The sequence below is a fragment of the Brassica napus genome, chromosome C8 (genome assembly GCF_020379485.1).
Source record: "Brassica napus cultivar Da-Ae chromosome C8, Da-Ae, whole genome shotgun sequence".
NCBI lineage: Eukaryota > Viridiplantae > Streptophyta > Magnoliopsida > Brassicales > Brassicaceae > Brassica > Brassica napus.
This window is the reverse complement of record NC_063451.1, coordinates 32712857-32784945: the sequence shown is the minus strand read 5'-3', so window position 1 is coordinate 32784945 and position 72089 is coordinate 32712857. Positions and strand designations below refer to the sequence as shown.

The 72089-nt window shown below is 32.3% G+C and overlaps 3 protein-coding genes, 2 long non-coding RNA genes and 1 pseudogene across 8 annotated transcripts in view; 3 read left to right on the top strand and 3 right to left on the bottom strand.

Moving 5' to 3' along the window:
* Nucleotides 1–566, bottom strand: part of LOC111203291 (protein SUPPRESSOR OF npr1-1, CONSTITUTIVE 1-like) — a 3326-nt gene extending 2760 nt beyond the window's left edge. The window contains exon 1 of the mRNA XM_022696880.2: nt 1–566. This exon is cut by the window's left edge and continues 1 nt beyond it. Coding sequence (XP_022552601.1) covers nt 1–463 — 463 coding nt within the window. The 5' untranslated portion in view covers nt 464–566.
* Nucleotides 567–16795: 16229 nt separating this feature from the next.
* On the top strand, nt 16796–19316 carry LOC106430806 (bidirectional sugar transporter SWEET11). The gene is made up of 6 exons (XM_013871605.3): nt 16796–17034; nt 17159–17195; nt 17337–17547; nt 17630–17791; nt 17890–18009; nt 18758–19316. Exons 1-6 carry the CDS (start codon nt 16983–16985, stop codon nt 19043–19045), a joined length of 870 nt encoding a protein of 289 aa, XP_013727059.2. The 5' UTR covers nt 16796–16982; the 3' UTR covers nt 19046–19316.
* Nucleotides 19317–20891: 1575 nt separating this feature from the next.
* On the bottom strand, nt 20892–23261 carry LOC106430805 (fatty alcohol:caffeoyl-CoA acyltransferase). Its single transcript, XM_013871604.3, has 2 exons — nt 22637–23261; nt 20892–21955 (listed from the first exon to the last, which is right to left on the bottom strand). Exons 1-2 carry the CDS (start codon nt 23066–23068, stop codon nt 21089–21091), a joined length of 1299 nt encoding a protein of 432 aa, XP_013727058.2. The 5' UTR covers nt 23069–23261; the 3' UTR covers nt 20892–21088.
* Nucleotides 23262–34459: 11198 nt separating this feature from the next.
* Nucleotides 34460–44906, top strand: LOC125591600. 3 transcript variants are annotated; one of them, XR_007327685.1, is made up of 4 exons: nt 34460–36619; nt 37187–37453; nt 42933–43057; nt 44490–44906. It is a non-coding gene; the product is annotated as an uncharacterized LOC125591600 (long non-coding RNA). The 3 variants fall into 3 exon arrangements; XR_007327684.1 differs by having other exon boundaries at nt 34460–37453; XR_007327686.1 differs by lacking the exon at nt 42933–43057 and having other exon boundaries at nt 34460–37453.
* Nucleotides 44907–45245: 339 nt separating this feature from the next.
* On the bottom strand, nt 45246–47777 carry LOC111203286 (annotated as a pseudogene).
* A 59-nt stretch (nt 47778–47836) lies between these two features.
* On the top strand, nt 47837–49961 carry LOC111203287. Of its 2 annotated transcripts, XR_002656052.2 has the most exons (5): nt 47837–48082; nt 48194–48300; nt 48700–48764; nt 49429–49857; nt 49946–49961. It is a non-coding gene; the product is annotated as an uncharacterized LOC111203287 (long non-coding RNA). The 2 variants fall into 2 exon arrangements; XR_002656051.2 differs by lacking the exon at nt 49946–49961 and having other exon boundaries at nt 47839–48082; nt 49429–49900.
* Nucleotides 49962–72089: the final 22128 nt, after the last annotated feature.

Genomic DNA, 72089 nt, shown 5'->3' with positions numbered 1-72089 from the left:
TGGTTTTGGAATCCCAGCCAGATATGTTTGCAACTATAGCCACAGCCTTTCTCCACTTTGTCACCGTCTCAGCATCAAACCTCTGCTCATGATCCTCAAAAGCTTTGGTAAAACAACCGGTTCGGCTCTTCAAGGCTGAAGGATCGATTTCATAGAATATAGGGATCAAGTCGAAGCGTTTCTTCTCAGCTAACTCGACCATAAACGCAAGCTCTCTCAAGCACCATTGAGATGTAGCGTAGTCCTCGGAAACCACGACGATTGCGAATCTCGACTGATTCATCGCTTCCTCGAGTCCTTTCAAGATTGGATTGCCTCTCTCAAGGTCTCTGTCGTCGTGGAAGGTTATGATTCCTTCCTCGGTGAGAGCATCGTTGAGATGGCTGATGAATTTTTTGCGAACATCTGTCCCTCTGAAACTCAGGAAGGCATCGTACTTCCACACAGATAAAGAATTTGCCATCGCACAATAAAGGGGAGTTATCGCGACCGATCTTACACTTCGAAGCTTTAGCGCATTGTCAACGTTGTTCCATCGCAATCGTACGTAAAAACACTTCTGGATTATGTCGAGTGTGTGATATTTAAAGCCTCGGCCCAGCTCGAACCCCAACTTTTTATATGGGCCGGATATATTCTGTTTTTAATCAATTTTAAGTATTCGCTCCCTAACAAAAGAAAATCTAAAGGCCGCTGGACCAAAGTAGAGTGCTTTAACCACGACACCGTAGAACCGAGTTATTGTTACTTGTTATAGTAACCTTTGCTTCTTTTTTTTATTTCTCTTGTCAACTGCCCATTTAATTTAAGATTAAGTGGTGGTCACTCGAACCAATTTTCTGAAAAGCACCTCATGTCTATCCGGGTCTGATCTATATTAGAGAAAATATAGCTTTTAGTTCTTGCTTCTCTCGCTAGCGAGTCCGTCCGACCATTCCTACTCCGAGGAATATGAATCAGATTCACATCTTCGAAATTCTCCTGTAATCTCTGGAACATCTCAATCTATGTCGCGAATGTTACCCAGTCCATCGGGTTTGTAGTCATGTCCACTAGGTCCGAGCAGTCTGTCGTACATGAAGCTGTCCAAAGTAAGTTTTCCATCTCAGCATGTAAAGCTAAGAGGCTCCTATCGCCGCAGGCTAGTAATAAAAAAAAAAAGCAAAGCCCATTTTATCTTTAAGACTATATGAGGTTATCCAAACTTTGCTTATATTAGCTAGAGTCTACAGTAGCATAACACACTCGACTTATTTTTTTTCCAAGTTCCAACATTATTTTTACTAATTTCACGGTTGTGCGAGATACCATATAAAAAAAGTTAACAGACGATATATATATATATATATATAATATGTATTCTCACCTATTAGAGAAAGTAAAATAGCAAATACTGAAAATGTAGACGTAACTTTAACATTTAAGAACCATTCATAACTAATTCTCATATTTTTGCAGTTTGTATGACTCTTTTCAAAATCCATATAGATATTTTGATGTTCCACCTGAATTTTCATCATCTTTTATCATATGTTTTATTTTCTTTCAATTTATGAGAAACCAAAAATTATTATAAACGAAAAGACAAATCTGTCGAAAAAACTTTAAAATGTTTTTATGACAAAAAAAACACGATGAATAAAATGACCATATAAGTTTCGAGATAAATTATTATTGTATGCTTATTATATGTATATATAAATAAATATTAAAAATATTTTTTTTATTTCATAAATATTCCAGACTTTTTTCTGAAAATATTTATTTTATATTTTATACTCTAAATATGAAATTCTAAACCGTAACCCGTAAACCCTAAACCTACCCCCCTTTCAAAATCTAAACTTTAAATTTAGTTAATTATCTCTGGGTTCAAATATCGTTTATCTCTTTGATAAAATTTGTTTTGGTCAATTTAAGTTTTACAAATTATTTTTGTTATAATTTGTTTTTAGTTTTATCAGAGGGCATTTTTCTAAATTGATGACAATACTAAGATTTTAGCCAAAAACCAGCAGATATGCAGTCTCCAGAACTAGAAGCCCCCCACAACAAACATAGCCGATTAAACACCTCTGGAGTCAACTATCAATACCAAATACAAAGAACTGATCCTAAAACATGAAAACGAAGCGCACATTCATCATTTCTTTTATAAATAGTTTTTGTGAAAATTAACTTTACTTAAATGATAAAGTGAAACACAAGAACAAAGAAAAGATCGATATTTCATCTCTAGTTGCCAAGTAAGCCCCCCTAGGAATTGGGATATATATGTTATTTTCACACCGAAAAGAGACCCTCCTTTAGAAAAAGTGAATTTAATCTTTCAAATAAATACAATGTGAAGTCGTTTTTAGTATGATAAATGAGCAACAACCAACAACCAGCAAAAAGGAAATCATATAGTAAATTGCATTTTAACGGATACTTTATCAGACTCTGAAGTATTAACTCATGTAAATACGTATATAAAATAATACATTAGTAATTGTGGACCGAGTTCGAATACCTCCTGTGGCCACAGAATCCTTTACGCCCTCCCCAAATTTAAAGTTAACGCGGCGTTGGTGCTGGGTTCTTGGGTAATGGGTATTAGTGCCGGCTGGTTTCGGGTCAGGGGGATTAGATGGTTGGCAATCGGAAACCACGTGCGGATTACGGGTCTTCGGGCAAACGGAAACCACATGCGGATTACGGATCGCCATTGAACCTCCTGTTTATAAAAAAAAAAAAAAAAACATTAGTAATTGTGGACTATAAGCGACATATACGAAATTTCTCTAAGTTTTAATGGATTAATTACTATCATACATTTTAATTTCGAGTCCAAACAAAGCGATAAGGATCTAAAAACATAGATAAGTTAATCATGTAACCAACTTAAACGTTCGAAACCCGAACTTCTGCAACGTTTTTGTCCTTGGATATTAAATAAAGATTAGTGTACGAGTAGATAACTTTTTTGTTTGTTTGTCCATACACCTACAAAGGTATCGTAGATTCATAAGGCTATCAGGAAGTACACTCTTGATTTTATAATACTTAGGAGATAAACATAATAAACAGTATGATTTTATAAAATTTAGGAGATAAACATAATAAAATGCTAATAATAACAATTATATGGGGAAAGAGGGACAAAAACTGGTGCACCAAAGCTGCCGGCCAACTGTACACAAGACAATAAATCTTTTAAACGTTTTCCCTTGATGGATGACGAGTGTGTTTTTATTTTATTTAATACATATGATCAATAAAATTTCCTAACCATTAATTAAACGAAATATGATTTTTTCTCTAGAAAGAGTTTTCAAATTTAAGACAATATGATATCTGGATAATGCATAAAAATCAAAATAAACTGTGTGAAATATATATATATATATATATGTTGTCCATCATTTTTATTATGAGGATTAAAAGTTTAAAACTATAAAAGTTATATATTCTCCTACTCAATTATATTGTAAGAAATATATTTATCATCACTCAAGGTTAGTATTCAAAAAATAAAAGGTCTGAAAATAGGAAAGAATAGAAATGTATATATTCAAACGACCTAAGTTGCCAAGTGTTATGTCAAAACTTTTTTTTTTTTTTTTTGCTAAAATATTAAAAAAAGAATTACCAGTTATGTCAAAACTTGGGAAAGACTAAATAAAAATCATATGCATTCTTCTTCTAATGCACAACAAGAAAAAGGAGAAAATAAACTAAAAAGAGATTAGAAATATTTAAAAAAATGAATGGAAAGAAGAAAACAAAGTTGCGATATTATCTTGTTTTCTTTCAAGAACAGTGGAATGTTCACTCATATAAAGGCTAATAAAGCATTCAATAATTAGTATATCATGCAAATAATATAAGAAAAATATCAAGTTGGTACGCTATATGCGAAGTCTTATCCCTATAATGATAATTCATGAGAATCTCCAAACAAATTTATTTTAGTTTGGCTAGTATACTTTTTTCTAAAATTATACTTCAGAGTCTCGGACAAATTTATACTATTAAAATAGAAATCATGTCTTTTTTATGTGTGATTTTTTATTTGGACCATCCATAGAAAATTTATTAAATATTACATAACTTAGTTATAAGATATTTTAATATTTTTATTTTTATTTAAAATACTAATAAATATCTTAAAGAAATGTCTAACAAAATCTTTCAAATATCTTTTACAATCTTTTAAAAATATATATTCAAAATTAGTTAATTAAAATTATAATTATCACAAAGTATAGTTAGAAAATAAATTTTAGTTTAGTTTTTATTGTAAAAAAATTTAATAATTATATGAAATACTTTTAATAATATTTTAATGATAATAAAAAATTTAAATTGATTTAATTTTCAAAATTAAATTTAAGAAATATCTTTAAAAATTGTTTTAAAAAAATATTCATTTCTATTTCTAATTTAAAAATAAAAATATCTTATCTATTTAGCACATAAATTATGACTTATTTCATATGTGATTTTCTTTTTAATCTATACCATTTAGAAGTCATACATTTATATGCTTTTACCATGTAATACAATTAGTTTACACGTTCCTTCGTAGATGAAACATTTGATTTATATTCATATCGTACAGACTTTAGTCTACTGTTATTAACGTCTGTGTATTCTCCTGAGTTAAAAACCAATTTGGTTTATTATTTCAACAACTATATTAAATTGGCTTAATTAATCACTATATACCAAGTTCTCTATTATGTATGTTCAACTAAATTTAATTTCTACATATATTTCAAATTTAGAAATAAAACAAAACTATGTAAATCAATATTGTTACATAGTAATGTTTTAAAATCACATTTTGTTACAAAAAAACAAAAATTATAAATTTTATAGTACTAATATTATACGCCACACGAATATTATTATAAAATTAGATAACATATAACACCAAATTATATTAATTTATTATTATATTTTATTACATAACCTAAAATATTTATGTATTAGAAAAACCCCGCACGATCGTGCGAGTCAAGATCTGGTAATACTTACAGTACTAAACAGTAGCGAGTAGCAAATAAGTCATGAGTTTTGTTTTTTGTCCGTCGGTTTTATATCACATATGATTGTAATCGATTTGGATTCTGCAAATTGAATCAACCAATTTTTGTGAGGTAGAAAGAAAAGATTACTTATTGTCTATTGATAAAGAGTATGTAAAAACGCATAAGAAAATCAAAATGTATTTTCAAATAAAATATATAACTATTTAAAATAATTTCCAATAATAATAATTTTACTTAAAAATAATAGAAAGTTCCGAAACATAAGAAACCATAATCGTAAAAAAAATCAAAAACTTAAATAAGTGCGAATTCGTTCAACGCCATGTTCAGTTCTGTTGGAGTTTAATAATAGTTTCCTTATGTACGGACAACAGTCAACAGTCATGCCACTGGTCTACGCCGTTATAAAAAAGTGATTTAGTAAAAGTTAGGGAAGTTAATGGTTATTTTTTTTCGGGGGGTAAAAGTTAACGGTTAATTAATTGGAAAAATTGTTTTTAAGCAAAAAATAATAATAACTATGTTCTATTAGGCTAATTTTTTATTGTACCATTTTTTCTCTGATAACTTTTAGTATTTTCTAAAATATATCAAATAAATAGTTTTATAAACAAAAAAATAATTCAAAAAATAGTAAGTACTAATCCAATACATATATCAACTTATTGGTATTTTTTTCCAGTTCTATAATTGTTTAAATCATAATTTCATATTTTGTTCTACAAAAAGTAGAATTGATATTCTACAAGTAGAAAATGTAATTCACTTTTTTCATTGAATCTAATATGTTTAGAATATGTGATTTACGTAAATAAAAATAATCTAAAAATATTTAGAAAACACATTCTGCGCTTAAGCTATCGTTCTAAAATTTGTAGAATCCGGAATCTACACATTACTATAAATCTAAAACCTGTAGAATTTGGAATCTACACATTACTATAAATTTAAAACTAGTAGAAATCGAATTCAAACATGTTTAATGTGTTCTACGTATAGTAGAATACATATTTTACAGATAAGGATAATCAGTTCCAAAAATATGGAAAGAGAATATTTGGAAATTTTCAGTTTCTTTATATTTATTAAATCGATTTAAAAAAAAGTCGTGATTTACAAACATGATTTTTAAATTTAAAAAATAAAACATCGATCTGGAAACTTCTTCTCACGCCATCTTCTTCTCCCCTTTGTTCTTCAAGGAGAAGAGAAAAATGGGTTTGATTGATTAGAAATCAAGTTTTAAGAGTTCAGTTCGTGTTTGTTCGGTTCAAATCAAGTGGGAATCAAACCAGATTTAACCGAAGAAAACCAGAAAATCAATTTGGAAGACTTATCTGAGCACGTGATCGATTGATCCCGAAGATACGACTGATCGAACGAAGTGGGATCAAGCTTCTGCGATCGACTGGCCTCATATGCTCCGCATATTTTCGTTGTTCTGGATATCTGGATCGACCGGTTCTGATCGAACGGTTGCTTACGGGATCGATCGATCCCTTTGGGAAAAAAAACTTTGAACTTTAGGTTTTTTTTTTGGGATTCTAAATATTTCTTTAAATTATTTTAGTTAAAAATTATATTTTAACATTTAAAAATTGTTTTATTAATCGTAATTTTGAATTTTAAATTGAAATTAAGGGCAATATTGCCATTTTGAAAATATTAGACTAATAGGACATAAAATATATGAGATTAGCTTAATAGGACATAGTTATCATTTTTTGGCCTAAAAAATAATTTTCCCTAATTAATTTATATGTGGTAAAGGAGGAAAAAAGTTCATTAACATTTTGTCAAGTTCAATTAATTTGAGTTTATCATATAGTTAAATTTAAAACCATTCAACAATGAATAATTTAATTCTAACTTTCTACATAATACTTTATTTATTTTTCAATTACGATGTAAATCTTTCATTTCATATATTAATATCACTTCACACTTAGCATAAATAATTGACAATTCTCTCAAATAACTATTTTAAAGTTTTTGTCACCAAAATAGTCTTCAAAAAAAGAAAGTGACCAGTCTTTTTATTTTAAAATTTTTAATTTTTATTTTTTAAAATTCGAAACTCTACCCTCAAAATCCAAAAACTTAACTCTAAAGCATAAGTCTAGATTAGTTAACCGTAGGGTATAAGTGTATATTTAACTTTTAATAAAAAAAATTTAGTCATTTTCTTAAAGCTATTTTTATGAAAATAAACAAAAAACGCTATCCTATCAAAATTTTCATAAATAATTATGGAAATAACATCTACAAGATGATGATCTAACACCAAATAACTGTTGTATTAAGTTAAATTCGAGTTTGTGATGAGGTTTTAACCCAAAACCGATAGCAATAGTTTATTATTTTATTTTATTTTCAATTTACAATATGAGAATTTTAACTCATTAAGATTTTCCTCACGGTCAAAGATCTACATCTAAAGTGTTGGCAATAAATAACATCCACGAGGTAACCTAATATCAAGTGATTCTAATACAGTAATATCATGTTCAGTTTAGTTTACCATAAGATTTTAACTCAAATCAATTGACAATAGATAGATGTATTTTGAACCATTAGTTTATTAGCTATTTATATGTAGAACTTTCATTCATTCAGCTTCCAATTTAAAGTAACATAGTAAAATAATTGGATATTAAACAAACAAAATGTCTGTCATTTTGACTGGGTAGTCATATTTCGAAATCCTAGATATGAAATCAATTAAATATTTTTATACGACCTTATATATAAGGTTAGAGGCGGCATGAAAAGAAGAAAGTCGAGATAAATAAATTTTTTAAAAAATAAAAAATAAATGTACGATTTACTAAGTGGCAAATAAATCCGGCCAATCATATCATATCGTCGTCTCCAATATCTTTTAATCTTTTTCTTTTTATAAGATCCCAAGATAAAGCCGACGTGATCGATATCTTCATGTGTATTTATTGACCTTTTCATTTTCGTTATCTTGGACACAAATTTGCACGAAATGAACGTACACGAACCTCACGAAAAGTTTGGAGTAAACAATCAATCATGGCATGGTCATAATAAGTTTAATGGAATTTCACTGCTTCTTGCGAGTCGCGAGTCTTTCCATTATATGATGTTGTGATAAGAATTGCATGATTTACGTTGGGTCAATGTCTACTTTTCTATTCCATTTACACGAGGCCAAGTGTTCGACTCCTTCTGTATATGTAGTAACTCGAAAGTAATATATCAAAACAATATACTGCAGGATTTGTTAAAAGAAACTGATATCCCATCCGAAAAAATTAAACTAAAATCAAGAATCGGTTTTAGAAACCGAAAATATCGATTCAGATTTGAAACGCCAAATACTTTTACCTATTAATTTTATAAACACAGACAACATCGGGACAAGTTATGCTTATATTTGACTCCAAACAAACTTAATAGAGACTCCAAAAAAAAAAGTTATGCTTATCCGAAAAAATTAAACTAAAATCGAGAATCGGATGCGGATGGTTGCGGCTTTAAACATTATTAAGAGTGCGCTTACGAGATACTTATGAATGTTTAACTACTAAACGCAGTAGTGATTAAATAATAAATTAACAATATTTACATTTTATATAATTATAAAAATATTTAAACTCATATTATTATATTAAATATAAAAATTATATTTATAAAATTATACTATTAAATTTTTAAAAGATTATAGAAAATTTTATTGTTTAAAGTTGTTTAATATAAATTAAATATAATATATATAAATGTATATATTAGTATTTCTATTATTTTAAAATCAAAATTTTAACTGAATATTTTAATTTTATATTTTTATAGTTTAAAAAATAATTATTTTACCTTCCGCAACCGTCTTTTAAACAATTTAGAGGTGCAGAGCGGTTTGTAACGATTTAAATCGTTTTCTATGATTGTTGCAAAACACCGACAACCGGTAACAACCACAAAAGCTATGTTTTCGAGTGATATCGGAGAAACCAGTCATATCTATCTTCATGCGATGCAAGTTGGTTGATAAAACAAAAAAAAAAGTATTATTAGAAGATATCTACCAAAGAGGAAAACAATATGGAGACAGTGATTTTGGATGGAGAGGCTAAGAGCAACTACGTATAATAGAAGAGCCAAACTTTATTTTTACAAAATAAAGAGCCACACTTTATTGTTGTGCCTCCGATCTCTTCTTCTTTTCCTTTTATCTTAATTTATACTTCCTCTATGTTCCTAAAAGTAAGATTTTTTAGATTTTTTACTTGTTTCATAAAGATAGATTTTCTATATTATTAAGGTACTTTTTTATACTTTTGAGAAACATTAATTGAGAATATTTGAATTGATTAAATTTCATTGGTGGAAAGTTATTACAAAGTGTATACGTATAATAAAGTAAAAAATAAATTAAATTATAAACATTTGTTAATAAGTTCTTAATAAGCATGCATACTTTAGAAAATCTTACTTTCGTGAACGGAGAGAGTATTGTTTTCTTTGGTTGATACTCCTCTGTTTCATAATAAGTGTCATTCTAACATTTTTTTTCTTGTTACATAAAAAAATTGTCACTTTACAATTTTAATGCAAATTATACTTACTTTCAGCTGAAAATTAATTGCAAACTGCATTGATTTTATAAATAATTTTATTTATCTTAAATACTATTGGTCAGAGAGGTGTAATTAATAATAACTTACATATATTTCAACAACTTTCTTAATCGGTGTGAAAAATGTCATTGTGACACTTATTTAGAAACGGAGATAGTATATTTTCCATTAGATTTTTTTTTTTTTTTATGAGAAAGGGCTTTTGCCATTCGAATTCTTCTGTATCTGTTAGAGGAAAAGTGATAAAAGGACATGATATCGTAGAAAACCTTTAAAAAATCAACTATTATAACGAGCTGGAAATATCTTGTGTGAAAAATTCCTTTTGTATCTTTTATATCAATTTTCTTCTGTTAGAATTTACGAAATGTCTAATTTAAGTTAAAATTGAATGTAATAACAATTGAAAATATTTTAGATTTTAAAAAATATATTAGCTTTCAATAAATATTATAATTTAATATAATAAATCTACAAAACTATTATAGCTTTTTAATTTTATGGTACTTCTAAAATGCTCAAATATTTTAAATTATTAATTTTAGAATCATCCATACTATTTTATGTAATTTATTTTATTTCAAGAAATTTGTTAAAGATATATTTGTAAACTAGTCTTTACAAATATATCTTCAATAAATTTCTTGAAATCAAATTTGTAAAGTAGTACTTATAAGTTTTTTTTTAAATACAATTATATATTAAATCTTTCAAAAATTGAAACGTAAGAAAACAGTACAAACGCCGGTAAAAATTAAGAGAAACAACCTGGCTAGGTTACAATACGAAAGCATCTTAAGATCTAACAACATCAACTTATTCTGACTAGTAGATTAGAGCAAAGAGGTTTAAAGGTGATGGGAAGAAGACAGGGAAGCTACGTTTCCGCCTCCGATTGAACTCTAAATCCCACGACCGGAGTAACTTGAGGCCAAGGAGTCCAATACCAGCACAAGAGTCACCACCAGTCGCCGTCAGAGATGTCACCCACAGAGGTGTTCTGCAACAGCCGGTCCTAGAAAATATGTGGCTAGAAGCAAAAATTAAAAATGTGGCCTATTTTCTTGGAGGGAATCGAACACTCGAGGCTTTACCCTTGTAACCAACACCCAAACCACTAGTGCTAATAAGAACTTTCTGTCCAAATAAGGCCGATATTTTTTATAATCTGTGGCCGCCGGAAGCAGTAGCTTCATCAGCTTCCTTATAGGGCCGGCTCTGGCTACCACGCGTCAACTTCTAATCAAAAGTGTCAATTCCTTAACCCTAGCCGCCACAATCTGTAGCAGATCCACTGCCTCGCAAGTCCGAGACATGGCGTACTTCTCCACCCTTATGGCGGGGAAGAAGAAGATCCCAGACCGGAGAGAAAATGAAGGTCAGGAACCGCCATCCCAATAGAAGATCCTCCGACACCGAGATCATCTCTTCCATTGGAGAAGAAACTCCAGCCCTGATAACTGACAGCGCGGTTTTCAGCGATTCCTCGTCGTCCTCTAATAAGGAGCGGATGCCATACTCTCCAAGAGTTACCAGAGCGGCGGAGTTCACGAAGGGTTGCACACCAACCCAACCAGTTTGGACAGGGGAGAGAAATATACCTCCAGGGGACACCGGATTGAGATTATTCCGTCTTGATGTGCATTGTCCGAGAGGATGAAGACTCGACGAGCAACGACGGGGATGCCAGAGACCGTTTTGTCTCCATCCTTGGGCATCTCCAACCCCACTCTATTTTCCCCTATAAAAAAGAGTTTAAAGTAAAAGTGCTCAAATGGTACTTTATTTTCTACTCTATAATAATGTAAATCTATTTTTACTATATGTATAGAGTAATTTTTTAATTTTTTGTTCATCACCCTATTTTTCACTCTAAAATAGAGTACCATTGGAGCAACATCCAACTCTATTATAGAGTTACTTTATTTTAGAAGAAAAAATATAGTATACCATTGGAGATCGTCTAAATGGCGATTAAGATTTTGGAAAAAAAATTGGGTGAGCGTGTGGGGTGTAAGCTCGAAGGCTTTTTTTCTGTAATGTACTTATAAGTTTTTACCAAAAAAACTAGTCATTAATTAGTTAGTGCTAAGAGTAAACAACAAAAAATTAATGCTACGTATGATATTGAAATGTTAAGCTAAGAGCAAACTACACTATTAGAAAATTTCAATATAGCCATGGTATGTATAGTCACGGAAAAATCGTTCCTACGTGTGATACTTTTGAAATGTTAAACTAAGAAAAAATATTGCTACGTATTTCGTGGCTATATCGAGGTTATGTATGAAACACACGAAAATGCATCATTTTGAAAAAAAAAGAAAAGAAATACATAATTGGAAAATTTTGAAATAAAATTTATATTTTTATTTTATGAACTTGCTCAAAAACAAATAACACTATCTTATAACATATTTCCTTTTTATTCATATTCTTCCCAAAACTGGGCATCTTTTGACTATTTTCTATTTTTTTTCTTCTGAAACTAACTATTTTCTATTTGTTGTAATGGAGTTTTCTTTTTACCATCGGTATTTTCGTGTAATTTTTGTTGTAATATAGACGTGGCTGGGAAAATCTGAAAGATATTATTAGATGAGGACTAGTCCACTTCTACATCTAACCAATGTAGTATCTATCATCACAAATATTAAAATTCTAAATATCGCCCTGAATTAATTTTTTTTTTAAAAATATATCGCCCTGAATTATCTTTGATTATAAAAGGAGCTTAAAGGAAATGTGGTGTATGACCTTTGTTTAAAGCAAAGGCTCAAGTTGTATGAACTTTCCAAGTGGTGCTTAGATGGTGGAGGAGGTTGGAATTTGGAAACGTAACCAATTATGGGACTACTATTTTTTTTACATCATTTTTACATATAAAAATTCATATATCCATATATATATATATATATATGAATATATATATGTGATATACTCAAATTCAATTTTAAGTTACTATTTCAAATAAAATGTTCACTATATCATTTAAAACCGAATCCAAAAAAAACTTTATATTTCAAGACTTTAAAATGTACTTGAATTTCAGATTAATAAGGTCGAAAAAAAAACATTAAATAACAAGAAACTAAGATGAGGTTGTAAACGATTGGAAAAAACGATCAATCTAGGGAAATCAAAGAAATGATTCAAGACTGCAATCAATAGGTGCCAAAGGTTTTTAATACTTGATTATAGAAGTTGAATTTCAATAGTAAGTTACCCAGCTCCCTCTGCAAAAAACTATCTGGTGCCTAATTTTATTAGAAACCAACTCTTGTTGCAAATTCAATGATTCAGACAAACATTAGATAAGATTCGAATATGTTCAACTAATGTCCTAGACCAACTCTTATTGCAAATAAGTATCTAGTCTAACAAAATTAAGTTTAGATAACTGATTATACTCTTGTGTCATAATTACCCTATGCTTCTAAATTCTAGTTAATTACTCTAGAAACTAGTACTAATACACAATCATGGTATAGAATTCTATGACTAGCCCGCACAATCTATCAACATCAATTTGACATTACGCCCTAGAAATCTCTAAATTTAACAAGTGATTTACTCAGATATAATCAAACAAGAATAAGATATATTCTGAATAGATTTCATAAAGAGAATTTCCAAAAAAAATTCTAAAGGAGTGTGCTTTTCTTTTTTTACAAAACTAAAACAAAGCTTAATTAGTAGTCAAGAATGGCTTAGCATCATTACAAATATGGTAAAATACGTCTAGGGACTTGTACAAATATAAGAAATTTTGGGATAAAGTTACAATTCTAGAAACTTGAATTAAGTCTTCAGTTTGCTTCTTTGGAAGGGGTGTCGTTTGACACCCATGTGGTATCGCTCGACACTACACAAGAAGATCACTATTCAGTAAAACGCACATAATTTTTGATCAAGCTCATGAATCGAATTCAAATCGGAAGCATTGGAGAACTAACTCAATTATATATTTGTATCAAAATATGAGCTTTATCCATATTTGGAAAATCTATTATCCATTTTTAAAATTCTAACATATGTAGAGTTCGGCATTTCAAATTGCTTGAAAATCTCTAAAGTTGCTAAAAACGTACGTAAATCTGCGAAGATACTAAGAAACATATAGTCCATCCGTTTCAATTTAGTTGTCGTTGTAGAGTAAAATTTTCGTTTCAAAAAAATGTCATTTTTAATTTTAATGCAAAATTTATTGATTTTATATTATAATATATTTTTTATTGGTTAAAATGTAATTCGGTGTATTGGTAATGCTATTTTTATTTAGTAAATACATAAAATTAAATGTTTTCTTAATTTCTATGTCCAAGTATAAATGACATCTAAAATGAAACGGAAATAGTGATAAACTCTAAATAAGATTTATACAATGGTCAAAACCCATAAAAACATTCTTGTAGTACACGCGATACTAGTATTACAAATCAAATGTGGATACGTCTACTGGGCAAAAAAACGAAAACGTTAGTACGTATAATTGCCACTGAGTCTGTGACTAAAGCTCGCCACTTGTAACGCTAACAGAGCTTCCAATGCGCGTGTGACGTCCATACGCCTCGAGAGGCCTGAAAACGATTTTACTTTCATTTTTGTTTTTTTTTTGAGAAAACTTTTATTTTTGTTTCCCGACAAAATATTTGATTAGCCGTATGAGAATAGGAAAATAAATAATTAAAAGGGGATTTTTAAATGCTATAATTATTTGTTCTAATTACAAAAAGATTGTGATTCAAGTTCCAAATACTCAAAAGATACATAAAGCTATTCATGTTACTACGGTAAATTTGTACGCACGATACAAGACTTTGAAATGGTGCCGAGCGCTAAACTGCTACTTGTGAAGTATATATCTTCTTCATGTCGAATTAGAAACTCTAATTTTGGCAATACAGAGTCCACAAATATTCAATCATTTACCAAATTTTAAGTCAATTGCTCGGAGTTGATTTTTTTTGTTTTTTTTAATAATCCAGGTAATCCGGACATCCCGGAGGGAACCCAATTAGCGCCTTAGTACACCTCCGCCGAAGGCATCCTGGAGGACCGCCTTTTTCACCCCATTTTAATTGACGGTGGCCAGCGGGATTCGAACCCGGATCCGTATTGGGGCCAAAGCTCCCTCAAGACCACTGGGCCGTCCTCGCTTGGTTTCTCGGAGTTGATTTTATTATACAGTCTTCTACACAATGTTTTAAAAACCAAACTGAACTAGTCTCTGGTGAGCAAACCATGTTAAGCCATACACTATGAATATATCTGGGTTGAGATAGATAGATATATGGGTCGAATAAAATTGAATTTATTTATAATCCATAAATTAAGTTTTATTAATTATTTTTCTTCTTAAATGATTTTGAACTATTATAATAAGTTTCTAAAAAATAATAAACTGCTATATAGCATCTTTAATATTTTTATTTTATTTATTTTTAATATTTATATTTCACAACTGTAGACATTTCATGTTTAGGCATGAATTTTATATTTGTTTTATTTGATATTATTTAAATTTTATTTCATAATCATTTCTATGGAAAATTTTAATAATTAAACTCAACTAAATTTGATAAAATTGACTAGATAATAAATAATAAATTGTATTTATTCTATGTTTAAATTCAATAAAATTAGGTAGAACCCAGTCGTACTATATTAAACTATAAGTAAAAAAATTGAATTTGGTTTTCGACCCGATTTTTAAAAGCATTATTTCTACAAAATGAGCTGGCTTCAGATTTTCAAGGTTTCTTGTTTATTGGAGATAGGTTTTTTTAGTTTTTCCCCTATTTCTCAACTTTTAAATTATATATGTTTCATACTCTCTCTGTTTCATATTAAATGTCACTTTAGGTTTGTGCACACAGATTACGAAACAATTAATTTTGCATATTTTTTATATAAAAACATCATTATCTATACATCTAACCATATTTCAACTAATAGAAAAATAAAGTGGAAAATAAAGTTAATAAATTATGTATTGAAATGCTAAAACGACACTTATTTTGCAACAAATTTTTTTTTTCAAAGATACTTGTTATGAAACGGAGGGAGTATAATTCAGTGAGTAATGCTAGATTTAGAAATTGCTTTGTTTCATTTATGTAAATTTTTTCCCTCTGATTTGGGCTTTCAATTCGGATGTTTAATTTAAATTTTACTTGAAAAAATAGTAAACACTGAATGATTTTTCCTTTCTTAATTAAAGGAAAAATGTTATTTATTTCATTGGTACGGACAAACGAATAATAGTATAATACTGTTATTGAAACGGCTACTTATTATTTGTTATATAAAGAAACATGAATATCAGGATTGAAAAGAGCTAAAAGTGAAAACGGCATGATATTTTGACATACAATGTCACGGAAATTTTGTTTGGTAACGTAGGTTTAATTTTTATAAATTTCAGTGTACCCTTTAAGAAGATAGCTAAAGCAATTTTCATATTTTCGTAATAATTTAATGATCGAGATTACACTAGTGGTGGAGTGGAGACTTTATAACTTTGTAAATATATTATATATTTATATATATTGCCTGAATTGTTATTGTTTTTTAAGGTTATTGTTTTTGTAAAGTATCTAATCGTTAATTTTGATTGTTTGTAATTACTATTTGGTGGTTTTAATTAGTAACACTACGAAATCACGTAAGCGTAAGAGTAAGCAAAACGTATATAGAATAACACTAAATGAATCATTAACCAAAAAATAAAACCGCATAATCACCATATGGTATAAAAATATTATTAAAGAAACAAGAGAATTGGTCAAAACCTCATAATCGTAATTATCATTCTAGGGTTTTCCAATCAGAATTATGTTGTGTATATATGGATGCATAGGAAGAATCTAGACATAATCCTTTCAAAGAACGTGCCTAAACTGAGATTGACAAGCATTAGTATTGTAACTAATTAGTACTATTTATTTCTTAAGCCAAAATCCAAAGCATTTAGTTTGGTAAGTGATTTGTTTTTGTACGTCAACATGTATACAATTTGGTAATGGATTAGCGTGTGAATTATTGTTATATGTCTATAGTATTCTTTTTTTCGTAGTGCAACTACAATGACACTAATGCTTCTAAAGATACTTTCTTCAAAATATTATTGTTCACACAAACATTTCACTTTTCTATCTCTCCCACACAAATCCCATTCCTCTCTTTCGCCCTAACCCTCTATATATACGTGAAGTCCTGGAAATGCTATGTTCGTGCCATCAGCTTTTACATTACGAGAAACACTTACAAATCTAAGTGAGAGCTCTCTCCTTCTTCCTCCTAAAAACCCTAACCAGTTTATTTAAACCTAAAGAAAACCATGTCTCTCTTCGACACTCACAACACATGGGCCTTTGTCTTTGGTTTGATGGGTATGATACTAACACTTCTGTTCATTTCGTGTATATATTGTTCATCAACATGTTCTTTTTTTTTAAATCTAACTATAAAGATTATCGATTTTTAATACCATTTATGTTCTTTTATATTATCCAGGGAATGTCATCTCCTTCTCCGTGTTCCTCTCTCCTGTGTAAGCTCTTTTCACATCTTACCTCAACGTATATTGATAAGCAAGACATAATACTAATTTTCACGTGTTACTACTACATATGTCTACGTATAACGATATTCTCCACTTTAATAATATTGAGATTAAATGAAATGGATGCAGGCCAACGTTCTATAGGGTTTGGAAGAAGAAGACAACAGAAGGGTTTCAGTCTCTTCCTTACGTTGTGGCGCTCTTCAGTGCAACACTTTGGCTTTACTACGCAACACAGAAGAAAGATGTCTTCCTCCTCGTCACCATCAACTCCTTTGGATGCTTCATAGAAACCATCTACATCTCTATCTTCCTTGCCTACGCCCCCAAGAAAGCCAGGGTACCTCAGTTCATATAAGAATATGCGTATACAAGATCAAACGAATTAGCTAACTAAAACACTTGTTAATTAATGGATGCAGATGCTGACAGTGAAGCTGCTACTTCTTATGAACTTTGGAGGATTCTGCCTGATTCTCCTTCTATGCCAATTCTTGGCAAAAGGAACCACACGTGCCAAGATCATCGGAGGAATTTGTGTTGGATTCTCTGTTTGTGTTTTCGCTGCTCCCCTAAGCATAATAGTAAGCAATTCGAAAGAGCTAATCAAGTGTATATGAAAAGAAGCGACTAATTAATATTTAGTTTCAAAAATTAACATATTTTATTACTTGAAACACAGAGGACGGTAATAAAGACAAGGAGTGTGGAGTACATGCCCTTTAGCTTATCCTTAACCCTTACAATCAGTGCTGTCGTGTGGCTCCTTTATGGTCTTGCTCTCAAGGACATCTATGTTGCTGTAAGCCAATTCTTCTCTATTTATGCATTTATATATTAATTTGTACATATTAAATGTATACATGTTTGCATAGATATCTATGTATGTACCATCTAGACACACGTAGAAACACACATACTCAGTTTAGATAATTACTGACCACCGTATTCCCCATAGCAGATCACATATGCTGAAATGAAAACAGTCAATAAAACCTTTTTTTGGCTATGAGAAAATGAATATATATGTTTTAACAATATTATATCATGACTTCACGTATCATAATCATAGTGTATATTACATGAAAGTGGATGCTTTTGTTTCTAATGAACCTGAGACTTTGAGGTTCTAATCATAGATTCATAGATAAAAAGAGATACGGTTCGCCAAAGATAAACAATTATAGAAAGCAAAACCCTTTGTTTGACATTGTCCTTTACGATTAAAAACTACAAAACATATTATAGACTCGCTTTATATTCGAAAGAAACATTAAAGAATTTCGCTTTTGCAAAAGAAATTTTAAATAAATTAGAATTCTTTTATCTTCATTTTTTTTGTAAAACGATTCTTTTATCTTCATTCTTCATTGCTACATAGAAATTATATTTTGTACGTAACTTCTATCGGTGCCGCACAAGTTAGCCATAAACTTTACTTTTGTCATAACTTTGTTTTTAGGTACTTTATTCATAAGTTATAAAGTGGAAAAGTGAGTGTATTAAATAATTATAATGTTATTGCCACTAAACAAATTTTTTTTTTGCAGTTCCCTAATGTGATTGGTTTTGCCCTCGGTGCACTTCAAATGATACTCTACGTGGTTTACAAATACTGTAAAACGCCGCCGCATTTGGGAGAGAAAGAAGTGGAAGCTGCTAAGTTACCGGAGGTGACCCTCGATATGCTGAAGCTAGGCACAGTGTCATCCCCTGAGACAATCACAGCCGTTCGTCAAGCGAACAAGTGTACCTGCGGAAATGATCGGAGGGCTGAAATTGAAGATGGACAAAATGCTAAAAACGGCAAGCAGTCCTCTTCCGCAACAGCTACATGAACAATCTCGTTGACGACTATGCAATGTTGACTTTACCCCCAACTTGATATACCAACCACCACGTGTTCCCGTTATGCTGTCGTATTTTTCTGAGTTAATCAAGTGTGCGAAGTAGAGGATTAATTTCCCGGGATAAATATATGCATTTTCGAATGTTATATATATTTTTCTGGAATTAAATTATCCACTTCTTTTTAAAACTTTTATGTAATTACCTATTGGGGATATGTATATTTCCTATTTTCAGGTTTAACTAAAACTATCAAAATTATCTGCTGGCTGATTGTTTCAAGTAATATTGTCATATATCGTTATCTTGTGGTATTATTTTTTCTAGCCTCAATACTAACAAATGATATAAGTGCTAGATGATTGCTCCCACAAGTACATTTACTCAACATTGTACAATATCAAAGGAAGAAAACGAGATCCAAGCGTCTCAGCTTTCAAATCCTAATATGTTGTTACTCACAAAAGAATAATTTAGTCCGGATGCAAGGCTTCGTGGACTTAGCGTTTGTACCTAAAAAAACTTTTGAGATCCTCGCAGTTATTAAAAAAAAGAGTAATTTAGCTCAAACTAACAAATTTGATAATATTTTCCATTCAATGGTCTTTGTTATATATACCAATGATCATCTACACCTCTACACTCAGTAGTCAGCTAATTCAGCAAAGTCCTCATTTCTTATAGCTTCACTATGGCCTTCCTTTGCTCTCAACTTCTTCTATCTCCAGATCATATTCTCTTCAAAGAAAAAATATATCAAACTTTGGAGAATCATTTTTTCGAGTAACAAACACTGTCCTTGGATATTTTTTTACACTATACAATGTACTCAAACAGAGATCCACTAGGTAAGCCAATATCATTCAAAGCATTCTCCCTCACAATCCGTTGATCCACACTTCTCTATGTAGTGCGAGTTTCGGAGATTTATATAGTTTGTAAGAGCTTCTCCATTATGCTTCCATTACGCTCTAATCCCCATTTCACAGAAACTATATAGTGCAGTAGGCTCATAAAAAAGAACAAACAAATAGCGAAGGAAAACGAAGCATATATCCTCATATTCACACAAAGATAACCAAATCCATATGTCCTGAAAACCATTAAAAACACGAAAGTGGGGGCATAAAGAACATATTTAAAGAGAAAAGCAGTGAGTTTTAATGAGATCCATCTCCATGGGCCATCCACGCATCATTTAGCTTGTTTGCTATATTCCTTTAGTCCTTTCTAGCTGATACATTACCATCTTACTCTATGGACTTGCAGATTACAAGCAATCCATACAGAAACAAAAACAAGAGTGTATATATCACTGACCGAACCTATGTCATGATAGTCATGGTTTGGTTTATTAAAACCAAAAAACTAATTTTGGTTTAGTCTCTGTAAACCAGAAACCTCTGCCTATACTAGAGGCTCCTGTGTAAACATTCTCTGATGATGTATAGCAAAATTCTTTTGGGTTGGATCTAATCCGGAAACTGAAACCTCAAGTCGAATTTTTTATCTCTCTAACTTTGTATTGAATATAATTTTCCCAACTCAAAATAAATCGAGGAAAATTTGGGATTAATCAAACCAATCCGATCCAGACTAAACAAAAATAATCAATTTGAAAGAGAAACCATACATTAATATGGTCTAAACATATTTATGGTCTTTAACCAAACCTAGCTGAGCCGAAATATAAAAAAATACTTAAATAAATAAAAGCATATTTTATTTTATGGAAATAAAGTTTAAACCAAACCATCCATATATTTTTGATTTTAACGTTAGAATGAATATTTATAAATCTAAAAATTTAAAAACTTATCCAAAATGATCTGAAAGTTGGATTGAAAAAACAATACCATCTATATTAGTCATTACAATTGATTTCTTATATTGACCAATCATTTTCTGAAATTACATAAAATTTAAATTGATATAAAGAACATGTATAAATAATAAATAGGCATCATGATTGTAGATAATTAATTCATATGATAAATCATAAGTTGGCTGTGAAAGTTATCATATAAATCTTTTCAAATCTTCATAAGCTCTTCAAACACTTTCATAGCAGAGGCAGGAAGTCCAAGGAACACATTGATACTCTTCATATCTTCGAGACCAGGTAAAAACAGGATCACTTCTCTCCCTGGTAAACCAACCGGTCCAGAGAAAACGGGTTCTCCCCATCCAAAATCCAGTTTATGTAGTGACAATCTTGACCACGACGTAATCAGAAGTGTTCCTGTCATACTCGGCCTGTTCCGGTTAACCTCCAAGTAATCAATAGCCGATCTCATGAAACTGTCGGTAACCAAATCAACCACACTCTTAACTAGACCAACCGAACGAGAAAGAGGGTTCCCAACCAATTCTCCTGATGACGTCACCAAACCTGTTAACACTATCCCGTTCCCGCAATATCCTTTTGGGAGAGGAGGGATGAATCTAGACCGTCCATCAGCCGCGAAAAGAAGTTTAACTCGTTGGTCCTGTTTAAATCGTAGCGCTTCGCACCGTGATTTCCAAAGAAATCCGGTTAAAGCTTGAAATGTTGTAACCTTATTGTTACTATTACTATCTTCCTCATTTGTCATAGTCTTGAGCTTCTCTAGTTTTTGCGGTTCGAAGAGAAATGATTTGTAGACGAGTTTCTCTTCGTCGTAGAGTCTTCCAGTGCAAGAAATGTCTTCGATTTCGTCAAACTCGTTGTGTGGGAACTCGATTTTTGGTGGCTTTCTTGGTTGGAGAATGGTACGGTCCAAGAAAGGTTGCAGAGATAAAGGGAGGCCCTTTGCCGTCTCGCACCACGAGTTCAAGAATTCTGCAGCCGCCACTCCATCGAACATGTTGTGGCTCATGCCTAGTCCTAGGATGAAACCACCACATTTGAAGTTTGTCACCTGAGTAATGAAACGGAACAGAAAAAATATGTTAACATGTTTTTATTTCATCAAACATTTTAGAATCAATAATAAACAAAACAAATTAGGGTGGGAACGAAACAAAACAACCTACTTATTTATTCTCATCTTTGCTTAGTTAATTATTACCCCTGATTCGCACTTTCTGGTCCTAGCTTAATTATTAATGGGTAGTAATTAACGTTCAAACAGCTGATCATTTGTTACTATTTAAGATATTTTAACAAAAGAAACATAGCTAGATGCATGTATATATGTTGTCACTTGTCAAAAAGGGTGTAATTTAACAATTTTGATAGCTGGTTTTCATACTGTTACACTATGTTATCTAATAAATTGAATTCTCGAAAGCGACATATATATTCAAATCGCATTATTATACACTTTGGACAAAACCATTAAATACCATATGGCAAACTTATTCCTAACAATAAATATGAACATTGATTGATACTATAAAATGGCTAAAAAAAAAAATGATCGTCAATATTAAATACGATGATAGCTAGCTACTCTGAGTCTGATGGGTGCTTATAGTTAAACATGTCCTTGTCAGTGTAAATACGATGGTGGATGCCTCGAACCAACAACATCGTCTAACAAAACTCACAACGTATGGAGCAATAATTAATCAAGAGATCAGATCGATCGAAACCTTACCTGAACTACCACCGGTGGAATCTCAAGAATATTCCGGGCACCAGGAATGTCATAAACAAGTTCCTCGAGCATCTCCATTCTATTCTCAGAGATCGCCTCTTTGATCATCTCTATCCCACAATTAGTCTCAGCTTCCACCAACACTGCTCCTTCTCCGGTGCAATTCACGGCGATCTTCCCTTCAGGGCTGATGGTCAGCCGTCCGGCCACAGGGTAATAATGAACAATAACCTCAGAGAGAGATTTCTTGATCACATTGTAGGAATCTTGGTTAGTTTTTGACTTTGATTTGAAGTAATAAAACGTTTTGACCGTGACGGCGATGTTTTGATCGAGATTCGAGAGGTAGTAAAGACCTTTTGGAGTTTCAGACTTTGGAGTAACGAGTACAGGGTTTTTTCTTGTCACAACGAACTCGAATGAGCCGGCCATTTCAAGGGGTTTCGATTAATAAACGTTTAGTTAGAAGTTTTTGAATCCAATGCAGTGAGGAATGGAGAAAGATCAAGATATATGTATATATAGGGTACTTATTAAGGGGGTTTAAGTAGAGTTTAGGGTTCAGGTATCTCGTTTCGCAAGTGAAGATTGTAGATAACGAGTAAAACAGAAAGGCTTGACAAGGACCATGAAAGCTTTGGCGACTTAAATACATTTTGTAGACTTTGGACGATTGATTGGATTTATTTGAGTCTAATCGGTTAGTTGATCGATAGGAGTGATTTATAACAATAGGGTCATACTTGACGTAACGGGTCTATTATTATATAAAAAGTCAACGTTGGATCTTTCCTTAATAATAATGAGGAGTTTTTATTAGGTTCAGAATAACTTGTTAGTAAATGATACAATCCTCTGATTACAAAATCGGAGACTCGAAGTATCAAAGTATAATTTTTTTTTTCTTTTTCTTTTTTTTGTATCAAAGTATAATTGAAGTATATGCAGCTTAGTGTGTGAAATTATCACTCAAGATTTGTAAATCGCATCAAAGTATATGCAGCTTAGTGTGTGAAATTATCACTCAAGATTTGTAAATCGCATCACGTAATTCACTGGTATAATAATAGCCAGATGTAGGCTATGGATGTTAAAAGCGGGACAAGTGTAACGCATGGCGGGAAGAAAGATAGGTCACCATTTACTGCCATTTTTTTAATAAATAAAATAATCATAAATTGTAAAAGAAGAAGGTGCGGGACAAATTTTATTGTAAACCACAGTTGAATCTGAAAAGAAAAAAAAATAAAAATACTTTCAAAATTATATTTAAAAACTATATTAAATCACATATGTAATCACTGCTATTCATTTTGTCCATACAATATACCTAAATTGAAGTTAAAATGTATACTATTTAATTAACAAAATTAAAATATTAACTATATTTTTCAAAAATAAAATAAAATTAACTATACTAGTACTTAATTAGTAATTTAGTATAAATTTAAATACCTAAATGGCTAAACCTAACTGTAGCGGTTCTCATTTAAACTATCTTATTTAACGATCTTGTTGTTTTGCATCTCTGTATTGATTGAAAAATATTCTAGTAATTTAGTAATTCAATTTTTTAGGTATTTTGACTTATAAATAATATTTTTAAATTATTTGATAATTTTTTTGAAAAAATTAATTAATATTTATAAATATAGAAACTATATTATGTAAATTCAGGTACCTATTCGGTTCTCGGTTTAGTTCCGGTTTGATTTTCGGATTAATTCCGGTTCGGATTTCAGATTTATAAAATATTTTTAAAAACATTTATATTTTAAAAATTATATTACTACTACTGACTCTTTTTTTTTTGACATCCTACTACTGACTTTTTAGTTTGTAAAGTATAAATATATTATATGTATCCCGTAGTTACACTATTCATTATATATGTCACTATTCAGATTTTGTTTTGAACCGCTTATTTTATATGGAATTTCAGTTGTTCTGCAATATGTATTTCTACTATATAAACCACAGATAGACCGTACGGTAATATCTAATCCGCTTGTCCTGCACTGCTCAATCATTGGTTACCATTCGGAGTAGAAACACTTCATTTTAAATCGGAACCGAAAGATGCAAAAATTAGTATCAGATTTCTTTATTTTAAATCAGAACCGGAGGATGCAAATATTATAGAAAGTTTGCCTTTGAGTCTGAACTATATAACAGACAGAGATGGTTGTCACTTCACCAAAATGGAAAATATACAGTTAAATTTGGTTATCATGTGGGGAGAGTGTACCCATATATAGAGAATACACTACAAGAAAACACCGGGATTCCGACGACAAATATCGTCGGTATGTCCTCAGAATAACGGTATTCCGAGGACATACCGACGAGAATGGTCGTCGGAAATTTCTCGTCGGAAAGTAAAATTTCCTCGGAATTTTGGGAATACCGAGAATTAAAGATTCTGAGGACATTCCGAACAAACATTTCCTAGGACTGTTCCTCGGCATCTCCTCGGATATTTCCGATGGAACAGTCCTCGGAAACATTCCGAGAGAAAAGAGGTATCAGAATATTCCGATGAACCTCGGCCGTCGGAATATTCCGAGAAACCATTGCCGTCGGAATATTCCGAGGAAGTGTATCCGTCGGGATATTCGAAGAGATATGTCCCTCGGAAAATTCCGAGGAAGTTGTCGTCGGAATATCCCGAGGGATACACTTCCTCGGAATATTCCCAAAAATAATTTTTTTAAAAAAATTAAAAATTTATTTTTTTAATTGAAATTCGAAAATATAAAATTAAAATTGAAATAGAAAACATGATAATATTCAAAGTTTTACATACCAAAATAAAACATTCAGAGTTTTTGAAAAAAAAAAGAAAGAAACTACGGGAACTGCTCGTTTGGGTACATCTTCTTCATCATCTCCATCATTTGCTCATTCTGCTTCCTCGTTGCCTCCCATCCCGCCTCTTGATCCGCCATCTTTTGCTCCAACGCAGCTATGCGGTCATCTTTGTCCTTCAACTGGTCCATAAGCACTTCTGGATCAACAAAGGGCTGTGGCGCAGAAGGAGGAACCGACCGGACTCGACGACCCAAACCGACCAAACGCCCCTTCTTCTTTGGAACCGACTGAAATAGAAAATAAACAAATTTAAATAATAGGAAAGATGATAAAATGAAAATAAAGAAATAAATGAATTGAACTTGTTTATAAAGAACATACCGATTCAACGATTTCGTTGATTCGAATCCGGGACAAGTTGGTCGAAGCCGTCGAAGTGGCGTCCAGGTCGGTTTGAAGCTGAGATAGACGAGTCTATTCGTCTTCCTTCTGAGTTTCGATCAGGCTGAGCACATCCCTCACAACACCATCATCAATCTCCCTGGTGTGCTTGTTGGTATGCGCCGTTTTCATTAGGACGAAATCATCAATCGGCTCGCCATCTTTTTCATTCGCCTTGAAAAAAACAAAAGTTAAACAAACATTAAAAATTAGAAGAAATGCATAAAAATTAAAATAAAAATACTTAAATAATTTTTTAAAAAAGAGATTGAACTTACCAAGCGATCCCCCAGAGTGGCAATAGTCTGGGCACCCAAATTGTGCTTGTACATGCCCTTTCCGCCACGATCGCTCTTGCGGTTGGCGGAGTTGGTCACGGAGGTAGCTTTCATCTCGTCCTTATCCCAATGCACACACAACTCCTCCCAGACCGTGCTGTTGATCAACTTTGGGAACTTTTAATAAAAAAAATATAAAATAGTTTAATAAATCCAAAATAGTTTAATAAATTCAAAAAATTGTTTAATAAATTAAAAAAACCTGGTTGATGAGCCACTTCTGCTTCCACTCGTAGATCTGCTTCCCATAGTTGTCCATAACTTTATAGACGAAGACGTCACGGATAAAGTTCCTGTGATCGGGATACCAGGTGAACTCTTGCTGAAAAAAAACACAATTTGTAGAAATTTTATATTAAAGATTAAAAATATAAGTAAAAAAAATTAGAATACTTACCGCAAACTGACGAAACCACTTCTCCTGGTCCTCGGCAGGGAAGTGAGTGAAAGTTGGATATCCCTTGCTGAGGTTCGAGTACATCATATTGTTGATTCATGCGCTGATCCCGTTCTCGGATCGGTTGAACCTAATATAAAAAACAAATTATTAATAATGAATCAAATTTTAATGAAAGGAAAAAAAAAAGACTTTTAATTACCATGTTTGACGTCGTCCCTTTGGACACGGAGTGAGATAGGGAAGATGCTCACGACCGGGCTGTTGAACCAACTAGGCAACAATCATCACTCCCGGAACGACTGGAGGAGCGGGAGGGGGTGCAGCAGTAGGAGGGGGTGCAGCAGTGGGAGGGGGTGCAGCAACGGGAGGGGGTGCAGCAACGGGAGGGGGTGCAGCAGCGGGAGCAAAAACGGGAGCGGGAAATGAAGAATCCCGACAGTGGCTGCTCGACCCCCGAGAGTGGCTGGACGAACCTCGAGAGTGGCTGGACGAACCCTGAGAGTGGCTCCCCGTACCACTACGACCTCGTGGTGAGGCACGACGAGGTCGAGACCGAGTCTGATCACCAGTAGACCTGTAAATTAATAAAAAACATATTTAAAAATAGTTTTAATAAATATTAATTGAAAAAATATTTAAAATTAGTTTTAATAAATATATAAATAAAAACAAACATATTTAAAAATAGTTTTAATAAATATTAATTGAAAAACATATTTAATTATTTTTTTAATAAATATTAATTGAAAAACATATTTAAAAACAGTTATAATAAATATATAAATTAAAAAAAAAACATATTTAGAAATAGTTTTAATAATATTAATTGAAAAAATATTTAAAATTAGTTTTAATTAATATATAAAAAAACATATTTAAAAATAGTTTTAATAAATATTAATTGAAAAACATATTTAAAAATAGTTTTTATAAATACAAAAAAGAATAAAATAGTGTTTATAAATCAAAATAATGTTTTATAAATACAAAATTAGTTTTAATAAATATAATTATTTTTATAAATATGAAATCATCTTTTATAAATCCAAAAATCAAATTTATATACAAAAAACGTTTTGTAAAATCCAAAATCGATTTTGTAAATACAAAAATAATAAAAAATTTATAAAAAAGTTCTAAATCAATTCAACACAACAAATTATCCAACCAAATCACAATTCTAAACCTATTACACAACCAAATCACAATCCTAACCAATCACCCTAACAAAAATCTATCAAAAAACTTCTAAAATCATCAAATCTACTTAAAAACCTAGCAAATAGAACCTAGGAGAGTGGGATAGAGTCTTTACATGATTTGTGTAGGAATAGAGAGGATTCGCCGGAGAGATCGTCGCGAGAGAGAAAGGGGAGATCGCCGGAAGAAGAGAGAGATCGCCGGAGGAAGAAGAGAGAAATGGGGAAGAAGAAGTGTTTCGTGTTTATAAAACCTAGGGTCCGACCGAAACTATCCGTCGGAATTTCCTCGGTATTTTCATTTTCAATTTCAATTTTTTCGAAATATTTGGCGGCTGGTTTGCCCGGTTAAATGAAAATATTCCAAGGAAATTCCGACGGACACTTAAATATCCGTCGGAATTTCCTCGGTTGGTTTATTATTTCGAGGAAAAAGAATATCCTATGCATGTATTTCTATTGGTTTATATTGTTCCTCAGAATTTCCTCGAAATATTCCGAGAAAATTCCGAGGAACACATGTTTGGGGTTTCAAAACATCAATTTTTTTTGCCCTATATCATTTCTTATACAAATGCAATGCATACCACTGAGGAATCTTTGTATAGATGATCATAAACTTTGAAATAACAAAATTTCAAAACGAATTGTAAGTATTCCCTTTACCGTTCATTAAAGTGTATAAGTGTTTCTCTTATGTTGTGGGGATTTCGTTCATACAATCGGAAAAGTGTTTATTATAGGGTAATGAACAAATTTTAGACTTCATAATCAGTCTAAGACACTTAATAAGGGTTATATAAGTGTTATTCAAACTGAAAAACATTGTTTTCGGTTTAAAAACCCTACTTCCTTGGAAAAGCCTCGGAATATTCCGAGGAAATTCCGAGGAACACTTGTTTTTCCTCGGAATTTCCTCGAATTATTCCGAGGCTTTTCCGAGGAAACAGAAACCCTAAAAGAAAAACCCTACTTCCTCGGAAAAGTCTCGGACTATTCCGAGGAAATTCCGAGGAAATCCCAAAATCCTATTATCCTTCGGAATTTCCTCGGTATTCTTATATTAAAAAAAAAGGCGATGCTACTCTGTTTCCGAGTCATCTTCACCAGATGAATCTGAATCTGGATCTTGGTGAAACTCTCCAATCTCTGGTTCATCCTCTATGTGAACGACGGCTTCCTCTCCAAAGTCGGTTAAATCGACTACAAGGCCAACTGCAGCTAAATCTTCTGCTGCACTTAAGTTACCGGATGTGCTTGGTTGTAGTGGGTCTTCCAGCTCAGAACTTTCCTGAACTCGGCCTCTCGGGTTGAGTGAAGTAACACTGGCCCATGGATCATCTCTGTTCCTAACCCGGGGGTACTTGATATTACAAACATGTAACATTTAAAAAATTATTTAATTTGTAAATAAGTGTTATTAATACACATGATGATGAATCATTATGAATAATTGATATATTTATATTTAATTACCTGATCGGCCTGAGAAGCAAGAATGAAAGGATCATAATATTGCAACTTTCACCTCGAATGTACTGATGTAACACCAAATGCATCTGTTCTCACACCTCGATCTGGAGTGTTGTCGTACCAATCACAATAGAAAACAGTACAGCGCAATCCAACCATGCCCGGATACTTGATTTCCATAATCTCCCGTATGTTTCCGTAGTATACATCATCTCCAGATCCAGAACAAACGCCAGCATCATAAGTCGTACTCGAACGTCTCCTCTTTTGAGTTGTGAATGCATATCCTCGAGTACAAAATCTCGGATATGACTTCACAACATACTCTGGTCCACGCACCATCTCGCGTATCCAATTGTCAAATGTTTCACCTCTGGTCATACCAGCAGACACCTATTAATAGCACATATATATGTTATATCAATATATGTGAATTAGTATAAATATGTGATAAATAATATTTTAATTTGTTTAAAGCACTCACATAAGTAAGCATCCATTCAGAAAATTCCCTCTGCTTCAGTTCTTCAAGTTCCTCCTCTGTGGCGTATCTATATTCGAACCGCTTTTCTGCCATGAAAATCCTGTACATATATTGACAATAAAATAATTAATTAAGATTTAAATTTCAACTTGTTAAAATAAAAATTTGTAAGCTAATTTATTTACCTCTCATATTGAAGAACATCTTCGCAGTTGGTGAGCAAATATGTTTGTAAATGACTGCGCTCCTGCTCAGTAAGTCGACGGTCCTTTGGTTTTCCGCTAAGTCGTCCAACATCTGTGAAGATGTCTGGAACCGTAACATGATATGTTGCCCGTTCGCCTCTATCATCATGCCAAGCAGATCTTCTGATTTTGGTCTGCACTTCTGCTGGAAAGTAGAACTCGGCAAAGTTTGAAGTTTCTAAATTTATCATCTGTGCGATTATAGAACCTTCCACCCTACTATAATTTTTCTCCATCTTCTTCAAATGGTACATATACCGCTCATACAAATACATCCATCTATACTGCACATGACCACCAAGTTCCGATTCTCTTGCCAGGTGAATAACAAGATGCTCCATAACATCAAAAAATGATGGAGGAAATATCTTCTCAAGGCTGCACTGAATCACGGTTATTTTAGTCTTTAAATTTTCAATACCTTCAAGAGTCACTGATCTCGTGCATAAATCACGGAAGAAAGCACTAATCCCTGCAATTGCTTCATGAACATTCCGTGGTAATAGTTCCTTGAAGGCAAACAGAAGGAGGCGCTGCATCATTACATGGCAATCATGACTCTTCAAGCCGATAAACTTTTCTTCCTTTCTGTCGACACAGTTACGCAAATTAGATGCGTAACCGTCTGGAAATTCCACATCGTTTGAAATCCAATCAAAAAACGCATCTTTTCCCTCTGCATCAAGTCGGTATATGGGAAAAGGAGCCTTACCATTCTCATCAACATGAAGTTCTGAACGAGCACATATATCGACTAAATACAGTCTTGACTTCAGATTATCCTTTGTTTTACCTTGAACGTTAAGGATCGTGTTCATGAGATTGTCAAAAAAGTTCTTCTAAATATGCATGACATCTAAATTATGCCTCAGCAGATGATCCTTCCAGTATGGCAGATCCCAGAAAATACTCTTTTTGTGCCAGTTATGTAGTTCTCCAACAGCATCTACCGGATAATGCACATGTCCACCTTGGTCTGGCGTCCTTTCTGCACCAAAATCTCTTAGTTGTGTCGACAAATCTGCCCCACAAATTTCCGGAGGTGGACTGTCAAACACCCTCTTGTTCTTCGTAAACAAATTCCTACTCCTACGATATGGATGATCAGGTGGTAGGAATCTCCTGTGACAGTCAAACCAACACGTTTTCCTTCCGTGTTTTAGTTGGAAAACATCAGTGTTATCTTGACAATATGGACATGATAGCCTTCCATGCGTTGTCCATCCAGATAACATATCATATGCTGGAAAATCATTTATTGTCCACATAAGTACTGCCCGCATTTGAAAGTTTTCTTTACATGAAACATCGTATGTTTCAGCACCTTGAGTCCATAGTTGTTGCAACTCATATATTAGTGGCTGAAGAAACACATCAAGTGATCTCTTAGGATGCTCTTGTCCGGGAACGAGAATGGAGAGAATCAAAAACTCTCGTCGCAAGCACAAGTTTGGCGGTAAGTTGTATGGTGTAAGAATGACTGGCCATAGAGAATACTGTCTTCCACTCTTGCCAAACGGGCTGAAACCATCAGTACATAATCCAAGGTAGACATTTCTTCTCTCATACGCAAAGTCGGGATATGTTGATTGGAAATGCTTCCACGCTTTTGCATTTGAAGGATGTCTAATCTCACCATTTGTTGAATGCTCCGCAGGCCATCTCATTGGTTGTGCTGTGCGTTCAGACTGATACAACCTCTGCAACCTTTCCGTCAAAGGCAAATACCACATCCTTTTAAATGGCACATGAACTCTTCCACTCGTATTTTTATAACGAGCCTTTCCACAAAATTTGCATGTAACCCGCTGTTCATCTGCTCTCCTATAAATCATGCAGTTATCGCTGCATACATCTATTACCTGATACGATAAACCAAGACCAACTACCAGTTTCTGAACCTCGTAGTATGAACCAGGGGCTACATTATCCTCAGGTAGAATACCTTTTACAAAATCAGCAATCGCATCCACACAGTTTTCAGCCAAATTATAATTTGTTTTAATACCCATCAGTCTTGTTGCAGATGATAAAGCTGAATGACCATCTCTGCAACCTTCGTACAAGGGTTGCTTTCCAGCATCCAACATATCATAAAATCTCATAGCTTCTGCATTGGGTAAATCTTCCTCTCTAAAATGATCATTTACCATCTGCTCAGTACCTACACCATAATCTACATCCATTCTAATTGGTTCTTCTAACCTAACCGCAGGCTGAGGTTCGCTAGTACTACCATATTCATAATCAGTTTCTCCATGATGATACCTAATTTTGTAACTTCGTGTAAACCCATTCAAATATAGATGAGTCCAAACATTCCACTCTTTAATAATCTTTCTATTTTTACAATTATAGCAAGGACATCTTAACATACCTGTTTCTGCTTCCGGTTGTCGTTGAACTAACCCCATGAATTCGGTTATACCTCGTTGGTATTCTTCTGTAAGCAATCTCGTGCTCGGATCCAAATGAGGTCGATCGATCCAAGAACGATAATAATTTGAAGAAGACATGCTTTTTTCAATCAAATTCGTGTGTAAATATAGTATGTGAGAGGATGAAGAAATGGAGTGAATGAAGAGGTTGGGGTGTGCGGGTATTTATAGATGAAATGCTGCCGACAGTACCGAGGAAATTCCGACGAAATACCGACGGCAACGACTCTTTCCTCAGAATTTCCTCAGAATTTTTAAAATCCCCCAACGGCTCTCTAACGGCTATAATATATCCTCGGATATTCGTCGGTGTTTTCTGAGGAATATGATTTCCTCTCTATTTCATCGGTATATTCCGAGGAAATTCCGAGGAAACCCAAATTTTGGGTTTTCTCGGAATTTCCTCGAAAATTCGTCAGAATATTCTGAGGATCTCATTTTTCATCAAAATGTCCGTCAAAATTACGCTGTTTTTGTGTAGTGATATGCTTCAGGTTCATGGTCCAGATGTGAATGCTCTTAAGGCTTTTTGTTGGAAATTTAAGTTTCCACCTAAGAAGCATTTTTGTGTGGCAAATAGTTTCAAGATATATTTCGGTAAAGGACAGTTTACGGGCGATAGGGATTCAAGGGGATACACAATGTGTTCTTTGAATGCCCCCGTCAGTCCAAGTTTGGGTTCTCTCACAGATCCCATCGAATATAACTGTTTTTCCTACGTAATCAATTTTTGCAAATATGATCATTTGTTTTGGAGGGTGTCCCCGCGAGAGACTACTCATCAATTTGCTTGGATTTTATGGTACATTTGGAAAGGTAGAAACAATATGGTTTTCAGTAATATCAATTATGATCCCAGAGAAACCTTGCAATTGGCAGAAATTAAATCAAGGATTTGGATTGAAGCACATAGAAGTCTTTCACAAAGGGTCGCCCAACATAAGGAATGAGGTTCAGATAATTTGCCCAACATATCGGGTCGAAGGTGATTTACAGATGGGTCTTGGAAATACCAAGATCCTTTCTCATGACAAGGTTGGTATAGTACATTAGAAGGTTTCAACGGCTTGATAGGAGCAAGGAACACGAAAGCCAGCATCTCTCTTCTTCATTAAGAGATAGAAGTCCTTATTTGGGCGAAAGTATGATCAATTTAAGAGTTTCATGTGACGTTTGCAACGGATTGTTCTCCATTGGTGAATATGGTTTCAAAACCAGCAGAATGGTCTTCATTTGCAACTTATCTAGAAGATATTCAACAATTGAAAGAGAGTTTTAATCACTCGGAAATCATCCATGAACAAAGAACACATAATACAAGAGCGGACAGTCTGGCACGTAATGCAAGAAAACAACCGTCTCTCGTCAATCATATGGATTCTGAGTTACCGGTGTGGTTTGCATAGTATTAATTGAGTCTGTTTATGTTGATGACAGAAAAAATGGGAACCATGATAACTTACTGTTTTCATCAAAATTTAAAAATTTGATCCGAAATGCAAAATATCAAACGAAAAGAAAAGTTTTTATTTGCACTTACGCTGCCTTGCAAGAAGTTTTGTATAATTAATGTCTAATAGTTAAAATATTAATTTTAGAATTAGATGATTATTATCCTAATCTTTTCACTGTAATTTTAATCATAATTATGTTTATATGAAACTTTAATATAAATTTAATAATTTTAAAAAATCAAACATTTAGTTTTCCTTTTTTGATTCAATTAAAAACATTTTGTTATTTTGTTGATCCAAATTAAATCGGCAACAAAATAATTTCTTGAGTAATATTAGTACCGGTAACTAAAGTATTTTCTATATATCTCCGAGTCTGACGTATATGTCAAATTCAATTTTGATAGATATGCATGGTATTATCTTATACTCTATTAATGAGCTGTAATGATATGAACATCCAACAGCCAAGTCCACAACTAAATGCGTAACACCAAAACATAAACATATACATTCATGCTTTGGTGTATAAGTTGTAAGTATAGTAAGACGTTAAGAATTCAAGTGCAAACTTTGGAGCATACTGATCTAATTAAAAAAAAATGAGTCGACCTCAGAGTTTGACCAGAAAGGAATCAAGTTACCATCCCACTGATATAAAGCTTCCGGGCTTGGGTAAGTTTAAACCAATTTTGTATTAAAAATGTTTTGAAGTTGATAATTTTAATGGTTGAACAAAACGAGAGAAAATCAGGATCCGTTACATTTCAACAAAATTATGGAGGAAAACGAAACATGAGCCCGAATATCACTTTTACGTGTCCATGAAATCTTGCATATTTACATGGTTTTAACATTATTTCTTGTACATAATGATCATGTAGATTAGGAATTAGGCATTTTTAGGGTCCATTTTACATTACATGGGTCTTTATTAGGGGCTAGAGTGTGCTATGGAGTTTTTGGAGGTGTTTAGAGACATTTGTGGTACAAAAGGGTGAAAGATGAACATGGATGCAGACCTTAAAGATATCTTTTGAAGCTCATGTTTTGGGATGACGTGAGAAATTGAGTTATCTTTCTAATGGAAGTGGTTTCAAGTCATTTGGAGCTGTATTGGAGGAGTTATGATCGATTTACTAGAGGCATATCAACCCTGATGCGGGTTGTACCAACTTGGGTTCCCTTACCCGGGCGCGAGAAGAGGAAGCTGGACAAGGAGCTGGCGCGGGTTGCGACCATGGCATCTACCCAGGTCGCGTCTTTACCTTGGCCGAAAATCAACATTTTTAAAGGGCATTCTAGACTTTTCTATGGAAACTATTAGGTTTTCCAAAAACCATATAAATACTCTTGTAATCCCCAAGTTGGGATTTATCTCATTTTCTCTCAAGAACTTTGTCTAAACTTGTAAAAGTTTGAATCTTTTGATAATCTAAGGAAGTATTTCATCTTATATTTGTGTTTCTCTTGCTCATTAACATGATTAGCCTTGATCCTTACATGGGTTTAAGGTTTCTCATGGAAATTAATGAGTAGTGACCTTGTGATTCATGGGTTGGATAGATTAGGGTGATTAGGTGGATATTTAGGATGTTTATGGTTTGATTAACATTGTTCTATGCTTGATAAGTGTACTTAATGCTAGATTAGACTTGATCACTCTCATCTAGACTTTAAGCTATTTTACGCCCGAAAAGTGTTTGTTAAAATGCTTGAATGAGCTTAGTATTGTCTTTTACATATTCGGCCAACGATAGTTGATGTCCGAGATGTTTAAGTGGTTAGTAGACTTGTGATTCATGCATGCTTGATTGCTTTAGCCAACGACAGTTGATGTTTAATTCATGATTAACATAGGGGTTTTTGCCACGACAGTGGATTAATCTATATTGAATGAGATCTCGACCTATAGACTTGTTGATTGTTTTGTTTGAACATCCTAGATTGAACCTTGATCACCTTATATCAATTATCATTGCCCATGGATACATCCTTAGCATTTGGTTGAATTCTTGCACTTATTTCTTGATTGGATTTGAGATCACCTTGTTTATATTTCTAGGATATTAGTTTGTTACAAATCATTCATCTTCTTGTTTGCTTAGATTAAGGAAGCTTGTATATTCTTGGTGTTATAGATCATTTGTTCCTTGTGGATTTGATCCTAAAATGCTACAATGACATACCATTCGATTGTGGTATTGTTGGCATATTAGGTTAATTGGTGTGTGCTTAAACGCCTAATCAATTTGGCGCCGTTGCCGGGGAACTAAGTAGATTTGTCACTAGGATTTCAAACTTTCTTGAGATTAAGCTTTATTTTCTTATGCTTTATTTTGCTTTTGTATAGCTACTAACCATTTATTCTAGTTTTTTGCTATTTGCAGTGATGGCAGCAAGCCATTTTGTTTGGCCACAAGAAGAGGAAAACACACTTAAGATCATATTGATGATGATGAGTCAATGTGGAGGAGCCATTTGATGAAAGTATACTCACACCAGAACAAAGTGTAAAGGCGGATGAGCTTTGCAAAGAGAACCCAATGTTGACAAGGGAGGACATGGCAGTCATGCTTAGGCTAAATCTTATGTCATATCGGGCAACACTAGAAGGAAGAGAGCTCATAAGCATTGAGATAAGAATGGCTCAACAGCTCAAAGAGGTATTTTATTGGGTTCCACCAACCCAACTAGAAGGTATATGCAATTTGACTTTGGAACTTCATTTTGAGGATATTTGCTTGCCATGTGTTGAAGAGATTGCCTCTAATTTGAATTCTCATGTGCTCATCAATGAATTTCTTGATCTAATATGTGAAACTAAAAACTAGATGACTTGAGAGTAGAAAAGCTTGCTAGAGATCATATTGAAGTTTGTTTTGTCAAGAACTATCTTTGTGCTTCCATTGATCTTGAATCTGAATTTTTGATGCTTGATGAACCTAGGTCTCTTCTTGAACTTGCTGATTTAGGGGATGAACTTGATGTTGATAGGCTCTTGCTTGAGATAGAAATCTCCCTTGTCAAAAACTTTCATGAGAATGAGAACATTGTGTTTTATTTGATTGATGGAGATATAGTTGACTACTTTGTTAAAACTTCTTGTGTTTCCCCCAAATGCTTTTGATTCTCATGATCATCTGAACCTCAAGGAACATTTCATAATTCATGCCACATCTTTAGTGAAGCTCTTTGAGGAAAAATCTGTCTATTTTTATGGACAGTAGTGTGCTCATTTGCATACTTGGTTCCTTGTTCTTGTAGGAGAAGGACCAAAGGTGCATTGGCTCAACCTTTTGATACTTATGATTAGCAAGCACACAAAGTCAAGCTAGAGACTTAAAACAAGCTCACTTGGGAAGAAGCCCCATGTTTATCCATTGTATATATTTCTTTATCTTTCTTTCTTTTAGGTTGTTTAATAAGTATGGTTGAGGTCTTTCAGGTTGAGTCTAGAGCCAATAAGAGAGGAAAGGCTGCCAAGCATTGCTACTCTAAACACCCATTATCACACCCCAGTCTCCATTTGAGGTACCACTCCAACCTTTCATTGTAGATACCATTTGCTTTTCTCATATTTTTGGTATCTCCTTTTCTCTTAATCACACAGAGACTGTGTGACTTAAGTTAGGGGGATGTACCAAGTATTTGATCATGTTTGTTTTGATGATTAGGAGTCTCATGCATTGCATTGTACATACATATATACATAGAAAAACCAAAAAAAAAAAATTTGAAAATTTTGAAAAACACAAAAAGAAGCTTTTAGTTGCATCATTTGCATCCTCAGGATTGAGTCTAGAGCATAGATGTTGCATTCACTTGCATATGGAGCAGCAGTTAAAAATGCCTTGTAACTTGTCTTGCACTGAAATTGACACTCTAGCTAAACATATCAAGTAGATTAAACATCTCTTGAAAGCCTTGCATGCTTCGAGCCTTGAAAACTCTTCTTGAAACATGTTTGCCTGCTTGATATTGGCATTGTTTTTGAAACCAGCTCCAACCTGAATCTAGACTTGAATGAACTTAATCTCTCTTGCATATGGACACTTTCATACTTGATCATGGATCTCATACACATTTGGGTTATCTTTTTCCATTCATTACCCTTGTTAATCCAAATGACACTTCCACCCTTGAACCCTAGCCATTCTTTGAGACCAAACATTGATTTGCATAAGTGAGGCCTCTTTTGATAGCTTGTCATGTGCAAAATCTTGAGAGTATTAGAGGCGACATAGATTTGTTCTCATCTCTTGCTAGCATAAGAACTTCATTTGAGCTAGCATTTGGGATGGTGAGTGGGTTTGTGTGTTCTAAATGTTAATATATTGGGTTTGGGAAGTGAGAAAGATGAGAAATATGAACAAAAGAGTGTCATGAGAAGAGAAAAACCCTAGGGAAAAAAGAAAAGAATGGAGCTCTAGATTGTGTACAAAGGAACCTTCCCCTTTAAAATTAAAAAAAAAAAGAGAAAGAAAAGAGAATCAATGAGAAGGTGGGAAGGGAAATGAGAAAGATTTAGAGCTAAGTGTTGTAAAAAGTGAATAAAAGTCCCTAGTTGGTTGAGTCAAAAGAAAAAGAGAGTTGTTCATTGGGTGAGTGATGTGAGTGGGTGCTATTTTGGTTTTAGGATGGGGATGAAAAGGGTAGAACTTGTACTCACTTAGGAAAATGGTAGAATGATGAGAATGGATCTATGTATGCATGAATTGCTTCTAGTCTTGATAAATTTTGCATAATGATCAAACTCCTTGTTCTTGAGTGATAACCACCTTGAAATGATGCATTTGAACCCTCCTCTTCATTCACATTAGACCATTTACTTACTTAGCCAAATGATTGAGATCATGTGCCCATTTGTGAGAATTCACTTTGTGTGTGTGTGTGTGTGAATCAATGTGAGGGCTGGTAAAAAAAGGACTTGTTGGTTGATAAGCATTGCATCTTGTGTAGAGGCATAAGAGTATTGATAGGCCTTGAGAAGCTAGAGTATAATAAGAGAGTGTGCTCATGCTATTTGCTATGTTTCCTTAGGATGTCAAGTTGAGTGTTGTAAGTGTCTCTTTTGATTATAAGCTCCCATTTTTATATTTCTCTTTCTTGAGCTTTTGAAAAGTTTACTTGAGGACAAGTAAAAGGACTAGTATGGGGGAGTGGATATCTTGCATATTTACATGGTTTTATCCATCATTTCTTGTACATAATGATCATGTAGATTAGGAATTAGGCATCTTTAGGGTCCATTTTGCATTACATGGGTCTTTATTAGGGGCTGGAGTGTGCTATGGAGTTTTTGGAGGTGTTTAGAGACATTTGTGGTGCAAAAGGGTGAAAGATGAACATGGATGCAGACCTTAAAGATATCTTTTGAAGCTCATGTTTTGGGGTGACGTTGGAAATTGAGTTATCACTCTAATGGAAGTGGTTTCAAGTCATTTGGAGCTGTATTGAAGGAATTATGATCGATTTACTAGAGGCATATCAACCCTGACGCGGGTTGTACCAACTCGGGTTCCCTTACCCGGGCGCGAGAAGAGGAAGCTGGACGAGGAGCTGGCGCGGGTTGGCTGACGCGGGTTGCGACCATGGCATCTACCCAGGTCGCGTCTTTACCTTGGCCGAAAATCAACATTTTTAAAGGGCATTTTAGACTTTTATATGGAAACCATTAGGTTTTCCAAAGACCATATAAATACTCATGTAATCCCCAAGTTGGGACTTATCTCATTTTCTCTCAAGAACTTTGTCTAAACTTGTAAAAGCTTGAATCTTTTGATAATCTAAGGAAGTACTTCATCTTATATTTTTGTTTCTCTTGCTCATTAACATGATTAGCCTTGATCCTTACATGGGTTTAAGATTTCTCATGGAAATTAGTGAGTAGTGACCTTGTGATTCATGGGTTGGATAGATTAGGGTGATTAGGTGGATATTTAGGATGTTTATGGCTTGATTAACATTGTTCTATGCTTGATAAGTGTATTTAATGCTATATTAGACTTGGTCACTCTCATCTAGACCTTAAGCTATTTTACACCCGAAAGGTGTTTGTTAAAATGTTTGAATGAGCTTAGTATTGTATTTTACATATTCGGCCAACGACAGTTGATGTCCGAGATGTTTAAGTGGTTAGTAGACTTGTGATTCATGCATGCTTGATTGCTTTAGCCAACGACAGTTGATGTTTAATTCATAATTAGCATATAGGTTTTTGCCACGACAGTGGATTAATCTATATTGAATGAGATCTAGACCTATAGACTTGTTGATTGTTTTGTTTGAACATCCTAGATTGAACTTTGATCACCTTATATCAATTATCATTGCTCATGGATCCATTCTTAGCATTTTATTGAATTTTTGCACTTATTTCTTGATTGGATTTGAGATCACCTTGTTTATATTTCTAGGATATTAGTTTGTTACAAATCATTCATCTTCTTGTTTGCTTAGATTAAGGAAGCTTGTATATTCTTGGTGTTATAGATCATTAGTTCCTTGTGGATTCGATCTTAAAATGCTACAATGACATACCATTCGATTGTGGTATTGTTGGCACATTATGTTAATTGGTGTGTGCAAACGCCTAATCAGTCCACTGCGTGACCTCGGGATTCTCTTGAAAGAATGTCCTTGTTCGGTAGGGTGTCTGTCGCTGTGATCAATTTCGGCTATTAAAATTATAAAACATTAATATAGGCAAAACTAATATGAACAAAGAGATTTGAAGATCTTTACTCGGGGAAGAGAGCCACGAAATCTATCTAGTATAACTAAGTTGGAGAACTTTGTATGAGATTAACTCAAAGAAAAGTATTCTTAGCAAAAAGGGTTTTATTACTGGTATGGTGAGTGAAACATAAAAGGGCTAAGGAGATAGAGTTTCTTGGATCATATGTTCGATCATAGAAACGGGTGAGACTAGTATTATCCTGATTAAGTAAGACTTGTAAGTTTACTTGGAAAAAATCTAGTAAAGACGTTGTGATTTTTTTTGTGTTCATATATGTCATAGTACTTCTTCACACAATACTCGTACGACTCTATATCAGACCCATTTTGCACTTTCAATTGGTATCAGAGAAGGTCACCTAAGTCACTGGTATGATCCTGAAGGCAAGATGAATAATATTGTACATGAATTTGTGCTTGATCCTGAAGACTATGGGCCTAATCTCAAAGCAAAAAGGGGGATATGGCGGAATTGGTAGACGCTACGGACTTAATTGGATTGAGCCTTGGTATGGAAACCTACTAAGTGATAACTTTCAAATTCAGAGAAACCCTGGAATTAACAATGGGCAATCCTGAGCCAAATCCTGGGTTACGCGAACAAACCAGAGTTTAGAAAGCGGGATAGGTGCAGAGACTCAATGGAAGCTGTTCTTTTGTGTTCATATATGTCATAGTACTTCTTCACACAATACTCGTACGACTCTATATCAGACCCATTTTGCACTTTCAATTGGTATCAGAGCAGGTCACCTAAGTCACTGGTATGATCCTGAAGGCAAGATGAATAATATTGTACATGAATTTGTGCTTGATCCTGAAGACTATGGGCATTGGAATGTGATGATGAAGACAAACTTGGAAAGTATTGATATGGATGTTTGGCCATCAGTGGAAGATGGCTATGAAGTTTCCAAGATAGTAGATAAAGATGGTGTTGTAGTCAACAAACCATTGACTAAATGTACAAAACGTGAAAGGGAGATGTCAAGGTATTTCGCAAAAGTTTTATTTATTATTTTTACATCAATCAAAAAAAGCAACTCGTTTGATTCAAAGATGCAAGAATGCAAAAGAGGCATGGAATATTCTGCAATTACAAGAAATTGAGAAGGCTAAGAGTTCAATGATGATTGTTTTCAAATCAAAATTTAAGAACTTGAAAATGGAAAAAAATGAATTTGTATCAGATTTTAGTTCTCAACTCAATGCGTTAGCACAAAAAGCTCGTGTTCAAATTTTGCCATACTCGGGTGGAGTACTTAGGTTATATAATTTGGCTAATTGAATAGAAACTGATCCAAAAAAAGTGTTGTCACCTTAAAGAAATGCATGTGTTTTTAAGATTGACAGTCTTTTAAAAACATTTTTCACTATTGAACAAGGACTGGTTGGAGTTGTACAATAACACTCAAAAAGCTTATTCTCATGGTGACATGTGACTACAAAACAATGTTGTAATGTTTCTCAATTAATATATAAGTGATTCCCTAGCAATTTAATTTTGGACTAACAAAATTCTCAATTGATTCTCAAGCCGCCACGTAAGTAAAACTGTCATTCTAATTACGTGACAACTCAGCATGACATTTTTTTAATTAGTACAAACTACAAGTTATAACTTTTTAAATGTTTCTCTATTAATATATAGGGGATTCCATAGAAATTTAATTTTGGACTAACAAAATTCTCAATTGATTCTCAAGTCGCCACGTAAGCAAAATTAGTATTCTAATTACGTAACAACTCAACATGGCATTTTTTTAATTAGTACAACTATGTGTTATAACTTTTAAATGTTTCTCTATTAATATATAGAGGAGAAAGTAAAACCCCATCTATCTATATATATAAAGAAGAGTTTTATTCACTCCTAAGCTATCCACATAGGATGCCACGTCAGAAAGTCGAAGGCTGTCGTCGCGCCACGTGTCCCTGCATTCAAAATACATCACTTTGTTAAATGAATATATCTCTTCGCATTTTCATACATACAAACTATATATATAAAGAAGAGTTTTCTTCACTCCTATGCCATCCACATAGGATGCCACATCAGAAAGTCGAAGGCTGTCGTCGCGCCACGTGTCCCTGCATTCAAAATACATCATTTTGTTAAATGAATATATCTCTTCGCATTTCTATACATACAAGTAGTATGTAACTTACACTTTAATGCACATCAATAAGCGCTTATATATATATAGAGAAATCCATCGCAGCCATTACATATCCTGACAATACTCTAAGATCTTTTTAAAACAATTTTTAGTTATGGTCAAGTGATAAAACAGAAGAAAGGCTGGAGTAACAAGCAGATAGTAGAGTAACATAAGACGTCGTCATCCTTGCTCAGTCACGAGCGCATTTAACATTACCGACGCCGCCTGACATCAGGTTCGTTCTGCTTATGTATCTTTAAAACATCCAAAAGTTTTTTTTTTTAGATCATTGAAAAGTATTCTTTTTCAGAGATTATGTGTTTTTAGTATTGATTGTATATGATATTTAAGCATATATATTAAACACTATGTGTACAGATAGAAAATAGTACTCGATTTCTGTTACATATTGTAATAGTGGATTAGACTAAAAAAGAAAAGATGTGCTTATAATATGTTTTAGTTTTTAGTTTGAGGGAAAAAAAATAATAATAAATAGATGTAGTGTATTATACGGGGATTATTATGATTTTGAAACTAAAACAAATATATAGAAAAATTGCACATTTTGGATGCGAGTGCAATTCATATTAACCGGGTTTAGTTTAGAGTGCAATATTATCCTCAAAAAAATATTTAGATAGAAATTATATTTATATCACAAACTAGATAATTTTAGTTTTATAAAAAAATTTAAATTTGTGTACATTAATTATTGGGGCCCCTTAATTATTTTACTTAATTTTTTAAAAGTTATGTTTTGAACTTCAGAAATATTATTATCACTATTTTATAAATATATTCTTAGTTTTAATATTTAAAGATTAGATGAAATAATTTATAAGAAAGGTCTTCTTTTACTATTAATTTGAGATGTTAATATATTCATATTTTAGATTTACAAAGAATATTAATATAAATATCAAAAAATATATATAGTTATTCTATTAACTAACCTGTACTATAGGGTAATAAAATAATTTTAAAATAATAGTTAGTTTAATATGTATTTTGCTGATTTATAATATTTTTGTATATAATAATATATGGGTATATAAGTTTTGTTTGTGCATAATATTCTATAGCCAGTTTAAAATTTTATGTAAGTATAAATATATAATCATCAAAGCATACTATTCTTCCGTTTATTTGGTGTGTTTTACATTTGATTTAGTTTATCTCTAGCAAATTACTGACATAATATAAAACAAAAATAAATCCTAACATAAATATAAAAAAAACAACAACAAGTACTATAGTAGCAATAACATTGTCCTAAACAACTACAAATATATTTTTAGTGACTAAGATTACCTCAAAGTTAAAACTTTATTTTTCACGGTATTAGATACTCTGACATAAAAAAACAATTATGGTAATTGAAAAGTCAATCTCATTCTCTTAACATAATCGCACTTACAACCAACTAAACATAAAAGAAAATTTACACAAAATTATATATTTCATAAAGACTGATATATTGAATTCCGCGTGTAGCGCGGATTTGCCCTAGTTACTTATAGAGATAACTCACAAGATAAACCATATCTTTTCCACTAAAGATTCAAGAATACTCAAATCTGTTTTTTCATTGTTCTGATTCTTCTGAAAAAAATTAAACCCCCAAAAACTCAAGTTTTGTTGTCCTCGTGTTGCTCTGGAAACAGAACGGAGAAGAAACAAAGAAAAAGAAAGAGTGGAAAACGCTTCACATCTATTTTCAACTGCTAGAAATACACACCACATCTATTTTTCCCCATCGTGAAGTTTTCCCTTAAGAGATCATAGTTACAGACTATCAGATAAATGTGAGAAGAAAAATGAGATATGAAGATTTCAGAGAGTTTTAACATGAGATGGAAAAAAAAAAACATTCAGAGATGGAAGAAAAAAATTGAGAGGCTGAGACAGAAAAATGTTAGTAAAGAAGAAAGAGGAGGAGCTTAGTCTAATAATGGCTATAGATAAGTTTTTACAGTTTTGATGTGTGTAATAATGGCTACAGATAAAAGAAAAGGAAGAGGATGGGTGGAGGATTTTTTTTTATTTCATGGGAGAATTTTTTTTTTTGTCAAGCAAATCTATACTTCAGATTAAGTTTATAACAAGGAGAGAGACAAAATAGTAGCAGTAAAGATGGGATACACTAGTACTAGTGTCACAGATAAGTACCGGTTTGGTCAGTACTACACCTAAGTCTAAATATAGTGGCATACTCGTATTAATCAAGAACGTACAGTTTCCATGTCCGTTTACCTAATATCATTTCATAATTCGTATATCTACGGCAAATTCCCTTTAAATAATCCATGTCAGAGATAGTTAAGTTACCTAGGTTTGGAAACCATAGCAGAGATTGAAGTGATTATGTAATAATTATTATTCATTAGATCCGAAGATTGTAGCAAGGAAGAAATTTGAAATCCTGAAAAACATCTCTATTAAATCAAATCCACCAAATATCATCATACAATCAATAATAATAATAAGTTAGAAGCTTAAGAGCTACAGAAGTTGAAGTAAGAACCTCAGGCTAGATGATTAATACACTATAATACAAACATATATCCCGTTATGTAAATCAACCTATGTTTAAACACATAGTCAAACCGTCTTCTTTGTATTTCTCAACTTTATCCTCTGTGTTTTCCTCTCCATCATCTTCATCACTCATTTCATTAATGGCATCTGTGATGATATCCCTCACCTCTGTTTTTCTATGCATAAGATCAACTCCGAAATGGTTCCCTGATATTATGACAAACATCAAATTAACAAATAAAAACTTCAATGGAAAAAACATTCATTCCCTGCAAATATAAAACATTTATGAACTGAGAAAAGGGAAAACATACCAAGCTTCCGCAGAATATCAGATAGAGTTGCCTGTTTTGAAACAAAGATCAGAATGTCTTTTAAGTTTAAAGTTTTGGTAAACCTTTGTATATAATATGTTTTAAGTCTCAATATATTGTGTCTTACCGTATTGAAGTCAACTTCCTTCAGAATCTTGGCCACCACTACATGCATTTCTTTTGTGGTGGGTTCTCTTTTGCCTTTCTTACTGGTTTTTCCTGTACGCTCCCACAATCAGTGAAAGAAACATTCAGTAAACAATTGATATGAAATATAGCAGAGCTGAGAAATAGTTTCAAACCTTGACCTTTGGATCCATTTGCCTGTGTCTGTTTCTTGCCTTTCTCTTGAGAGGAATCGTCTTTATCAACTTGTTTGGAGGACTTTCGACCAGATTTTGCAGAACCTTTAAGAGATTTCTCCTCTTCAGGTGCTGGTTTCTCCTTTTTAGTAGTTCCTTTTAATGGGATTTTCTTATCGGTTGACTTTTTCTCCCTAGCTTTATCTTTCTCATCTTCAGTTTCAGTATCGTCGTTTCCGCCGTTTTCGTTCTCTGGAGCTGCATCATCTTCTCCATGAGAGTCATTAGTTCCTCTTCAGTTTCAGATGGCTGTTCTTGCTTCTTTCCCGTCTGCTTTCTCCTCTGAAATATCAAACAGACACACACGCAGTGGATGTTTACGCAGGGCTTTTAAAAGGCTTAAAAATCAACTCAACCAAAGACATAAAGAGGAAGGATATTCATGAAAATGCTCAGAACCTTTCTTCCAGAGAACTAAACATGAAAATGAAAAACAAAATCCAAAGCCTAATCACACAAGGAGCTAAATGGGGAATACTAAGCAACAGGAAACTTATCTTGGAATCGCTATTATCGAGTACTATACATTGCTTCATCTTTACCCCAAACCAAATGGAAGCTGTAAGTGCAACTTATAAATTATGACATACAAGAGAATCAATGTATAAGGTAAGCTTCCTAGGTAAAGTTATGAGTTCAAGAATTGATAAGGGAAAGCCCAGACGAAGCTACTGGTATCGTAAAGACTCCAGGGTTCGAGTCACAACAAACTTGACTAAAAACCTAGAAAATGAGCTAAAATAAACAAATCAGGTCAACAATTACAAACCTTGGCCATCTGATGATTCTCCACAAGTCACATTTTTGGGTGTGCTCTTCTTCCGTTTTTTAGTCTCCTATATTATATTACATCTGTTCACGCTTATTAAAAATTTAATAAACATTTATAATTTAAATTTTTTTTTATTTTATTATACACTTTCCAATAAATTTTTACCAATGAAATTTAATCAATTCAAATATTTTCATTTAATGTTTCTTAAAAGTATAAAAAAGTACCTTAAACATATAGAAAATCTATCTTTGTGGAACAAGTAAAAAATCTAAAACATTTTACTTTCGGAAACTCAGAGATTACATTCAAAGAATGAAAAAAGAAAGACTTCAATAAACAGACAATTTTCAACAGTAATCAGATTCAGCTGCTAAGTTAAGAGTACCTTTTCACTATGAGCAAGTACAATATCCCTTGTTGCCTTAGGATTTACCAAAAACTCAATCACAGTTACGACAAGTTCTTCCTAAAAGTATCAGAAAAGATGTATTAATTTAAGATTCATTAAGACACAAATAGATAGTCTGACTCTAACCAAATTTTCTTATCACTAACCTTTTTCACATTATATTTGTTTATTGGTATGTCAAGCACATCACAGAAATCAATTAGCTTCTCTTTGATACATTTCTTAAGCTTCTCCTTTGCTCTTGGTTTTTGCTTCTCTTCCTGAAGAACATTTTAAACACAGCTCTCAGAACAAGGCCGATCATCACACAAACTTAAATATCTACTAGTAGATATTTCTTCTCACCGACCATACAAAACCAGAAAATAGACCAATGTTTCTCTTAAGCATCTTCGCCTGCAAAGACACAACCCCAATCATGCAAAGAGAGAGATAACATTAAAATTTCCAAGATGATATAAACAGAGAGAAATAATATAAAAGGAGGCCAAAAAAAATCTATTATCTATCTTCTATTATTATAAAAGTGTGTTTTCTTCACTCTCATAAAACCATATAGGATGTCAGCTAGATAAGTCTCAGTTCATATCATTACGACACGTGCCCACGTTTCAATCCGCGTTGTTACATTAATTTTGTTGTTGCTTGATTTGGGCTTCTGATGACACTAACATTTCGACGTTTTATGGTCTAAAGCCCGATAGCCCAACAAATTAAACCCTAATCGTGTTCATCTCTCTTCTCTGCTCAGAGGCGACCTCTGAACTTCACACTGAATCTGAAACGGTCAGAGTTATCGTGGCTTTGAATACAGGCTTAGCTTGGTTGGTTGAGTCGGTGGACCTGCGAGTATAAATAGGTCAGTGTTTCCCTCATCGATCTCATCCTCTCTTCATATATCTTTTACTAAACTTTCTTACAACACAAACTGCAACAATGGTGGCTTACCAGACCTTTTTTCTGATGTTAGCACCAGTCATTGTTCCGGTACGGTCCTCTCGCGTCTTCTGCGATTCTGGGAAACCCGAGGGGGAGGATAACTGATGGGATTGGACATGCTCCTTCTTGATTCAAAAGGTTTGCGTCCTAAAAGTCCATCGCCTTCAACTCTTGATAAATGATTCAATAGATAAAGGATTGATTGTGATGTATGGAGCTGAATATGCTTTTCCATTAGTTCATGGTGTTGATCATTAACTCTCTTACCGCTATATAAACATCTTCAGCTGTTCTTCTGCTGATCTATACATTTAGCATACGTCTTCATAATTTCATATGTCCTCTTTATCATTCGCCAAGAAAATGATGCTTACTGTTCGAATGCTAAATAGCTGAGCTTATTGTTTAAATTATTTTTTTGATTTTGGTTAATTTATTAGAAAAGAAATGTAGATCTGAGGGAGAGTATAAGTATATGATTGTGAAATTGATGTGTCCTGGTTCTTGCAAGTGTTCAGGAGTTCTTTTTTTTTTCAGGATTCATGTTCTTCTGTTTGTGCTTCTGAACTCTTATGTTGATCCAGTGTACAAAGACTATGGAGGTAATTTGATCAACACTCTTCTGCATTTTAAAAAGTTGCATATCAGTTGATCATTTTCTTTGATGTCAATATGTTATAATCCATCAAACAACAAGTTGATCACATAGAGAAAACACTGAAGTTTGAGCTCCTTTTCCGTTGTTTTTACAAGTATCCATTGTTCATGTATATGAATGATAAAAATATGCTCTGGTTTACTCTTGGTTTCTTACCGTCGGGAACATTCTTTCAACCCTTACTATGACCATTTCACCAATAAATTCAATAAGTTTATGTGTTTATCTATTTTTCTCCTATTGAGTGTTGCTTAACATATCATTTTCATCGCAAATGTCAATTCATGCCCACTAGACACTGTAATTGACTTAAGATTATATTATTGATTCACCTTTTCCCTTAACATCATGTATTTGGGGTTGATCAAAATAACATGATTATGGTCACATGGGCCAGGCCCAGGATGCACGCATAAGCGATATAAGTCTTTACATTTTTACTTTTCCCATGTGTTTTTCTCTACAAAATTTGAAAGCTAATATGCATTTAACTCCATATACTACAAAAAGGCTTCAAACTATATTTTTGACAGTTAAAAGAGTTTATATTTATTAGCTTCAAACAACAGTTTCTTGCTTTTTAACGCTTCTATATTAACTACTTGCAGATAAGGTAGCAAGATGTATCGCATGGGTGCATGATCAGCAATGTCACCAGGTGATATAGCTTTAAAGGTGTGGCTGAATAGGTTTTCTAAGATTCATCTCAACTTCTCATCAGCACTTCCATCATTACCAAACAGATTTATGGGCCTACCAAAAATAGACAAGCTTTGCCATTTCTGCTACTCTTCGTTTACATGTACAGTGTGGTCAGAGTTGGAGAACAGAGGTGGCAGCTGCAAATACTGAAGGAAGCTGAGAGCTTGACTTCTTGAATGACATCGACCTTGATTCTCAAGTTATGATTTCCATGCCTTTGTTCAAAATAAAATATAACTAATAGTGTGATCTTTTCTATTTTTTTTTTTTACTTAGTGGCCACGATCAAGGATTTCGAAAGATTTTTTTTTGTATCTAAAGACCTGCGATATAATGTAATATTTTTATCCATTACTATTTACTATATTCCAAACTTTATTTACCTTTTTTTTTTATAATAAGTCTAATCTTCTTTGCTTTAAGGAGATAGACATTACAAGAGGATAGAATCACAGAAGGCCTAAACAAGGGTTTCATTTAGTTTTAAAGAAAGTGGTAAGTACAATAACAATTTTCAACTTAATGTCTTAAGGTCAAAAAAATTTCATCATAATTTTGTAATATGTGACGTTGTACTTAGTTCTGTATTAGACAGTATCACTCACTTCTTTATAATTGTAACTTAGCTTATAAGTATAACTTAGCTTATAAGTATTTGGGCTTGACTCTATTTTCCTAAATATTGGTTTACTAATTCTTGATTAACATTACTGGACCAATACACAAAAAATAGCCTTCAACATTTTAACCTCTGTGTTTCAAAAAAAAAAGAAGAAATTATGATTACGAAGTTTAGGGACCACGAAAGAGAAATATAGTTTCAAATATAAAATACTTTTTGGTAGGAATACATACACAATACAGATAAATATCCATTTAGTCCAAAAAATCTAACTCGGAAGTCGAAACTAAAGAATATTTATACATTAAAGTTTTTCAAATATTAATTAATTCATTCATTGTTATAATTTTAATTTCTCTAATTAATAAAAGAAAAAAAACTGATTAATAAACCTAGAATCTTATCAATGGTATAATATGAGCTCTGAAGGAAACAAGAACAAATCATGAGTTTTGTTACATCAGATGGTGCGTCCTCCTTATACAAGGAACAAAACACAATGTAATATTGTCTAGAAAAATCATAGAAACCAACATATATAATGAGGTTCTCAAATATCCAAACCTGAAAGTAAAAAAAAAAAAACATGATAGTGAACCTCAGCTATTATATGGTATTATAATATTGCAATACTTCCTTTTGGTTTTAACCATATTATAATACTTCCATATTATATACATAGTCTGAATTTTTAATGAGATTTTGGAGATTTTTCTTGGACACCAATTCTATTTATATTTCCACTCATATTTATTAATTGAAATATTTTTATATAAAACTACATAAACATTTTTAAAAGTGAGAGATGTTTCATGAATTTGTTTTTTCAAAAATAAAGATATTGTGTGTTTTCACTAACAAAAATGATTTGAAAACATCTAATCTCAATCACGTAAATTATTTTTAATATTTATCTTAGTTTCTTATGAAAAATGAAATCACTGACAGTAAATTTACACAGTTACATAAAATATTGTACGTGATTGAGATTATGTGTTTTCAAACCATTTAAACATGTTTGTAAATCACGTATAAAACATACCATATTATAAATGGAGGTATATCAATATTGAAGTACAACAATTATATTTTCATGAACTTTTATAGTAAAATAAGTATATAATTTGCAAATAGATGCAATACACACTACTACAATAAATCATGAGCACATTAGTTTCTATGTATAAATTTTTTGTATCAACATAAATATAGAAAAAATAAAAGTTACATTCTGAATTAAAAAAAAAGAGCTCAACCGCTGTCTAACAAAAAATATAATATAAAATAAATTGATAAGAAACATATAAGAGTAAAATTAAAACTATAATATTTAAAATAAAACAAACAAAAGTTTTATTAGAACTTTTTGTTTACGGTAATGAGAATGAATATTATATTAAAAAGCAAAAAGTAGTTATAAAAACATTATATTAGATAAAAACTTCTAAACTAAAAACAAATGTTGAATGAAAATTTAACGAAACCAAATCCCCCGCGGGCTTGCCCTAGTATATATATATATTTATATAAAAGGAGGCATTTTTTCCTTTCTTGGCGTAAAGAATGGTGGTGAAGTAAGAAGAGGTTGTCGTCAGGCTTCCTCTTGGATAGTTTATAAGCCACTGAAAACAGTTCAAAGCTAAATCAGACAACATTCTTTTTTAATCCTTGTACGCCTCTCACCGAAACGAGTCATCGGCGACTTACTTCCTTTTTCTTCATCGTCCTTATCATCACTTGCAGGATTTTCCCCGTCTCCGTGGAGATTCAGCTTCTGGTATCTTCTCCTCTATGGTTTCTGTTGTTGCCATGTGTGAGACTACTAAAAACTGAAAACCGAAGCAGATGAAGCGAGGAAAGGAGAGAAACCCTATATTTCAGAGCTTTCTGGGGATAAACTCGAGAAAACCCTTAGTTTAAGACACAACCCAATCCGGGTTTGGAACACGAAGGTGCGCTTTGGTCACCAGTTTCAAAGCTCGCGGCAAAGCTAAGCTGAGAAAGCTATCAAAATGTATTCATACAGATTAACAGAAACTGCCATGTGTAGTGTACTGACTGTACTGTGCAGTTAAAACGACGGCGTTCACTCTGATGTCTTTTTTATCTACTTTAGTGAAGGCATAATAAAATTATGCGCCAAGGTTAAAAATACCAGACAAAAGTATTGCTAAAATGTTTCCAACGAAATATTCTTAAGAAAATTTATTACATAAACGTATAAGCAATTATATCTACTAATAATAGCAATCCCAATTAATTCCAAAGGTTCTGTGTTTTTATAGGAATTTCAAGTCTTATCAAAAGTTGTATTTGTTCATTTAGGTTACTTTTGATTAAGGGTTGTGTGTTTTCATTTTAAGAATTGTATTGGTTTAAAAAAATTGTCAAAATGTAAAAGTATATATCTTTTTTTAATCTTAAAAATTTCACTAGTTTAAAAGAACTTATCAAAATGTAATTTAAAATGTAACTTTTCATTTTAACATTATGTCTTTTCATTTTAAGAATTGCATTAGTTTAAAATAAATTGTCAAAATATATAAATATGTACCTTTTCATCTTAGTGTCTGCATTGGTTCAAAGGATACATATTATTAATTTAGCAAGGGTCTACAGCAATTTAGAAAATTAATAATAAACGGTTATTCTTCTATAATCTTATAGTTGCCGGTTGTTAGAGATACATGAATTTTCACTTCGAACAATTGTGTCTTTCACCACTGGTGTTTATAAATACTTTTTTAGTACACGAATTTTGAAAATAAAACTTTTATAATGGAACTACCTGAAGATGCTGTGTGTAATATTTTATTAAAGCTGGCCATGCAGGCATACTTGTCTCTTGGTTACCGTAACGTTATTTTCGAAGGAGATAAACTAATTAATACTCAAGTCCGTCCTTGATCATAACGAGTCTAATAAAAAACTACAAGTCCTGAAGTCGAGCATTGTGGGACTGCAACAAGAATTTGAAAGAGGGCGTTTTGAATATTGCAAACGTGATGCTAATGGATGTGCTGACAAATTATCTAAATTTTCAATAACTTGTAATCATGTATGGGGTGGGGTGTAAACCATATATGTCCATCCTTTTTACAACTTCATGTAATACTCGATAATGAATAATAAACAAAGTTTAGCCGAAAAAAAAATATTTTATTAAAGGTCTTCGATCAGTCAAGTAAAGATTTTGGAAATTGTAGAATAGTCAATAAAGAAATTGAAAGAATTTCAAAATCATCTTATGTATTAAAAATCTACTAATCAAATACCAGACAAAAACCTTTCAATATAAAGAGACAGATGACGTCCGTTAACACATACACAACTCTTATTTTTCTTCCTACTGAACTGATGAGCGACAGAGAAGGTATAACAATGATTGATGCTGCCGCTTGAGTGGTCATAATGGAAAAACATAATCACTTTAGGGATTGGACGAAGGTTAAAACAAATAACTTCATTATCACCAAATCAATGAATTTAATTATACAGTTAAAATATCCCTTTAATTATGTTTTTAAAATAATAAAATAATTCATTGAAATCTCATTTTTTTTAAAGGTTGTGTTTGTTCATTAAGATGTATTTTGATTAAATGTTGTATCTCTTCAATATGAAACTATTGTAAATGTTTTTGAATAAATGTTATGTTGTACCTTTTCATCATAAAAATATATATTAATTGATTTTTTGTTAAAAAAGTTATATACTACCATTATAAATGTGATATTTTAAATAATTAATTAAAATTAAAAAATTATGACTATTCATATAAGTATCATTTCAAAATAACTACTATTAATTTGAGAAGATGTGAATATTTAAATTGAAAAGTTATGACTATTCATATAAGTATCATTTTAAAATAACTACCATTATACTAAAATGATGTGACTATTCAAATAGATCTTTGAAAATCTATAAATAGTCTACGTCCATGCGTTTTTCAAAGTAAAATTTTCACTAATCTAATAAAAAGGCGAAGAAAAAAAAAGGTTTTTGCAGTTATTTGGTTACAAATTTTTAGAAAATATTTAAATGAAACATTGTCAACAAAAAATTGTAGGAAGTGTGACTATTTAAATTGAAAAGTTATGACTATTCATATAAGTATCATTTCAAAATAACCACATTTAGACTAAAAATATGTGACTATTCAAATAGATCTTTGAAATCTATAAATAGTTTACGTCAGTGCCTTTCTCAAAGTAATTTATTTTACTAATCTAATAAAATGGTGAAGAAAAAAAAAGGTCTGTGCAGTTATTTAGTTACAAATTTTTAGAAAGTATTTGAATGAAACATTGTCAACAATAAATAGTAGGAAGAGATTTTGGTGTTTGGATAGCCAAAAATCATAAACGTGATAGTGAAGTCCTTGATCTTAATTTTTTTTACTAGATGAAAAGGTTTGTTTTCCATACTTACAAATTTTTCTTCTTCTAATGGAGGAATCATCAGCATGATGTCACCACCTATGCTCTTCGTCCCGTAGTTACAACGCCACACTGGAGAGACGGTCTGTCGCCGGAGACCAATAGCTTTTGTGCATGGTCATTCGTGGACATGAGAGATGTGAAGAATAGACTCACAAAGCCGGAGCCACCGTTATCACCCGTGAAGTTGTCGTGAGTTTAAGTGTTTTTTATCTATGTTTCTTGTGTATCAAGCAACCGTTTATAATAAGTCTGGTTGTAATCATATTCTAATAATTTATCTTATCTTATTTCTATTTGATTCCAATCTTGTGTGTCGCCCTGGGCCGGCTTTGATAGGGGGCGAGCGGTGCGATCGCCCCGAGTCCAATCCGTTGTCCACCTATTTTTTAATAGATAAAGGACTGATTTTTTAAAAAAATACATGTATTTTTATATTAAAAATAAGAAAAAGGGTCCAATTTTTTTATATGAAAGTAATTTTTATTTCTATAGATTTAATTTTAAAAATACTTCTGGTATTTTGAAAAAAAATATATTTCTATCAGATTTTTTTTAAAAAAATAATAGTTTGGAAATTAATTTTTTTATCCCAGAGTCCATGACACCATTGAGCCGGCCCTGGTGTCGCCGATGAGAAGTCCATGGCGGAATCTTAATTGTTTTTGGTGGTCAAGTCATATTCCCGTTCCATATCGCATTGACAGTAGTCAGTAGAACATCAGAGAGGATGACATGTATAATATTTTTAAAGAGGTGCCATTGTTATTTGAGATAACGTGTTGGTTCAAGATGACAAAATATGTGTTTTCTTTAATAAATGACTAGGTAATAACTCGCGTCTTGTGCGGAATGTGATTATTAGTTTCGTTATTTTTTAATAAGGAGACATTAATCTGTTTAATCTGGATATCGGTTCGGTTTTAGGTTGTTTTTTGGTTTTTAATCTCCTAAAATATAACTATCATTTTAAATCAATATTTATTTGGTTTGTTCGGTTAAAATGTTTGATGTTTTTGTCTTTTTTCCTGTGATAGTAAAAAAATACTATTATTTGTTTGTTTTCATGTTATGAATCTTAGATAGTCGTGATGTCGAACTAATGGTTTCATATTATAGTTTCTAAACGGATAATAGTTAAAAAAAGAAAAGAAAATTATTAAGACAAATCATTTTACTATAATTTTGTTGATAGTGAAAGAAGCATTAAGAAAAAGAATATTTTAACTTCCAAGAAAATTAGATATTTCAGTTGTGGTAAACACTTAGTTATAAGGTGCTCACGGCAATGTGCACATGTATGTGTATGTAAAAGTATATAAAAAGGGTTGATAAATATATAAAGATACTGTTAATTAATATTAAATGACATTTTTCAAAATAATACATGAAAAATAAAATTCTTAAAATAAAATTATCTAAAAACAAAAATATCGTAAAATTTAAATAAACTATAATATATAACTTATATATAATTCTTTAAATATATGTGTATATATATATATATATGTGCATATAACAGATCAAATTGGATATACGTTCCTATAAATATTGATATTCTTTTTTTTACGGATATTGCATTTTAGTATTTGATTTGCTTCGTAGAGTAACGGATATCCTTATTTTTCGGTTCGAATCAAAACGGATAACGAATCGAATCAAAATTTATGAATAATTTGTCCAGTTCTATTCATAAACAGTAAAAATAACGTAAAGAATAACCAGACGTGTGAGTTTTATATTAAAAAATGTAAAATACATAGTGAGAACATATTTATGTAGAGGTTGACAGAGAAACTCTCTACCGGGGACATGTGTTCATTTTAGTGTGAACGGATTTATTACAATACTTCTACACGTGATATGTGTCCAGTTTAGTGCACTACAAGCAAACACATCTGTTGGCAAGGGAAGAAACCCTGGCAATTCCCTTGCAAACCGCAATTTGCAATGAATTTGCGAGGGAAACATTTTCGTCGCAAATCCGTTCTCGCAAATAAAAAATACTCGCAATTCCTTGCAAATGCGAGGGAAAACGTTTTCACACAAATTTGCAACGGAAGATGATTCCTCGCAAATTTGCGACGGAAGATGATTTGTTGCAAATTTGCGACCGTAAATAGTTCTGCAATAGATTTACTAAACACAGTTTTCTTGCAAATTTTTGAAAAATATTTTAAAAATATATATAATTTTTGCTATTAGTTACATTATTAAAAATTTAAAAAATATAAATCACAAAATACAATTAAAATATATAATACATTAATTTTTATTTACAAAATAATTGAATTTGGCTTACAAATTAAAGTTCGGTTTACAATTTAATCTGGTTTACAAACTAAACCAGAATTTAAAAAAAAAAAAAGTAAAACCAGAAAAAATACTAAACCTAATCTTCAAGCTTCAAGCCGCCTCCTCGACCTCACCGGATCTCACAGTGCCGCTCTGTCACACCATCGCTCTCTGTCACACCATCGCCTCACCACCACCGCACCACCCTTAACCGGAGACACGCTCTGTCACACCACTACTTCTCTTTCCTGTTTCATCACTGCTGCTTCTCAGATATGTAAAAAAAACAAAACCAATTACAAATATATAAGAAGCTGAAGAGACCTGTGATGGTGGTGAGTAGGTGAAGCCAACAGAGAGCTTGACCGAGACGAGTCTGCCGCGCCTCCACCTCCGCTTCAGCGCCTCCACCTCCGCTTCAGCGCCTCCTTCGCCACAATATAATTAAATGGTTTTGTGTTTATGATTTGCTTTCAATATAATTGCAACTTAAATATATTAGAACTAGGTGATAACCCGCGCCTTGCGCGGGGTGAATTGACTCGGTGATTTAATGTTTGACATCCAAAATAGAGTATGTATTTGCAATATATGATTGATAAAGTAGGACTTTATAACAACGGAAGATTTAATGATATTGCCATAAACAGATTATTGTAGTTGATTTTTATATATTCTGGTCTTGGAGAGGAAACAAAGAATTGGTTTTACCGGCGAGATTTTAATATCGCAGCTATTATTCGATGAACCGACCGGTTGGGTTCAGTAAACCCAAATAACCGATTTTCAATATTACGTCCAGTTAAACTCTATATTAAAAAGAGTCCAGACGTGTAGTTGTAATTATGCCTCTGTAATCCTGGCTTCACAAACTAATGATACGTACAAATAGTTTGTATGCCATAAATCTAATATTACAGAAAGGGAGATCACGTCTTCATCTTCGTCTTGTGTAACAAATAACTAAGCTTATCTTCTTGTGACATCGTCATCTTCTCTTTTCATAGTTCATAAATTCTATAAACGTTCAAGAACCGTAATGCAGTGTGGAGCTGCGCAACTTAGCGAGCTTGGTCATGTCTCGGTTCTAAGATACAGAGTGTACTCTGTTTCAAAGTGTTCTTGTCGAGATGAATAGTCATGTCTCTCTTGTAAGACAAAAGTAAAAGACGTCTTCATCTTCTCGGTTCTGTCATACGAATTTAAACGTCTTCATCTTCTCCGTTTTATCGTCTTGAGTAACACAGAACTGCAGCTTACCTTCTTCAGACGTCGTCATCTTCTCTTTCGATCATACTTCTTCATATCACAAGCATGCGCATAGATTGTCACATTGAAGAACAAAGATATGTAATAACTCAGAAGTCACGGTCAAGAACAACGTTAGACATAATAAACTAACTTTTTATAGTTCATACAATCTATACACGTTCAAGAACCATTATGCAGTGTGGAGCTAAAATGCTTAGCGAGCTCGGTGATGTATCGTTTCTAAGATTCAGAGTGTTCTCTTCTTGAAAGTGTTCATGATGAGTTCTTCGCCGATATGAATGTTCATGTCTCCCGTATAAGAGAAAAGTTAATTACGTCTTCATCTTCTCGATTCTGTGTTTCTAACTTACACGTGTTACTATCTAGTGTTTCGCGATGTGCACTGACAGAGCACACCCGTATATGTTCTGGAAAGTGTTCAGGATGGGAAATAATCTTTACGATGGTACGGTGATGTCGTAGCTTAAGCTTTACGTGATAACTCATTCCACGAGTGGTTTTTTTAATTTTCTAGATCAATGAAACGTTTCCCAAAATTATGGAATAGCAAAACCAATTAAGGCAACTAATTTGTGAGAGTCTCTGTCCAGTGGACACGTGTCATACATGGTGTGAAAGCATTAACTCCAATGCTCCTCTTTTAATATATAAGGGATTTGGGTTTGATAATTAAAAGTTTAAAGTTGAAAGATTATATTTATGATTAAAGGTTTGGTGTTACGAAAATAGGTAATGAGGTATAGATTTAAAGTATGAGTTAAAAAATTTTAAGAAACTAAGTTGAAAATATAAACTTGAAAAGTTCCAAATTTAAATTAGTAGTTTATGTTTAAGTTTTGGTGATTAAATTTGAAAATGTTAAATTTGGTGTTTTGGATTTTATGATTGGGGGTATAAGGTATAGGGCTATAAGCGTATGGTTTGGAATATAGTGTTTGAAGTATAAATTTAAGTTTTAGAACTAAATTTTAAGAAATATTAAATTTTAAAGTTAGATTTAAGATTTGTTCTTTGACTTTGAAAATATTAGATTTAGTGTTTAGATTAGTGATTTGGGGTATAAAGTTTATATATAGATTTTAAGATTTGAGATATAGTGTTTGAGTTAAGATCACTGATTTTGTTTTTGTGTTGTTTAGTGTTTTTTATTTATTTTTGAAATGTATAATGTAAAATTTTAAATTTTGTATGTAGTTTGAGATATATATATATATATATATATATATATATATATTAAAATTAGATTTTATTTAAATTATGAGTTGAGAGAAAATGATTTTGCAAGGGAAATGCAATGGATCTCTCACAATTCTCTCGCATATTTGCGATGAATTTGCAAGGAATTGCGAAGATTCCCTTGCAACTTCATCGCAAATTTGCGATTTGCAAGGGAATTGCGAGGGATTCCTACAAATTCATAACTCAATGATTTTAGGGTTTCGTTGGAGGTTTTGGTATATTTTTTGGTGGAGGAACATGTATTTTGTATTTGTTGTTTGAAAAAATAATTGAGGTGAAATTTTGTTTCAAATTGTTTTGGAAATTTAGCTGACGTGTATTTATTGTATAAATTATAGAGTTTTGATGTTTAGTATTTTGTAATATTAGTTTTAAGTGTCGAGAAATATTTATCCCATGAATATTTAGTTGACCGATATTGATTAAGTTTCCAAAAATATTCATCGTACTTGTTAAACACTAAATATTTTAATTAATAATTTTTCATTAACTTTATTTGATTTTGGGAGAGAAATGTGATAAAATTTACATATATGATGCATGTTCTTTGCAAATCTATTGCAAATTTCCGAGGGAGCCGTGAGGAAACAAGATACACATACAAAGTTCTTGCAAATCCCTTGCAAATTTGCGAGAGAAATGTTTCCTTGCAAATTTGCGAGAGATTTGCGAGGATCATATATTTTCTTGCAATTCCGTTGAAAATCTGTCGCAAATTTGCATGAAAAATTTTTGCTCGCAAATTTCCCTTGCAACAGGCGTGTTTTCTTGTAGTGGTGTGAACACATTTATTATAATGTTTCTCCTTTAATATATAAGGGATGACGAGGAAAATGAATCTTATCCGTTAGATATTTAAAGCAAATCTAACCATTGTGCCATTTCATGAACCATTTCATGATAGAAAAATTTTAAAGGTAAACAAATATATAAAATGCCTCTTTTTTGTCAACATAAAAGATATCTTTAAATTAGAAATATATTGTTTATGCCCAACGTGTCATCAACGAAGAGATACAAACATATTGTGATCTAAGAGCTATGACGTGTTGTAACGTAAGAGGTAGAATGTGTAGTAATTCAAGAAGTATGAACGTATCAAAATCCAAGGGATGCGAACTTGCCGTGATTGAAAGTTTGTGAATATGTCATGACCGAAAAGATACAAACAGGTCATAACCGAAAGGATGCAATGAGACCTAAAAGATGTGAAAGTGTCAACCGAAATGGTGGGAATGGATCATGACTAAAAGAGTGTGAATAATCGTGACCGAGAGGGTGCGAATGGTCATGACCGATAAGGTGTGAATGGACGTAACCGAAAGAGTGTGACTGGTCGTAAACGGATCAAATAATGAATAGATTAGGAAATGAAGAGTTTCATTGTTTAAATTCATCAAAGATTATTATTTTGAATACATAAATTTCAAGTAATGCACAAAACAAGAATCTGTCTGATTTACCAATAAAAATATTTATTTTACAAGATCTCTTAAATTTATTATATAATCATGTTTAGACAAAATACATTTTTACATAGCTTCAAAAATCATAAATCTCATATTTGTCTTTATAAATTATCTTATTAAATTAGAAAATGATTAAATTTAAATGTGTTTGCTTATTTTAATTAGTTCAAATATTAAGTATTATTTAAAATTCAGAATAACTTACATAAATTAATAAAAGAGGTATATTTTAATTGGTATTGATGTATTAGTATTTTGTTTGTAATCTAAAACTATAAAATATAAATTTTAAAATATTATATATAAATAAATATAAACACATATATTCTACATTTTGACATGAGAAATTTTCAAAAAAAAGAAAATTAAGAAATTTTTATATTAAAACATAAGTTGCAAATTGATATATTTATTTTTATAAAATAAGTTTCCGCACTATAAGTGGTTACAATATGTGCCTCTTCTATAATTATGTATCTTTTCATATGCAATAGAGTATCTTTCTATAATGATGTGTATATTTATAATATATTGTAAATGTACTATCTTATAATAATTATATACTCTGGAATTGAAATAAATATTAACGATTTTGTCTTTTCATCTTTAAAATATGTTAACAAAATATATAAATATGTTTCTTTTCATCTTAATAATTATATTAATTTAAAAGTTATTTAAACGTCTAAAATGTGTCTTTTCTTCCTAACAGCGGGTTTCTTCATCATAAAAGTTTTATGGATTTAAAAGAAATTTTCAAAATGTAAGAATATATCTTTCATCCTAATAATTACATTGGTTAAAAATACATTTATGTATGCATCAGTTTGATATATGTGATCTCTATTTATTTAGTGAATCACTATTACACATAAATAGGAGAGGATTATTAGTGATTTAAGTGAATCTTACAACCGTTTAAGTGAATTGCAAATATTTGGTGAAAGTTATGTGGGTGATATGCTAAGAAGATATGTTAAGGGATAAGATATCTTAAAATTACCATATACGCATGTTTTCGACCACACACGTTTTACATATTCTCAAAAAAAATTAGAATATTTGACTTGTCATTATAAGTTACCTTACTAATTTAGTTAATGAACTGATTGGAATGTGTTTGCTTTCTAATTAGTTTTAAAACATCGTTTTCAAAATATTTAAATAATTGAGCTAAATATATGATAAACATATATATTTTATTTGGTATTGGTATATTTGTAATTTTATTACAACCAAACTTATAAACGCAATATAGATTTTTAGTATTATCAATAAAGTAATATAGTTGCAAGAATACCAATTTTGAAACACATGTATTTTCTTAAACATAATTATAAACAGTTTTTGTAAAAATTTACATTAAAAAATATGACATACTTATTTTTATAAAATGAGTTTCCATGCGATATCGCACGGGTTCCTTACCTAGTAGTATTAGTAAATTCAATATAAATTCTTCATTCCTTTTTCGAATGTTAAGGATTTGATTAACTTGAAGAACTCTTATTATATGTTTACAATGAATACACAAGGAATCGACGGCTATTTTTTTGATATATAAATCGTCTTCAAGCCACAAATAACTCTTTGGACGGCACTTGGGGATTACTGTACTACTTGTTAATACTGAAAGTGGTTTTACATGCTTGATTTGTTTTTGGGCAATTCTCTTTAATAGTCTCTTTTAACTTTTTGTCTCTGAATAAACTCTCAAACTAAATATCAACTAAATAATCTTCATTAAGTGATTAAGTGGAAGTCCCCTTGGTCCAGTGGGTTGACTAAGAGTTCATTAATGCTTCTACACCAGGAGGTCTGGATTTCAATTCCCGGAGAAAGCAGAATTATGCGAATTAATAGAGAAACGACATACAAGAGATCTGCAGCATGGCACAAGGAGTACCGTCAAGCATGGATCCGATAGGGCGGCTCAGGTGATGCAGTCAGACATGAATCCTCATAAGGCAGGTAGAATTATTGGCTATAGAATCGTCTTGTAATATTTCTCAGAATTTGTAATAGCATAATATATCCAGCGTTAAAAAAAAAGGGTCTATAATGCCTTTTTTAATTGTAATTAGATAAAACAATTAATAAATTGTAACGACAAAAAATAAAGTACGATGACTGACGCTTGAAGTCAACTTCGACGGCGAGCTCCAGCGACGAAAGAAACTATGATTCTCACAGTCGACGAAATGAGCTGTGTGAATCAGTACTTTTCAATCGTTTTTATCAATGGTTTACGAGAAAATCTTAATTTTATTTAGGGTTTTCGAATTGAGATTTGGAATTTTGTGTTGTTGTTCTTCTGATGATACATTTGAGTTTGTATTGTTGTTTGAATCGATCAGGGATAGCAGAAACAGAGTTACAAAAAGGAATTTCAGGAAACTTTCTTACAGGTAACTTTGACTTAAGGAGGAAGACGAGCTCGTGACTTTTTTTTGGTAAGAAATTTTGAATCTTTGATATTTCCATTTATTCTCTGATAAAACTCTGTGTAAAGAGAGCTTCGATTGTTGGAGTTGATCTCTTTGTTGTGTTCCCCTTTTTCACATGAATGGTAATGTAACAATGTCAAAGTGTGATTGCAGGTCTATGATGCTTTCAACAACAACCATTCTAATACTGATACTGATAACGCCGGTGATAAAAAGCTTAGTGAAGCTTGGAGTCACAGCAAACACGTAGGTATCAACCGCTAGCGTTATGTTGTACCTAAGTTGTTTTGTGATGGGTTTTGGAGCCATACCAAATATCCTATGGATTTTTAAAAAGTTTTCGGATTTCTCTCCAAAGTACTCGCTTCCTTTCCAGTCTTTCAAAGGATTGCTTTTTTAGTGTGTTTATCTATTGTATTTGATTTTGTCCCTCGTGGTTCTGTAGTTTTATGCTAAGCTTGTTTTTTGGATATGTCTCTGAAATGCTAGTTTAATACCAATCATAGCAGTTTATCTATAAGATCTTAATCATGTTTGGTCTCACGTCTAAGCATTTTGATATGATTTGATGTTAAATTTTGGCATTTGAAAATTGCAGCCTAGTCGTAGTAGCAACCCTGTGGTGAAAGGCATATCTATCAGGTAAGATCCTTAGTTACTAATCTCTTTGAGATAAGTGTTTATTCATTTCTTTGAGAAGATTGTTCTTTATTTTGCTTGTTTGATTTCAGAAAGGATTTGTAAAATTTCGGAAAGATTTCCAGAAAATCTGATATTAAAAATTCTTGGTTACGCATGATAGCAATACGATGGGAGATTCATTACCTTTCAGACTAGCACTACCTTATTTGAAGTATCATATTGGTTCTCAGCCGAGCAAAACAGTGTTTATTTATTCTGAAATCATAGTTGAATGTATTTTGGAAGAGAAACTATTGGTATTTATATCATTATGAACATGTTTATCCAGGATACTATACAACCTTTGACTGAGATCATTTCAACAAACAATGAAAAAGTAAACACAAGTCTATTTCATATATTTAACCGTAGACAGTCTTTCATAACTACAACTTAAAAAAAGAAAAAATTAAAGGAAAACACACAAGCTTTGAATAACACACATGCCTCTACAATGTCTACACCAATTCTTTGATCAAAATCAGAATACTGATGTAAGAAAGTATCTTTAATAAAAACTAGGTTTTGACATGCGCTTTAAATGCGCGGGATTTTCTTCTTTTAAAATATATATATTTTTAAAATAAAATATATATATTTTAAAAAATATTTGTTAAGTTTAAGATTATGTATCTAATATTTGTCTGTCTAATAAAATTATAGTTTTGTTAATTAATTATGTTTTTAAAATATTCATAGATGTTGAAATGATTTAAAAGTTGTAAATATATCTTCATATAAATTAGTTTTGAAGAACTGAACTTTTTATAATTTTAATATATTAAATTTTAATTTACCTAACTATTATTTTTGTGAAAATATTATTTCACTTCTTAGTTGTAAACATTTAAGACTATAAAAAGATCAAATATTTATATTTATATTTAATTAACAACCAAAAATATGTTTTGTAAAAAAAAAACATTTATGTGTTAAACAAAAAGATTCTCCAATATTCTGGCACAAAAAGTGTTTATGGTTTTGGAAATACAATTTTAGGATAATGCATTTGAAATTTTTTATAATATTACTTTATTTATTAATTATTAAAGTAAAAAACTAGTGGCATAGCTTTGTAATTTTCTTCAAAAACAAAGGACCGAATCCTATGAACTTTTTTGTTCTAATAGTATAGATGGGTTGATATTTTTTTTTGATGAAATTTTCAATTTATTGATCAATCAGAAAATGCCATTTACAAAGAATAGACTAGCTAGAGATTGGAACTTAAACCTATAAAAAAAACTTTGTACTAGCTAATGTTTGTAAATCTCTACAGTTTTCTTTTGTTATAGACTGAGACACATAACTCGAGTTCTTCCACCTAATGTGACACAACAAGTATGCTCAAATCTTGTTTTACTTTTGGAGTTTCTGATTTATTTTAGGAAGCTTTTGTACATTCAGGATTGCCTTCATGATTTGTTGCAGCAAGTGAGTTTCATTTATTTAATTGTAGAAACTCCTTCATAACCACTTTTTTTATTTAGGTTGTTATTGAAGAAGTTTCAGGATGTCTTCAAGCATTTACAGTAAGTTTATCAAGAAAGTGTTAAATGTGGTATAATTATAAAACACATATGTTATCTAGGATACCTTGTGACACTTTTAGGATAGGTTTCCAAAAAAATAAAATGAGTGTGTTTTCTTCCATAAGTCTTTACCTAAATATAAGGATATATTTTGAAAGTACCGGGATCGAATCTAAGAACTCTCGGAAAGGAAATCATAGTGTGCATCCCTTATGCAAAGGGTGTTATATTTACCAAGTGTTATAATTAAACCGATATAAAAACAGATTTATATTTAATTAAAAATAATATTATTTTTTCAAAGGGAATTGAATGCGGGTGCATATGTCTTTCACTTTTAGTAAGAGTAGTGGTTTAGCCGCTAGGCTGAGGAGAACCATTTGTAATTTTCAGACACATAAATATATTTTAAAATAAATTATATATAATAAATGTTGGAAAGCATTTGGCAATTTTTGGATGGACTTCTAAAATACTATATCAGTGTGTTTCTATGTAGAAAATTTTAAACAAAAAATTGAAATGAGATCAAAAACTAAGGATTTGATATCTGCATATTTGGTAAGTTTCAAATTGTGATGTAGAATTTTGAGTAAAAAAATTAGGACAAAATTTACTCTCCCACAAGTTGAACCCGAGAACGCTAGGAAAGGGGAACATAGTGTGTGGCCACTAAGCCAAGTGTGTTATATCTGAAAAACAATATAACCAACAGCTTTTTATTCAATAAAAAAATAGTAAACGTTTCGATTCTGAGGGAAAACAAACGCTGGTGCTTGTGTCTTTCAAGTTTGGTTTAGCCGCTAGGCTGAGGAGAATCATCTGTTATTTTCAGACACAAGTTTATTTGAACATAAATTTTATATAATAAATGTTGGAAATCATTTGGCAATTTTTGGATGGGCTTCCAAAATAATATATTAGTGCGTTTCTATGTAGCAAAGTTCAAACTAAAAAATGAAATGAGATAAAAAAAAAACTAAGGATTTGATCTGCATATTTAGTAAGTTTCAAACTTTGATGTAGAATTTTGAGAGAAAAAAATTAGGACAAAATTTGCGTCTTCCACAAGTTGAGCCCGAGAACTCTAGGATTGGGGAACTTAGTGTGCAGCCACTAAGCCAAGTCTGTTATATCTGTTTGTTGATGTAAGTAAAACAATATAACCAACGGCTTTTTATTCAATTAAAAAAACATAAAACGTTCTGATTTTGTGGGCAATCGAACACCGCGGGGGGCACGTATCTTTCAAGTTTAGTAACAGTAGGATTTAGGAGGGCGCATATCTTTCAAGTTTAGTAACCGTAGGGTTTAGCAGCTAGGCGGATGAGAATCATCTGTTAGTACCCAACACATAAATTTATTTAAACCTAAATTATATATTATTAATGTTGAAAAGCATTTAACATGTTTAGGATGAGCTTCGAAAAGAAAATATATATGTGGTCTGGTGCATATCACATAATCATCAAATAAACCACACCTAAAAATTATTCATATAAACATGTAAATCATCAATAAACCATTGAAATGAAAAATAATAGAACATGTTTGTAGAATTTAAATGACATTTTAGAAAAATATTCATAAGAAAATTGAAATATAGAATAGAACTCTCTGTTTTTTTTCCTATCACAGATGCATAGACACACAAACTTCATCATATAGCAGTCTTGCATGTGCTCTTGTTGTGTCCTCCTATGCCACATCTACAAGCGACAGATTCCAGCAAGTCCTTTAATCTTGCCGATGAGATTTCTTAGTTGGCGACTGTTTCCTATGGAGATTGGGGAATATTTTCAACCATACTTTTCACCTACAAAGAAATTCCATAGCTCAAAGTTATAGCTTCCTCTCAAATACGGAAATCTTTAGAAACCATCTTAAGCAAATCGTCATATTGAAGATCTTCTTCTAAATTAATAAATGATCAATCATGTTCTTATCCACGTAGAACTCCCACTGGAAAGTTTTCTATGAACTTCATTCTCCACAAACACAAATAATCTCAACCATATGTCAAAAAGATCAAAACCAAATCTTAAAAATATCAACCAACTGTAAATCATAAACATTTGAACTAAATCTTTCAAAACAATTCAAAAAAGTGTGGCAGGAAATCTTAAAGCAATCTTTTTTTCTGGATGGCTATCCTGAATTTGGAAAAAGCCTTCCAAAACTATTCAAAAACATACAAGGAAATCATAAGACAATCCTTGTTTGGGATGGCTATCCTAAATTTGAACAAAGTCTTTCAAAACATTTCAAAAAAACGAATAAGGCAATCCTTTTTCATGATGACTATCACAAATTTGAACAAAGTCTTCCCAAACCCGCAAAGCAAAATGTCAAATACAACATAACACATAAAGCTTAATAATTACTAAGCCAAAGCAAATTGCATTTTTCAAAAAAAAAAAAAAATTGCAATTTTCACTAGCAGGCGTGTGGTAAAGCGTCGAATAAATTTTGATATCTAAATAAAACATGATATCTAAAGACACTTAATCAAACCATATTCAATTACAAGAAGAAGAAGCAAAATCATGAATTATTTCATTTGATCTTAGTATCAAAAAAGCAAAATAAAACAGATGATCAAAAAAAAAAACTTAGGGGGTACAATTACTACTTGATCATATGACATAGATAAACTATTCTCATCGCAGCCATGACGAGAGAAGACATATGCACGCACTCAAAAATCAAAACCCATAAGCTTGATAAATCAAGAAAACCTGCAAATTTTGAACTGGTTAATTTGGATGGTTTAGTGCATCCACTTTGCATGTGTTTTAGATTGTTGTTCACAAAATAATCTGCTTCCTTTGCAGCCAAAGTGAATCTTACCAACATTTTCTTATGGTATCAAGCCTGTGAGGTTTCTAGTGCTTTCTATATCTCTGTCTAATGAAATCAATTCAAAACTATTCAAAACAACAAAAGCAATATAAACTACCAGTAACAATGAAAAACATCGCTACCAGATACCTTTAAACCAAAATTACAAGAATCCATCAAAATGGATCATCGCTTAAATGTTTCGTCAAATTGAACAGTGAAAAAGTAACATCGATACCATATACCATTGAGACGATAAAATCCGAAATCTATGTAGTATAATTGTCAATCGAGATCAAAAATCCATAGATCGAAGATACCTTTAGAAACAAAGCCGGTGGCGCAGCAGCAGAGCTGACGGAGACAGATGTGATGAGTGACGGCGGATAGATGACGGCAAGGATTAGCGACGCCGGAGATGATGACGGAAGAGATGATCGAAGCGGCAGGTAAGTGAAACCGTCGTCTCGTGATCTCTTTTATTTTTCCAAAAAAAAAATTATAATGTAATTAGACAAAGAAAATGGTAATATTGTAAATGCTCATATTAATGAAACATAATTTGGTGATTTTGGGTCTTGTGATCTAGATTGGGAAGAAAAACTTGGTTTAGGATCATTTGAGGCTAGAAATATTTCTAGAACTTTACATGCTTGATTTATTTTTTTCTTCCTTAGAACAAAAGTTATGTATATTCTTTATTTGGTTTCATATTTATTTCTTGATTTCATTTTTCAATATAAATATCTTTATATTTTGTTTTTTGTAACGTAATCTTTATATTTGTAAAAAAAATTCCTTAAAAACTCCTCTCTGCAGCTTTCTATCAACAAGTCGTTGCTGCTTTTACCGTATGCGGCTATGTCATGCTGCTTTTACCGTATGCGGCTATGTCATACTCAGAGTTTTGAGACATTGTTGACTATCATATTCGCTTATGTCAGAGTTGTTTCCTACCCATTAATTTGTATTATAGATCATTTAATCTAATTCCATTGGATATGTAGAAAACTCTGACCAAAGTAGTGTAATAATCTACAAAAGTGAAAGACGGGTCTGATAGAGAGAGAGTAATACATACAAGTACAATCTTTTATTTATTTTACAAAGTACTAAAGCATAAACAATAAAAAGTGTTTTACTAACTATCTTTCGAGTTAACTATCATGTCACATTCAGACAGAGACACTATCCTAACACGTTCCTAGATTTATCCACGACCAAAGAGCCCCCGATGACCCCCTCATGACCCCTAGCACTTATATGTTGTGTCTACTCTCATTCAACACCAAAACTCTTATGCTTACGGCCCTCTTTTGAGGTTGTGTCTAACCTAAGCCACGTCTCTATCTACTTATACTAGTAGATTCCGTGGCTAACCTTAGCCAACTTCCCGAAAAAGAGATATTCTCAAATCTCACTTATGGAATAGCTTAAAACTTTTTGGAAATCTTCCTTTGATGATTTACCTTTTCTCTAAGGTAAATCATAGATTGTTTAGCCTCCAAGTAGGTCAGTTCTAAGTCGGCTCCAAATCCTGTTTTCAAATCCGCTAGACAGCTTCTCTTCACGGTAGCACTTCTTGTACTACTTCATATAGTGCTTCACGTCTGATACAAGAACAACTTGAGGAGTTGTCTTTCTTCGGCTTCTAAAACTCAGTCGTAATTGCACTAACTATCTAAATGCACTTAAAACTAATGTAATAATCTAAATGCAGTTGAACTATAAGATGACTCTGATTATCAATCTAAATGCACGATTCCGGATATTCCAAAGCTAGGCCCGAATTAAAGAACATTTTCAAGATTTGTAAACGCAAACTCCAGTTGCAAATTCCAAGTTTTGTACCGCCATCAAAATTCCTAAGGCTTTATATATATTTTGGATACGTGACACTCAAGCACATGTTTCGTTTTCATCCATCAGAAACTCCACACAACACAGCAAGTTCTCCAATATAATAAATTTGAAACTTTGATTTAAAAACTTGCTCCATGTTCAAAGGAAAGAAACAAATCCATACCTGTAGATCCTCGGAATAAGACAATCTTCTTATGATTTTTCTTCCAAAACAAGTTAACAATAGGTCAGGGTTGGCAAAAGCACGGTGTTGATAATATTAAGGAAATATGATCCAAGCAACAATTCACAGAAAATTTGTGATTTTTGTCGTAATAGTGATATTGGCACGGCTCAATCAAATCAACTGACCCAAGAGAAAGATAGAGTGATTTGATTCGATTCAACCGTACCAATATCGCTACTTAGAAGTTTTACCTGTTTAGTAGATTCACAAGCCATATTAATATGCAGAAGAACTGAAGAAGGCGACTAAGAGTCTAAGATAATGGAAACGTATAGGTTGATATTGGTGTGGTGAAGGTGTATTGTATATATACAACTTTAGGGGTTATAAAATAACTTGGAATGGTTGATACGTCAAAATCCATGATGTATGAATTTTAGTTTTATAAAAAGCATGAAAAAGTGTTTAAGTGTTTGAAGAGAAAGAAATTTTGTGAAAAAGAAAAATTTTATAATTTAGAAAAGAATTTATTATTACTTGAAACTTTGTTACAAACTTGATTATTTCTTGATGATGCAAAATGAAGGGAAGTAGAGGTATTTATAGCTTCCATAATACAAAATATCTCAAATATTTTAATCTTAAATCTAGATAATTCTAACATAATATCGAGATTTTTTTTATTCTAATTATCTAGATTTTTCTATAACAATATCTAGATTTTTTAACTTAAGGAGGTGGAGATTTTTCTAGAATTTGGGCTAAGTTTTGGATCAACACATGATTAACCCAATAATGTTTGATCTAAATCAAGTTTACTTTTCAACACCCCCTCTTAAACTTGATTTGTTTACTCCGAGTAAGCTCCTCATCTTGATGAAATCTTCCCGCTTGAGTGGCTTGGTGAAGATATCAGCTACTTGATCATTTGTCTTCACATACTCCAATTGCACATCCATCTTGGTAACACATTCTCTTATGTAGTGATAACGAGTATCGATGTGCTTACTCCGATCGTGGAAGACTGGATTATTTGCCAATGCTATTGCCGACTTGTTATCAACAAAGATCCTCGTTGGCTCCTCTTGTGGTAGGTTCAGCTCCTTTAGCAAGTTTCGTAACCAAATAGCATGGCAAACACATGAAGTAGCTGCCACATACTCCGCTTCACAAGTAGAAAGAGTGACAATTGGTTGTTTCTTTGACATCCATGTGAAAGCGGTTTCTCCAATGAAAAACACGAAGCCACTTGTGCTTTTCTGGTCATCTACATCTCCACCCCAATCGCTATCGCTATATCCAACAAGCTTGTAATATTCAGAGATAGAGTAGTACAAGCCAAAGTTGATAGTACCTTTGATATAGCGTAGGATCCTCTTAGCTGCCTTGAAATGAGTTGTTGTTGGATGCTCCATGTATCGACTAACAACTCCAACTGCGTGTAGGATGTCAGGCCTTGTGCACGTTAGATAGCGTAAGCTTCCAACTAGACTCTTAAAGAGTGTTGGATCCACACTCTCTCCTTCTTCTTCCTTTGATAACTTGGCTCCACATTCCATTGGCATGCAAACTGGATTTGAGTCATCCATCTTGAACTTCTTAAGCACCTCTTTAGCATAGCCTTCTTGAGTAATGAAGATTCCATTTTCTTCTTGCTTTACTTCAATGCCAAGGTAGTATGACATCAATCCAATGTCG

What these genes read in the sequence shown, in the direction of transcription:
- LOC106430806 (XM_013871605.3), top strand. Translation starts at nt 16,983, where the DNA reads ATGTCTCTCTTCGACACTCACAACACATGGGCCTTTGTCTTTGGTTTG. An exon ending in CTTTGTCTTTGGTTTGATGG is followed by an intron (nt 17,035 to 17,158) that starts GTATGATACTAA and finishes TATATTATCCAG; the next exon opens with GGAATGTCATCTCCTTCTCC. An exon ending in ACGCCCCCAAGAAAGCCAGG is followed by an intron (nt 17,548 to 17,629) that starts GTACCTCAGTTC and finishes TAATGGATGCAG; the next exon opens with ATGCTGACAGTGAAGCTGCT.
- LOC106430805 (XM_013871604.3), bottom strand. Translation starts at nt 23,068, where the DNA reads ATGGCCGGCTCATTCGAGTTCGTTGTGACAAGAAAAAACCCTGTACTC. An exon ending in TTCCACCGGTGGTAGTTCAG is followed by an intron (nt 21,956 to 22,636) that starts GTAAGGTTTCGA and finishes TTCATTACTCAG; the next exon opens with GTGACAAACTTCAAATGTGG.